The 60,948-nt window shown below is 40.4% G+C and overlaps 2 protein-coding genes across 3 annotated transcripts; one reads left to right on the top strand and one right to left on the bottom strand.

The window, feature by feature from the left end:
- Nucleotides 1–534: 534 nt before the first annotated feature.
- hif1an (hypoxia inducible factor 1 subunit alpha inhibitor) lies at nucleotides 535–11,399 on the top strand. Of its 2 annotated transcripts, none has more exons than XR_016116893.1 (8): nucleotides 535–966; nucleotides 2,944–3,194; nucleotides 3,322–3,470; nucleotides 3,547–3,692; nucleotides 4,410–4,516; nucleotides 4,594–4,650; nucleotides 5,533–5,643; nucleotides 7,961–11,399. XR_016116893.1 is itself a non-coding variant. In XM_089012005.1 (8 exons), the coding sequence occupies exons 1-8, from the start codon at nucleotides 781–783 to the stop codon at nucleotides 8,027–8,029; spliced, it is 1,083 nt and encodes a 360-aa protein (XP_088868131.1). In that variant the 5' UTR covers nucleotides 535–780; the 3' UTR covers nucleotides 8,030–11,398. The 2 variants fall into 2 exon arrangements, 1 of the variants encoding a protein (XP_088868131.1); XM_089012005.1 differs by having other exon boundaries at nucleotides 4,594–4,657; nucleotides 7,961–11,398.
- Nucleotides 11,400–11,540: 141 nt separating this feature from the next.
- On the bottom strand, nucleotides 11,541–18,108 carry cuedc2 (CUE domain containing 2). The gene is made up of 9 exons (XM_089012006.1): nucleotides 17,916–18,108; nucleotides 17,407–17,493; nucleotides 16,106–16,249; nucleotides 15,137–15,198; nucleotides 14,931–15,061; nucleotides 14,595–14,762; nucleotides 14,451–14,515; nucleotides 13,327–13,387; nucleotides 11,541–13,240 (listed from the first exon to the last, which is right to left on the bottom strand). Exons 2-9 carry the CDS (start codon nucleotides 17,478–17,480, stop codon nucleotides 13,094–13,096), a joined length of 852 nt encoding a protein of 283 aa, XP_088868132.1. The 5' UTR covers nucleotides 17,481–17,493; nucleotides 17,916–18,108; the 3' UTR covers nucleotides 11,541–13,093.
- Between the last annotated feature and the right edge of the window lie 42,840 nt (nucleotides 18,109–60,948).

Here is a 60,948-nt window from a genome sequence, read left to right as displayed (position 1 = left end):
CTTATTTTATCATATTTGTCAAAGAGGACATGAAGGTAGCTGGTGTGAGAGAAGAGGATGCACAAAACCGGGTTAAATGGATGACACTGATTGGCTGTGGCGACCTCTGAAGGGAAAAGCCCAAAGGAAAAGATCATATTTGTCTCAACTATTGTGGACTGAGATTCGCTTTTACTGTTTAATATTTATGATAGATTAATTTAAGATAATAAATAAGATTATTTTCACTATATCAAAGTTGTCGAGATGACTAACAATTTAATGTCAACCAAGCAGAATCGTAAAGCAACGGTATTGTGATAGACGAATATTGTAACTTTGATAAAAGAGCCAAAATAAATGATTAAAAAATTTATAAGGAGACACTTTAATTAGACTGCGCACATTTGTCGAGAAAAGAAAAAAACCAACCGGTGAATGTGCCATTATCTCGCCACACCGCCAAGTGTCGCTATTTGATTCACGAGGGACCTCCGCCCCATAGTTTGCGGTGAATCTCGCTTGTTTTCCGGATGTCAACACCGTGTGTAAACACCCATTCAGTCCAGCGGGGGACACAAGACCCGAGGCAAGTCTTCCCTCACGGCGACATGTCAATATCATTTCAGGAGTGATCAATTTCCCCGAAACGTAAATATTAACCCCACTGTGGAATGTAACTTGGCGGTGAAGCGACTGAAGGAGGAAAAAAACAATTTTGTGGCAAAGACGACGGACAAGACTAGAGTGATACTGCCGATTAGGCACAGGCAGGTCGGACCCAGCGACCCACCGAGGACCATGGCCGCGGCGAGCGTCGTGGAGACCGAGAAGCCGGCGGCAAGTGAAGGTGCCTCCGCTGGCTTCTCTTGTGTCCATGAACCGGCCTGGGACGACTCTCAGCTGCGCAGGTATACGTTTTCCACCAAGCCCATCCCCAGGCTGTCGCACACCGACCCCAGAGCTGAGATGCTCATCAACAACGAGGTAAAAAACTACACGATTAAACCAACATTCATATTCAGATCATGTTTATCACGTATATTGACTGGTTTTACTCTCCTTTTCCACATTTGTACCTCTCAGTTTGTTCATGTTTCAATTAGGACTAAAATATTTAAATGTTATGCATACGTACTTGTACTACGCCATTAATCAGGCTTTGCAAGCTCTGAGGTTACTCTATCTCACAATTTGTCAATATGTTATTCTATATCTGAGTACTATACGTACTTGACTTGTGCAATGTTTGTTATAAATAACTGAAAATTAGAAATTGGACCGCATATCTGTTGATCGGTGTAAAATAAGGGTACATTGCAGCGTATTTTTTTTTTGAATGAAAGTGCTTTTGGGAGATGTTCGTTGTTTATTTGGAAAAAAATCCAGCCATTGCATCGTCAAATAAAATATATATATTGCCATAGAGTCGTCACGTGTACATGAAAATTGTATTTAAGATTTAAAATCCTCTTAAGTGTTTTAATACAATTAAATACACTATATCTCCTCATACTGTATGTATTTGTATATTTAATATAAGCAAAGAAAAATGTCAGAAACAGTCTATTTGAACGTCTGAACTTTATTGACATCGGGAGACGAAGGGGCGTTCCCATTTATTGAAGCTCCAAACGGGGGTCCAGCGTGTAATGGAATGCACCGTATTATAAAATGCATGCCTTATAAAAATGTGTACAATCATCCCACCGGCCACAAAGTTTAAACACCGCTCGGACGCGTGGTTATTATCATTAAAAAAAAGAACATAAAAACGAGCACGCGCCTTTTCTAACTTCCTCCATGCGGCATCGGGGGCGCGCCTCGGGTATACGTTCGTGTAGTCACGTAGCCCACTTCTTCCCCGTGTCCGATTTTACCCGCGAGTGTCCAATGGCACTCTTGCCTCAAGCCGTGGAGACGCTGCTGTTGGGGTGTCAGATTTTTTTTCGTTTTCCGTTGTCATCACATCGTAACACAGTTCGATGCGTTCCTTCTGAAGCAGCACTGCTAAACGGGGTGTGGTGCTTTAAATTATCCATTAAAAAACACGATACCTGCTTGAGCAGTGTCGTGTTTTTTAGCCTTCAGGAATGATTAATGTATATTTTTTTATTTAATGTGACTTTCAAGGTCTCATAACTTTCTTTATTTTGCTCTCTTTTCCAAGGGCCGTGCGTTTAAAAAACATCCTACATCTAATCAAGATGTTCATTTGAAGTATTTTTTTTCCAAATTAAAATTTGAAGTTTTGGGAGCCACAACATCATCCAGAAAACCAAATTAAGATCACAGAAGGTTTAAACACTCCACATGTTAAAATGCATATTAAAACTACATTTGGCATAGTTCGGAGGCATTAACTCATTCACTGCCAGACGTGCAAAAATGTATCCGTTCGAGTGCCAGGGTTTTTGTCATTTTCACTCAAATTGACAGAATAGTGAGTTTAGGACTGCATAAACAATTCAATGCTGCATAAGAAACCAAACAAATTTGGGAAGAGTGCTCCACGTCATGCTTTTTAATTCCCAAATAAATTCAGGAATGGCAGTGAATGAATGAGTTAATAGCGGATCACATTTGTGAAATTAGCGATGGAAGAGACGGAAAAAATGAGTTGTCACATTCCTTTTCGAGTAACATGATATTCAATTTACAAGTTTGTCAAAATTCCAGGAAATTCTTTCAGATTGCTATGTAGAATTAAAAAACATATTTTACTGATATCTCTGTGGGCAGTTTGACAACGATGGGAAAATGTAAAAGTACTGTATTTGGTCGAAAGAGAATTTTCAAAGTTGTGGAAATTGCAAGGATGACAATTTACAAGGTGTGTATCATGGGAACTAGAGGCGTCAATACTCATCCATACAGTAATTACTCTCAGAGTTCTGTGGTTTTTCATGAATCAGAATCAGAAAGCAGACTAATATGTACCGTATGTGCTGGATGCATTTTCAGGAACCAGTGGTTTTAACAGACACAAACCTTGTATATCCTGCTCTCAAATGGGACGTTGCGTATCTCCAAGAGAACATCGGCAACGGCGACTTCTCTGTCTACATCGCAGAAAACCACAAATTCCTCTACTATGACGAGAAGAAAATGGCCAATGTGGAGAATTTTGTCCCCAGGTCCCGACGACTTGAGATGAAATTCTCTGAGTTTGTGGAAAAGATGCAGCAAGTGCAACAAACGGGAGGGGAAGAGCGGTAAAACTAGCCATGATTTTGAATTGCTATCATTCTTTTGTTGAAGAGTGCAATTTATTTTTCATAAAAAAATACCAGATGATGTTGTTGTTGTTGTTTTTTTTGAGAGTATGCTTCCATTGCCCAGGGTATACTTGCAGCAGACGCTCAACGACACGGTCGGAAAGAAAATTGTGATGGATTTCCTCGGTTTCAACTGGAACTGGATCAACAAGCAGCAAGCCAAAAGCAACTGGGGCCAACTAACATCCAACCTCCTGCTCATAGGCATAGAAGGTACATAGGTTTCACTTCTCATCTGCTCTTTTTTTTTTAAATTATTTTTGAATCGTGTTATACTCTCCATGCTCAGGGAACGTGACGCCGGCGCATTACGATGAGCAGCAGAACTTCTTTGCACAAATCAAAGGCCACAAAAGATGCATCCTCTTCCCTCCAGACCAGTTTGAGTGTCTATATCCTTACCCTGTCCACCATCCCTGTGATAGACAAAGTCAAGTAAGTTCTGATTACTATTCATCAAATTGGAAATAAACTTTTGTTTTATGTAGTGAGTATGTAATGTTTATTTATGCAACCATTTAGGCCAGGGGTGTCAAACTCCGATCCTCGAGGGCCTGCGTCCTCCATGTTTTCCAAGTCTCCCTGTTGCAACACACCTATCGCAACACAGCCTCGGGTGCTTTGCAACAGGGAGACTTGGAAAACATGGAAGACGCAGGCCCTCGAGGACCGGAGTTTGACACCCCTGATTTAGGCCAAGGGTGTCAAAGTCATTTTTTGCCTCGGGGCACATTGTAGTTACAATTTCCTCTCATGGGCCGTTATCAATTTGGGGAAGTCATCAGAATGTTTCATCCCCTCCACATATTACTTGCAGACCGCACAACAAATTAATGAATAACTAGTTTTCAAACTGTAAGTAAAAAATAATGACTGTTATTGCGGTTTACATGGGATAATTTGAAATTGTGGTTCGGACTTTAGCAAGCGTCATGGAATTTTTGATTTGCTTTTGCGGACCAAATAAAATGATGTGGCCCCCGGGCCTTGACCTTGACACCTGAAGCGCTACATACATACATTTACATTTATTTTTTGTGTTGTCCCATGATACGTTGTAACAGCATGAAAAGGTGTGTGATACTGTAAAAGGAAACCATCTAGCCAGACTGACACTTTATCGTACCGTTAAACGTTGCTTGTCATTTCTAGGTGAATTTTGACAACCCAGATTATAACCGGTTTCCAAATTTTAAAAATGTTGTCGGTTATGAAGCGGTCGTCGGCCCAGGAGATGTGCTGTACATCCCCATGTATTGGTAAGAAGTAGCATTTATTCATTTTTTTATTGCTCCATTTGAGGTGTTTTGATCCGTATTTTCCTTTCGCTGCCTAGGTGGCATCACATCGAGTCACTTCTGAGCGGTGGCGTGACAATCACAGTCAACTTCTGGTACAAAGTATGCATTTTCAACAGTTTTAAGTACAGTGGTGCTATAAGATATGAATTTATTTGAATTGCACTCTACAATAGTCAACTTTATTGCAAATTTCTCCATTGTGGGACAAATAAAGGTGTTCTTATCTTATCTTAAAAACATACAGTCACGACAACAGTAAAACTATGTAAAGAATTAAATAATTTTGTCCCCGTGTTTGTTTTTTTTTTTGCTCCAATTCAATAAAAATTGGGCTGCTCCTTCTCGTGTGCGCATCTTGGAAACCTGCGGGCAGTTTAATGCAGACATTCGGAGATACACAGGCACACTTATGACTTGGTAAAATGCAATTTTATTATTAGTTCTTTGTAGAGGATAAATAATCTATCATTGTACATTTCGTTATGTAACAAAATGTTTGCTCTTCATACAGGACATTAAAAAGATTAAGAAAAAAGTGTATTTTCTTAATTATGCTAAACAAAGCACTGATGACTTTGCCCCTCCTAGCTTAGTGTTGCTATAGTCATGCAGGAGCGTGCCGTATCTGCTTTTATTTCTATCCGCGGTAATAACACCGCATTCCTTATGCTATTTATTTGCCTACTTTTGGTGTTTTGTTTGTTTTCATTTAACTTGCTAGTGTTTATAGCAAAGCTATTAGGTTGGTTATATATCCACCATTTAATAGCTCTTGTTTTATGTTTAGTTTGATGGTAAAGTTCAACTGGTAGTGACATTACAAACTTAATTAAGTCGCTTCTTTTCCTTTCTGGGTCACTCACATGTTAAGATATCACTGTACAATATTACTATATTTTTAAAAATCTAAATTGCATAATTGTCCAAATCATTTTTAAAATGGTCTTTGTTTTGACTCTGATGTTTTTATTCAGGGTGCGCCCACACCGAAAAGGATAGAATATCCATTGCGAGCCCATCAGAAGGTGGCCATCATGAGGAACATCGAGAAGATGCTGGGAGAAGCACTCGGCGACCCTCGACAAGTAAATGTCCTTCACTTTGTCCTTTTTGGCAGTTCAAGCTCCTTCTCAGATCCAACACTTCGAATAAGACCTGTATTTAGGTCACCTACTTTGCGTGAGAATCCCTGCGGTCCCCCCGACCTGGCCAGCAACCCACTTTCTGCTTCCACTATATTTATGTCTCACTACTGTGACACACCACCCCCGTCCTCCATTTTACTGTTGTTACCGTGTGTATTCACATATAATAATAATAATAATAATAATAATAATAATAATAATAATAATAATAATAATAATAAAATAATAAACATTTAATTTACAAAGCGCCTTTCAGAACACCCAAGGACACTTTACTATTAAAAGAACAATACACAGTACAATAAAACCAGAAATAAATGATTAATCATAAAATAGCTGATTAAACCATGAATGCAATTTTAAACAGATGGGTTTTGAGGTAGGATTTTAGAGTGGGAAGAGAGTCAATATTACAGATGTTTGGTACAGGGACGTCATGGTGAAATGTGCATATCTGCTGCAAGCTAAATGTTAAAAGCAAACACGAAGCTGTAGCATCCATTGACGAAAAGAGACTGTTTCACATCTTCTGTCCCACGTAAGTCCGCTTCAATTCGAAGCCGCGACAGCTCCACAGTTAATTGTTTCGTAAATTAACAACTCATAGATAAATTATGTGTTATATGAATTAATAATTCATTTGTTTCTCTTTCAGCGTAAATCTAGCCTCGTTTTTAATGTAATCTAAAATAATTTGTTGCTTGTTTGATAAAAAAATAAGCTTTGAAAATACATATTAAATCTCAAATGAAATATTCACAAAAAAGCATTTACTGTATAGACACTCCTCAACTTACAAAAAGATACGTTCCGAACGATCTTTCGTAAGGTGAATTCGTTCGTAGCTTCAGTGCTCTATTTTGTATGGAATGTATGTTAAAGGCTTATATAAGTATGTTTAAAGGACAACCGACATCTCCGGACAAGTTGTGTCCATAATTTGTAAAATGGCTTCAAATGACTTCTACTGAGCGTATTTTACAAAGATTCCACCGCATATAGCTATATTTTACGTTTTAAGACTTGTGCTGAATATTCCTTAAGTCTTGTTTTTGAGTTGGTGACGAGTCCGTACGTGACGTCACTGAAGGAACGCATTTGACTAAAATATCATATATATCATTTTGGGTATTTTAGATGCTATAAAACGGTTTTCTGATGTCAGTTAGGAAACAAAAAAGTGACGTCGGTTGTCCTTTAAGGTTTATACAAGTATGTTAAGGCCTGTATAAGTAACCTGTATTCGTTTGTACTGAAAAATAAACATTTTATAAAATATATGCGCTATAAAGATATGTACATGTAGAACTGAAGAGAATACGACATATGCAAGAGAGAGAGCAAAAAGATGTTCGTACATACCGTTGTTTGTAACTCGAATGTTCGTAAGTAGGGGAGTGTCTGTCCAAAATTTTTCAAAATGTTCAGTCTGACTCTGACGATCAATCCTACTTCTCGTTATTGTAATACAATCTCTTGAACATCCGTTCATCCGTTCATCCGTCCGTCCGTCCCTCCCTCCCTCCCTCCCTCCCTCCCTCCCTGCCTCCGTCTGTCTGTATGTCTATCTGTCTATCTGTATACTGTGAGACCTCAACTTACGAACTTAATTGGTTCCCAGACAGAGTGTGTAAGGCGAAAAGTGTGTATCTCAAAGAAAAAAAAATCCCATAGGAAACCATTAAAATGGGAATAATCCCTTCCCGGGTTTCCATAAAATATACTTTTCAACTAAATAAGCCTAAAAACTACACACAACATACCTTATCCTATGTATAATAAATGTGCTATTGTATTGCAATGAAAGAAATACACTGCATTGTATCATAAATTCACTTTATTTACATTTGTGATGGTCATTGATGGCTTGATGGAATGGCGTTGGAGGTCGAAGGTCAAAGTGAATTGCTGTTTGGAAAGAGAGGCACATTACATGAGGACAGTAATTAAAGAAATAAACTGTGCTGTAAAATAAAGTTTTATTTACCTTTTTGATGGTCGTTGATGGCTTATGGAAGGAGAATCACCTTCCATAAGGACTGTTGGTAACTTAACCTCTGGTGCTGTTCGGTCGTGTGCTTCCGCCGAAGATCACTCCGCCAGCCGTGGTGGGTGTGTATTATGAAAATAGTGCTTATTATAAGGTTTAATTTTCATTAATTTGAAGTTTGTAAGACGAAAAGTTTGTAAGATAAGGTGTTTGTAAGTTGAGGTCTCACTGTATCTGTATATCTGTTTGGTGTGTGTTCCTCCTCAGGTGGGACCTTTGCTCAACACCATGATCACGGGACGATACGAAGATCCTCACAACGAGAGCGACTCTTGAAATCGCGCCGTTTTGAATTCTGGGACTTTTTTTTCTTCCTGCATGGCAATAAGCGGCTATCTTGAAACCATCGTGCTTCTCAGAGTGCCATCGTCTTTGCCCATCTCATGGGAATGACTGTACTTGAACAACAATTGTTTTTTGCGTGTGTTTTGTTTGATCTTGTTTAGTTATTTATGTCGGTCAGTGTACTCAGAATACCTAATTAAAAAAAAGAGTGTGCGACGGATAAAAGCTTTTGAAGCAATCTCAGTGACAAACCACTAGTGAAGGAATAGAGTTTTTTTTCCCTCAAAAAATGTCGCCATTTTACGGCGCAGACACAAATTGTAAGGTATGAAGTTGACTTGACTATTTTTCTTTCAGTCGTTCCAGTCCAACTTGTATTTTCGTACCACGTATCTAATCTTCTTCTTTCGGGATACCTGTGGCTCATGGACAGGGGCTAATAAGTCCTTGAGTTAAAACTCACTTCCAGTCCACGCTAAGTTTCTCTTTGGAGTTGCGAGCTCATATTACTTTGTTACAATATCAGTCTTCTATGCCTTTCAGTGACTCTTCCAGTACCTCAGTTGCAACCTGCCGATGACATTCGGTAAATCTCTGAGCGCATCAGATGTGCTTAATGTCAGGGGGGAAAATGTGATGACACCTGTAAAGATTGTCATTTTTTGGGGGTGTTGTGTAACTGTTCCTCTTATTTGTTTTTAGAATTACATGGCCGGATCAAATCTTCCACTTCTATCTTGGCTACGGAAATTTAGTCTGAAAATCAGGGGGGGGGGGGGGAGTAAGCATTTGGTGTGTCCATAACTGGATCGCCAGTGGTTCGTATTCCTCCATTTAGCTGCTGTTCCTTTTCACCCAATATGAAAAGTTTGTAAAATGTATCCCTGTTTATGTTTTTTTATGTTGGCATCACCCATGAAAGCTGAAAAAGTACCAAGCCAGTTTCTTAAAAGAACAGAACACAAAAATATAGAATAAAATAGAAATAGAGAAATAAAATAGAATAGAATAGAATAGAATAACAAATAGAGAATAAAAGATAAAAGTTGTCAAAAAAATAAATCTAGCGAAGGACAGTCAACTAACTTTGTTGCAGCTCAACCGCTGTCAAAAAGAAACATTTTAAGAAGCCAAATTTAGCAGATATCATAAAAATAAGATTCTATCATTTTTCTCTCAAATTGTATTTTTAATCTAATCTGATAAATTGTTAACATGTAAACATTAATATCCAACAGTAATTTTAAAAGGGCTATCAGCGCTTACACACAGTCAAGTGGTCAAATATTGTTTTTCCATTTGGAGAGGATTAAAAAAAAATGCAAAAAAAACATTTCACCAGACAGTGACTTGCGCTAGTTGTATACTAATTATGGTTTTGTTTTGGAAGAAATGAAGTGAAAATTTCAACTTTTTCATTGGTCAACACCACTTTCTACCTATAGCAGTCCAGACAAAATCCTACCTTCTGTGTGTGTGTGTGTGTGACTCCCCTCCTGCGTCGTGCTAATAAATTGAAATACGGTTATTTACAGAATGACCAATATAGTGGGATTTAAAAAAAGAGTACCTCATATATGTATTGTGCAGCCATACTTTAGCTGAAGGATTATTTGTTATTTATCTTCTTACCCATTTTTGATTTCTACTTCAAGGACTGTAGGAGGAGGCTGTTTCTTTAATTTTTTTAACAGACTAGTTTTCATCTTGGAGCTGCGGATTGTATATGTTTAACAAAAACACCAACATTCAGGTGAAGTCTTCCCTGGGAAAGATATTTCCTTTACAGGACAACCGACACCATTTTTTGTTTTTTAACTGACATCAGAAAAACGTTTTATAGCATCTAATATACCCAAAACACGCAGGATGATATTTTTAGTCAAATGCAAAACACCAATAAAAATGACTTAAAGTGTGGTAAAACTGCAACAAAATGAGCTGCGAATTAGGGATTTTCAGAAAGTCCCGCCCCCTTGTTCGAGGTGTCACGCCAAGACGTCTTGCCTTGCTCGAGAATCAAAACAATGGCTTCAGATTCGGAGAAGATGCTTTCTTGTTACTCATCCAGTTATGATTATGATTCCAATAGTTCAGAATCAGAAAACCTTTATTCGTCCCACAATGGGGAAATTTAGTTCAGAAGAGGAAAGCATAAATATTTGCAATCGATTAAAGAAGTCCTCCCATATCAATTTGAGCCGTCAATGACAGCAATGTAACACCCAGAACATGCAGAAGATGGCGCGCAAGCTCTGTTGGAAATGGGCTGATTTTTCTGCTGGGCATTAGTGTCAGCAAATATCAAATAGTTGACTTGGTGCAACACACAAGGATTCACCATCGCGTTATTTCTGCGTTTTCCTTCTAATTTCGCCATCAACACGGATCAACACGAAGTTTTCAGACCAAACAAAGTAGCCAAAATGCATTGTGTGTCGCTTTCTCTGTCAGGGGCGTTCCTTCAGTGACATCACGTACGGACTCGTCACCAACTCAAAAACAAGACTTCTTGAATATTCAGCGTGAGTCTTAAAATGTAAACTATAGCTATATGCGGTGGAATCTTTGTAAAATACGCTCAGTAGAAGTCATTTGAAGTGATTTTACAAAATTATGGACACAACTTCTCCGGAGCTGTCGGTTGTCCTTTAAGGCTCATTTTTAAGGCTTAGTCTGCACCTATGATCACATTTAAAGCTGCTTGTTAAGTTTAAGACCCATTCAATAGGCTGCACGGACTGCAATGGGATTGGACTGAGTGTCCTTCGGCTGTTGTTTATTGAATTTTTTTCATACTTCTGAGCCATACGTTGAAGACACGTTCAACTTTATTCTTTTGTGTATCTATGTGCCAACCACCTCAGAAACTAGTCAAAACCGATCTGGTTTTGTTCTTTGAAGCACATATTTATCAAAACGTATTTATCAAACGGTGCCTTGGGAGTCATCCGTATCGCGAATCATTTTGCCCTGTTGAAATCAATAGAAAAGCATTTTCAATGTTGTTTGTTTACACTTCTTCTTCTCAACTGGCTTGGATTGTCAAAACGGACTGTGACGGTATAAAAGCAGCCACACATCTCCAAATTTTGTTTTCATACTGAAAACAATCCGATACACTGAGAAAAAAAACATCTTTTGGGGTACAGTTTGTGGCATGGTGGATGCAAGTGGGCCTCACGCTTCTGAGATTGAAAGTGGATGGATACAATGACAAAATTTGGAGTTGTGTTTTTCACATTTTACACAATTTCTGTTGGTGGTGTTATTTACTGAATTGAACTCATCTGTTTTGTGTTGTTTCTATAATTAAAGAATGTTTGAAGATGAATGCATAGTGACATTTTCAAAGACATCGTGTCAACCAAAAGTTTTTTTTCTTTTCACATAATTTTTAGATAGAAAATACCAAGACGTGAGTCACGAAAAAAAAATGAGATAACTGTATGCTTTTTTTTACTATTTTTATTTCAGGAGAAATGAAACAAGTGAAACATGATTGTCTACAAAATTAGTCTTTACTATAAATTGTGCATTTTCATGAAAGCAAGGAGGCGTTACAAGTTCAACCAATAGCCACTGCACACATTACAGTAAAACCAATCAAAATATCAGTCAACGACACCAACGCTGCTATTAATTCAGAAATAAAGAATATCCACTAGAAACAAAATTGACCAGTGTTGAAACAGCTCACGCTAAATGTTAAAAAAAATATTGTAGTCAAAGATTAACAAGTTATATCCTGAATGTTTTCACAACACACACACACTTTTCACACAATTTCAGTGGTGCCTTGAGGTACAAGTGACCAAAAATTACTTTAAGTCCACCAGCTTAATGATAACGTGATGACAATGCGAAAACCAACAACCATGATAATGTAGCAACCCCAAAGCATTGTTAGAATGGGTATTTGAACGCAAACGGTGAGGCAGCACATTGACAGATAATGGTTATGGTCATAGAATTATTTAAAAACAACTGATGGCAAAGAAGAATATATATATATATTTGGAAAAAGCAGGGAAGCATGTCTATTTTATAAAATGCAAGTGGACTCATTTAAAAAAATAGAACTTCAATGTTGAAAGATGCTTCTTTATCTTGGAATTTATTCAACAATTATCTCAAGGCACCGCTGTAAATAACTTCTTGCTGTCTTTGTTACTTTTGATCCATCTTATTGTCTGAAAAACCATAAGCCACAAAATGCCACTAATTTTGTGGCTTTCTATTTATCTGAATTGTTTTTTAGATAAAAACCCCGATTCCCGCCGATGTGTTTTTCATCAGGCACCAATATTAATTCTTTGTTTTTCATGTCTTATTTGAAATGATACAGACACGTTTAGCTTATACAGATTTGAATCTATTATCCATGTATTGGTGCAGTCATAGAAAAGTTAATCAAACAATAAATATACTCATTTGAGATACTGCTGAATATGTGTAATGATGCATTAGTTTATCTCGAGTGAAACCACAGTGCAAACCAGAAACCAGTCTCCTGATTCGCTGGCAGAGCAAAAAAAAAAAAAATAAAAGAAAACAAAATATGTCAGTGATGTCTTATGTACAGTAAAGGCAGTTGAATTAAGAAAATATGGCGTGCGCCACTAAAACGTCACAAATTGTTCTAAGCGCCCCCTCCCCATAAATGATCTATAAGTTGATAGAGATGCCACAAAATGGCACCAAAATACAACTTTTATTCATACAGGGCTTTGATGCAGGGTCAAATTAATAGCGGGTAATCAATTAGCGAGTCACAAATAGGCAATGGAACAACTGTTGCTTCATTTCAACAGTCCCAAAAAGTTAAGGACTATTAAAAAAAAGGTGATGGGTTTTCCAAAATACGCAAGAATAAAAATATAAAAAGTAAACTCCAACCAAAACTCAAATGAAATGTAACAGGAAACCACTACATATGGTAATAGTATTGAAAAAGCTCACAATATTCGCAGAACACAAAAAAATATCAATTAAATTGTGAATAAATAAAATCCAAAATGAATCAACAGATCAGTGCAAATGGCCGCCGCGCTGTCAATGAAATCGATATTTGCGAGCCGGCTTGAGGTTGACGTACGTCTTCTTCATGTCGTCCCCCTCGTTCTTCTTCACCACCTGATAGCGTTCCCCTTTGGTGCTCACCACCTGGTTGCCATGGTAGCGAACCAACTTTTTGGGAGCCTGCTCCCACCCCCGTTGAAAAACAGAACGCGCATGAACTCGGATCAAGCATTTGCGGACGGTTGATAGGTGGATGGATTCGGTACCTCTTTGGGAGCGACGGGTCGATGTGTTTTCTTGTCCTCTTCGTTGTCGACCAGCATGTACCTGTAAAAACAACAACCCCCCCTTTTTTATCTTCACGTCGAGCTACATGATGAAGCAAAAAGTGGCCAGTCAAATGTGTAAAGTTAGCAGGCCCAGTGAGTAAATTTACCACGCTATGCAGAGTACCGAGGACTTATTGGAGGTGAGGCGTGTATAAGAGGAGGCCTTTATTTGGATTCACAGTTTGGTGTTGACGTAGGTGTAGACGTTTATTTCTGTGAGTGAAATTGCCCGGTTCTTATTAGGACGAAGGTGATTGGTGCAAGTAAAATCATCAACGGATCGTACCAGGTGTTGATTAGGCGGAAGAAAGGCGCTTGTAAAAAAGGAGGCTTTTGTTTGTGAATTAACACATTCGCTGCTATTCCCAAATTAATTAAAAATATTGACGTGGAGCGCCATTCCGGAATTTGTCCGCGTTTTGGTTTTTCTTGCAGGGGTGACGATAAAGCGCTGGTCAGACCTCTGGCAATGTTTTTCTCTCCCACAAGGGGACAGCATTTGCTTTTTGTCCATGGTAGCGCTGTGTTACAGCTTCCGCTGTTAAAGCGCTATATAAACCAATATGTATGTATTGCATTGTATTTTGGACAGCCGACCCCACTTCAAGCACAGATAACTCCAGAAACATATAACTGAGGAATTAACTCTTTTTTTTCTGATGAAAGAAGAGAGTCTAAGGACTTTTATAGGGTAGCGTTTGTAGTTTTGTACACATAAAATGAGCAACTCAAACGCAGGGAATACCCAACATTTATTGAGCGTAAGGCGCTTGAAGTGGCGTTTTCATTTACATTAGAGTGAGCACAAGCCATTATTTGCACAATTGCCTTGTTATAATCATATTTCTTTCAGTTTTTTTTTTAAATATTGTGCTACCTCGTCAAAAGACTCAACGAAGCATTTATTCGCAGCTGCATTTTTGTAGCGTAAGCATTTGGAGTATTTGACCGAAATTAATAACTACACATCACAAGCCATTTATTGAAAGATATGACATAAAACATTATTCAATGCAAATCATCAATTCAACCGCAGAAAGTACCTTTACTTAGTCACTTACTTCTCAAGGATGCTTTCTTTCAGTTTCTGATCCGCCAACGTGGAGATATTCTTCCCTTGATTCACCTGAGGCCACAGAAATTAGTATTTCTTTTTGAAATTTGACAAAAGTGACTGACAAGTGATGCAAAATAGAGACGCTCACGTTGAGCGGAGTAGGGCTGAGTTGGACGTCACCCTCGATGATGAGGCGCACGGCTTCCTCCATGTCTCCTTTGGCAATAGATAGAGCACTACGGGCCTCGGACAGACTGCACTTGGGAAACATTTCCAGCAAATGCTGCTCTTGGCTTTCCAATTCGGACACTGGGGCCTGGAAAACTTGACATACTTAACCTCCCCTCCTTCCACATTTCTCAATCTCAATTAATGCAACTTGAAGTCTGACATTCTATATTTCAACAAATTCAATTCAGCGTCATTTCCTTCCATATTACTGCCACCGATTTTTGCTATTATGACGTTCGAGATGTGCTCTCACCTGGGCTGTGGCGCCCTCTGGCAGTGTTTGTAGGCACTGCATTTCCCCGCCAGGTGGTGCTTCACTTGACCGGTGAGAGGCGATTTTCAATGAGACGCTTTCCGGCTTTGCCACATTATTTTCTTCGTTCACTAGAAAGGAACACATTAACTTGCTAAGTGTCAATCACCTAACCGCATCGGCAAAAAAAGGCGCAGAAGAATTACCTGAGGTGCGAGCTGTAGCTAATGTGGATGCCAGACTGAACATCATTTCACATACTCTGACGCTGCAACATAAAAACATGACGCAGTAACAACAGGAGATGCAATTTAAGCCACTGGAACTGGAATGTCTTCAGAGTGAATAAATGTACCACAACACAAGGAATGGATGACAATTTAGAATGTTGTTACGCAAGTGGTCAAAGAGAGGCGCATTTGCCCGTCTGCTCTCAGGTGTGTTATTGAACACATGGTCGGAAAATACACACATCATAATAAGTTTTATTAACCACCACCAGGCATTAGAAATGCATAGGGGCTAACAGACAGCCACTAACCTGGGCTCACAGGGCCAACACGCTTAATTCACTGACACCCATGTCACTCACCAAGGACGGCGGCCATGCATTTTAAAGCTACACACACGCGCGCGCCCACGCACGTGCATAAAAACACTCAATTCTATAGATATTAAAGTCTGCAAAATGACAACAGCGACCGCTAGTTGTCAATCATGATATCAGGACCAGATGTGGAAATGTTGTTGTTTATTATATCAAAATGTTATCTTCTGATAAAATGATGAATTATTTGATCCTATTGCATCTGCAGCCCTTATAGTGATTCTGTAACGTTCTGACAAAACTGCATTAGCTTACATATAAAATTAGGACACCGGCTGACTAGGGCCCAACTGATTTGGAGTTGTTGAAACCGAAGTCGATTCTGATAATTGGCAGATCAAATTTATGGTAACTGAAGGATCATCCAATTAATTGAGATGTTTCATGGATTAACATGTTTTGGGTCACTTCACCATTTCAGGGACAGCTGTTACAAGATTGGACATCTTATCAGCAGCTTTTTTTAACAAAAAAAAAATCTCATCAGCAAGATGTGCAGGAGCCCAATCATAACCCTGAAGCCCTCGAGGACCAGAGTGATAGCTGCTGTCTAAAGTGTTGTTCTGACCTATCAATTTCTGCAAATCCTGGAATGTAGGCTTCTAGCATTTCGGCAAAGACCTCCACATCAAAGTTCTCCTCCACACTTTGCTGGGAACCAAGATCTTCCAGGACTCCGGTGATGTAGGAGAGGATGACATCGTCCAGTGTGCTGAGTGTATACAGAAGATTTACTATGGAGGACAGACAACTTGCGCACGATTCATATAAAGCATGGATGGGGAAGTATGGTTCTATAAGAGCAATATCCTGTCTGTTTGAGATCTCTCTCCTTACACACTTGATTTAAAGGACAACCGACGGCACTTTTTTTTTAACTGACATCAGAAAAACGTTTTATAGCATCTAAAATACCCAAAACATGCAGTATGATATTTTTAGTCAAGTGCAAAACACCAATAAAAATCTGCCACAAAATTGAGCTGCGAATTGGGCATTTTCAGAAAGTCCCGCCCCCAGTTCATGACGTCACGCCAACACGTCTTGCATTGCTTGAGAATCAAAACAATGGCTTCAGATTCGGAGAATATGCTTTCTTGTTACACATCCAGTGATGAATATGATTCAAATAGTTCTTAAGAGCAAACCATACATGTTTGCAATCGATTAAATTTATTCCGTGCCATTATGAGACAACATTGAGGGGAAATTTCTCACCGAAAAAGAGGCACAAAATGGCGACCTCCTGTGGCCACCTCAGTTTCCACATGCTGATAAATTCCTTATATGGACCTTGGACGCCCTCTTCTGGTGGCTTTTGGGTGCAACATGAGGTCCCCAGACCAAACAAGTACAGCAAAATACATTGACGTGATGGAAGGATCGCTACAATGCGTCTTTTTTACGGTCAGGGGCGGTCCTTTAGTGACGTCACGTACGGACTCGTCACCAACTCAAAAACAAGACTTCCTGAATATGCTCATGTATTTTGCTTTTCTACTTTCATTTCTTTCATAACTTTGCTGCTGTGAAATGTAAATTTCTCCACTGTGAGACTAATAAAGGCAAATCCAATCCAATCCAATCCAATCCAATATTCAGCGCGAGTCTTAAAACGTAAAATATAGGTATATGCGGTGGAATCTTTGTAAAATATGCTCAGTAGACGTCATTTGAAGCCATTTTACAAATTATGGACACAACTTGTCCGGAGACGTCGGTTGTCCTTTAAATGACCAGGATCCTTGATGAGCTGATGGTTTGAATAAGGTGTTTGGAGTTGGGAGGGACCTTAAACAGTCAAGGGATATGACTCTGAAGCAACTGCAATCGCCTACCCAAGAGAAATAAAACGTCAGAAAAGCTTACCTGAGATCTGCATCGGGGATATATGTCTGTAAGAATTCGTGCAACGCACCGTGGATGATTTTGTGGAGGTCCATGGTAGTTTTCTAACTGTACAATGGGAAATTCACAGACAAAAATATGTGGGAGTGATTCGGCTGACCCCGTACCAAGCACAACCACCCAGTCATCAGACCAAATAGGGGACACTTACATGAACACGTTACAAAACATTTCATTGACTTTTTGACTTGTACAGTTTCCGATACATCATTGCTAACTCAAGCTAATCTCCTGTGTCATTTCACTGAATATCGACAACACAACGAATGGATATTCTCAATCTCTACTCACTCGGCAACGTCAACCATAATCTTAATGTAAAACGTCACACTAGACGGAGAAGAACTTTTGAGTTTCTTTTTTGTTATAGAGCTGTCATACTGGCCTGAGTTAGCTCAATTGCTAACAGCTAACAGGCTAATCGAAGCGACCATCTTCGGCTTGCTGTACAAAACGACGAGTTTACGTACCGTGACAGAAAGTGTGAGGACATGAAGGGCTCCCAGGTTGCCTCAATTGTATTCCTGAGAAAAAGATCAGTGCAGAAAGGTTGAGTCAAAGTGACTGTCAGTGCTGTTCTTGTAGAAGCTCATTTGCCATTCACAACATTAGGACGTCATTTTCTAACATTGTAAACAGCTCTGTTCAGTGCACAATAGACGTGAGTGTTGTGACGTGTTTCCGTAGTTTTTATAAAATCAGAAAAAGAGGAGCGCTTCTGTATATTGTCATGTTTCGAGGAAAATATGTTCCGTCACAATTTTAAACAATTCCCATGCATTCCCATACGAGTCAATAGCGTCCTGGAGTTTCTATCCCTGCCCCAAGTTGAGATTTTCTTTAGACCTTGATGGCGATTCAATGCAAGTAATCACAAAGGCAGCTTATTTTTTGCTGTGAATGACAAAAACGAACGTCCAAATTTCTGCTCATTCCCACTTAAACACCTGAAAGTATTTGAACAATCGTCACAATATTTTGAATTTTATGCACATCAACCCTCTTCTTCCCCGTACAGGTAAGTGGTCTCTGTCGAGAACAAGCTTAAAGTATGAAAACCCTGATCAATGTTCACCAAATTGCATGCCCACCTCTCTTCTCATACCCATTTAAATAATTACAATTATTAGAATTACCTCCCCAAATACTTCAGATTTTCTCGATGTTGTTTTCTTTTCTGTGGAAAAAAAATGCTCGATGTCATGTCATTAGTCTTCACCAACATAAACTCTAACTTTAGAACAATCGAGCGCAATTGTTGGTGTGAAGTATTTTTGACGTTCAAAACATCATCTTACTTGTGCTAAACGAATAGTTTAAGTGAATATTATTCTAAAAAGCATTCCAATATCTTTGTCATTACTGAAGTAATTGAGTGTCTTCTTCACCGACCAAAATTTTTCTCATAGCGACATTTCACAACCCCAGTGTTGTATGGCGTGACCGTCATCAACCAAGCACCCCATATGGGCAGAGAGTAACGTCGTTTACAAGTTCCCCATACATACTTGATCGCCGGTGTTATCTGAGGCAACATCTGCGATGTCACCAACCCCTGCTCTCAGTTACCCTCGACTGCGTTGTCATTCACGTGGACACGTGCCTATTAATTACTAATTCTGTTGTCTTCTTGCTCTCCTCTTGCTTGTTGTGGTATTTCAATGAGAAATATATAGTAGATTAACAGTATAGTATAGTAACTGTTCAATAGACACGGGTAGACTCATTTCTTATTTATTTAAAAGGCTGTTGTGTATTACTTAGCGTCACTGAAAAGAGTCTGCTTGCCACAACCAGAATTCTGTGTGCCTCACCTCTCGCTTCATATGTGTTTTTATGTGATCCAGAAAATTGAATATGCACAATATGCAATATTTTTTTGTTTTTTTTAATCAATATTCTCAGTTAGGCGAGATGATATTCAGCATCGGTGTTTGTGCTTCATCATTCAATTAAAAAACATGCATGCATTATAAGACAATTAGATCACGTCAATCAATATGTATATTTTTTGTTTTGTTTTTGACTTCAAGATGGCGCCGCGAGAGTGGCTGTCTTTACAGCAGCTCCTGTATTTTGTTTTTGCTGCTGTGAAATGTACATTTCTCCACTGTGAAACAAATAAATACTCATCTAATCTAAGTACGGGAGTCCTACAATGTTCACTTGCAATCAGTTCCAGTGAGTGAAAAAATAAAATCAAAATGAGAGCCATATTATTGGCTGAAATAGAAAGTGTCATGACGAGACCAGCCTTGCTATTTGGACTGGAGGCGCTGAAGAAAAGGCAGGAAGTGGTCCTGGAGGTAGTAGAGATGAAGATTTTGAGGTTTTCTTTGGGAGTGACCAGGTTGGACAGTGAAGTATTATTTCTGATTACATTTTGTCGAGTAAAGCCTTTGCCTTGGTATTTTGCTTTTGTCAGTAATATGTCATGAAAGTAATAATGATGTGTGCTTTCCGCCATATTTATTTTAGCCTGTATAACATTCTTATATGCAGAGTGAACCAAGTGCAGTCTTGGAGCCATGTGTTAACCTTGATATACTGCTTACTGGAGACTGTGGAGAAAGACTGATAACAGCTAAGAATTGTTTGGGAGAATGCTGCATTGATGTTGCATCACAGTCTCGATGCTGCCCTTCTGATGAAATAAATATGTTGTGTGTCCATGGGTTGGACACACTTCGTGATCAAGCAGCCATTGTCTGAAAATCATGTGTGTCAGGAATACTCTGCAAATAAACCCTTCAAAGCTACTGTTCATCGAGGCCAGCCTGTATTTGGCCACTCTCCTTATACAATCGAATCAGTAAGGAGTGTATTAGAGGGACAACTCATATTAGTGGCTTTGGAGAGAAAGTCAGAGAGGCCAGACTGAGATAGTTAGACATGTCCAGAGGAGACAGAGTGACTATACCGGAAGAAAGATGCTTAGCCTTGAATTGCCAGGCAGGAGACCAAGAGGAAGACCAAAGAGGAGGTTTCTGGATGTTGTCAAAGAGAACACGAAGGTAGCTGGTGTGAGAGAAGTGAATGCATAGAACAGGGTTGATGGAGGACACCAAGTCGCTGTGGCGACCCCTGAAGGGAAAAGCCGAAAGCGCAGGAAAGCGAAAGGAAAATAAGGCAGCGCAATGGAAGCCAACATACATAAGATGGCAGCATGGAGTTATTAATAACAACAACTGGAGCACATTCACGTGGGGCTTTTTTGAAACCTCCTTAGAGAGCCATCAATGATGTCGATATATTTTGTAGTCGAATTTCCCACTCCCCAAAATGTTTGCCGATTCAAAATTTTATTGTACTCTACATTGATTGTATATATATATATATATATATATATATATATATATATATATATATATATATATATATATATATATATATATATATATATATATATATATATATATATATATATATATATATATAGTGTGTAGCAGGCGACATTTTCTACAGTCTTCAACAATGGCATACATGTTTGCAATCGATTAAAGAATTATATGTGCCATTTTGAGGCAACATTGGGGGAACATCTCTCACCCCCCCCAAAAAAGAGGCACAAAACGGCAAGCTCGGATGGCCACCTCCGTTTCTTCAGTTCAGTCTGGCGCTTGGATGCCATCTAATGGCGGCTTTTGGGCGCTACACGCTTCTCACTTCATCTACGTAAGTAATGTACTGTATATGTTGCAGTTTTGGTTTTTCATGCATGTACTGTATTTAATTGTGTAGCATTCAGATATCTTTATCGCTTGCAACAATTACTGTTTTTCATATGATTGTACATGCTGGCGTTCGTGGCTTCGTGTGAATAGAACGTGAGGATTTAGCATTGGTTTCATTTTTGAAAGGAAATAGTCATTGAAAAAGTGTAGACGTTTTTATTTTATGCACAACTTTATTTTTCACTTCACTACTGTACAAAAACCATGTTAGATACGCAATCCATGAACCCAATGATAAAATGACATGCCATAACAAAGATCCCCCATTTACGTGTTGCCCCCCCCCCCCCTTAATGCAGTTCGGCGCAGGACGGATATATCGATAGTATGGTTATATCGACATTTTTCCTGACTGCCGAGAATATCGATATAATATATCAGAATCAGAATCATCTTTATTGCCAAGTATGTAGAACACACAAGGAATTTGTTTCCGGTCGAACACACTGCACTAGTATCATCGTCAATAAAGAGGCACTATTCAGTTCAATTTGGGCTACTGTTCAAAGATATATATATATATATATATATATATATATATATATATATATATATATATATATATATATATATATATATATATATATATATATAGTTTAATTTAAGATTTTATTGCTTCACACGGATGTGCACTAACAAGGTCACAAAACATCCTAAACATAAAAATTAAACAGCTATGTATGTATGAGCATTTGGCTAAGATTATATAATTGGCGAAAACTATTATACGTGAATAAACTGTTGATATGTCACAAACAAAAAAAAGTTTTGACTATGCTATGTTTGAACACTGTCAAATGATGTACAGTAGTTTCTGCTTTTTTCTTTTGTTTTTGTGTCTTATATATACTTATGGTATTTCATTTTATTTATCTATTCCTTTAACCTCCATTCACATGTTCAAATGGAGTACGCACGTGTGAGTTACAAGGGTAAGTCAAATGCTGGTTCTAAGTGAAATGTAAATTTCTCCACTGCGAGACTAATAAAGGCAAATCCAATCCAATCCAATCCAATCCAATCCAATCCAATCCAATCCAATCCAAGTGCCACTGATCTATTGTTTAATGCCAAACACACACACACACACACACACACACACACACACACACACACACACACACACACACACACACACACACACACACACACACACACACACACACACACACACACACACACACACACACACACACACTGAAGTAAACATTTCAAATAAATCTGGGCGTCATGTGTCACATACAAACTGAAGTCATACCGTGTGCTCATGCTGCGTTTTTACTGTTGTGCAGCTTTTCTGCCTCGTAGCATAACAAAGCATGTCATTCAACAATCTTGAGCCGGGTTCTCCTTCTGTGAATTTTGTACGCGTAGCACACCACCTACATTTATATTCAGAGAATGAGGACTGGGTGGGCGTGTGGGGTGAGGGTTTGGGGTCGCCTGCACGGATGTCTGAGTGAGAGAGGAGAAAAAAGAAGATAAATTACAATTCTCATCAACAAAACATTGAATGAGCCAAATTAATTACCCTTTAGCCAACTTTTAGACAATAACGCTTCCGAGCCGTCTGCCGCAGCTGTATTATTCTATTAACATACAATTTGCAGTTCAGCTACAGTGACTTCATATTTAGATTTTTATTGTATTTTCCAAGGCAACGGTGTAGCATTGCATCCGCAATATAATGGCTCGGAATCATTCGATAGTTTCTGCTGAAACGCCCACGCGCCAGAGATCCTATCAGCACATTATTTGCGGGCAAGTTTGTTTCAAAAGCAAATTTCACTTAGTGTAGCTGTCTGGGAGCGTCATAAAGGGGGCATTTACAGTGTGAATTCAAGCACAGAACGGTTTAATTAATCGGAACTTTCACAATGCCAGATTTCCTTCTTAATCACAGCGCCGTCTTTAATCAGAATCTCCTTTGATTCATTTTCAAAGCCGTTTTAAATGCTTATTGTGCAGCGATGAAAAACTGTTCGTTACCCATGTTGAGTCAAAGTTAGGCATTCGTTTTTGACTTTGAAGAAGTTGACGGGTTTAGATTTAAGAGGACGAGAGATTCGCTGGCACTTTGCGTTGGTACAAGGTCGAAAAGATCCAGATCCGGGTACCGACGTGGGCCGAGCCTGTCTCCCCGTCTGCCTTCGGACTCCTTTTTTCAGGATGTAGTGTCTCCGGTCGGCTCGTTGCCAATTAACACGGTGGTGTGGACATTTGTTTTAAATTGAATACATAAATTGAAAAATTTAACTGAATGGGGTCTTGTGAAAACAGATTTTTCAACAATTTTAAAAAGCAGTTTGACCTTAATGGGCCACCCTACTTGATGTTCAAAAGAGAAATGTAACATTCTCGTAACGCTGCAACTTTATCTTTTACTATTTTTAGATTTATCCAGACTTTATTCTCATTTCTCACACTGTTCTGCCTTCATTTTGTAATAATTACAATGTTACAAAAAGTCAAGACCGTCTTGAAGCTACTAATACTTTGCTTGGAATTTTATGCTTTTATAAGGTGACATTATGACTTTTATATCATTTTATATTTTTTGTAACATTGTAAAGGTGTTTAAATAACATTCTGTGCAACGTTTTGAATGTTTACATTTTTATTGTAACATTTTAAAGCCGCATCTCCATTCTCATAGCCGAGTGACTTTTCTTTAACATTGTGATTAAACTGTATATATATATATATATATATATATATATATATATATATATATATATATATATATATATATATATATATATATATATAGAAACATTAACTACTGTAACATTTTTCTTCCCATGGAATATTATGTAGATTGTGACGTATATTGTTGATTGTTCAGTTTTTTTTCACTTCTGATATGAAAACTTTGTTTAATACAGTATTCATACGATATTTTCCTAATAGGATGAATGGTGCCCATTTTAATATGTCCATTCATTGTTGCCCTCCAACCCTTATAGATCATAGTAAACGACTACCATCCCAATCGTGGGCGGGGGGGCTGAAGGGTCTTGAGACGCCTCCAGCGGATATTATAAGTGAGCCGACTCTGTGTACAACTCTGTTCGCGTCGTGTCAGGAAACGGGTCGTACCACTTTGTCTCGGTCCACGTGTGCCCGCACAGTCGATAGGTTAACCTGTCCACCGCATCCATCTTTGCCCCCCCCCCCCACTCCCCCACGTTCCCATTGATCTGAGGGAAATAAAGAGCACACGTGTTATTATATACAGGCAAGGAAAAAAAACAACAACAGCAGCCCTTTCATTGTGATTGAATGAACAGACCAAATGTATGAAATATGGCCCCCTCCGACATCTTCTGTCTTCCTGTCAATAGTGCAGCCTTTGCACACAACCCGGATCAATAGAGACTTATCTTTTCACCATAACGCACCATAACAATGTTTTTTTTTGATTGGATTGAAATTCACATTCATGTAAAAAGTCTATAATTTAGATGACCCCCCCTACAGACACCCAAATGCCAGTCTGAAATGTGGCAGTTACAAATTTACATGTTGATTTTTCTGGACGTTTATCTGCAGCTTTTAGGGGGGTGTCTCATGTGTGAGACTGCTCAGCGGAGAGAAGACACCCCTCTGTAAAAACATCTGTTGTGCAAAAGGGGCTGTCAGACGTTTGCGGCCTCATACGTTGTCATTTGTTTTTGATCATTTCTGCGTGTGGGAGACCCATTTTCCATCCTGTTTTATAATGACGGGGAAATGTTACACGCCGTACATCACGGAGTGCTGTTATTTCATCACAGTTTACTAACACGGCAAACAATAAATTGAAAATTTAGTTTGGAGCTCTATCCCCGGTACGGGTTTGGACAAGCTGCCTGGAGATGATAACAAAAAAAAACATAAATTATTCATGAAGAATGCAGTTGTTATCCGATAGGGAAAGCGAGTGGAAAATTGAAATTTACAATGTGTGCTTTTGTATCTGAAACAATTGACGTGGCCCAAGCGATTTTAGCCCACTCTTAACACCAATGAATGGAATGCTGAAAATGCGAATTTGATATTTGTAAAAGAGTTGTTTTTGTCTCGAAAATGGCTCGGCGTTTGGCGCTTCCGCAGGAAGTGTTTTCACAGCACCTCTTTTGTAAACGCCACAGGGCACATCACCTCTGTGTTCTCCCCGCTTTGATGCCATTTATCTTAGTCAAGGGCCTGCTCGCAGTCGTTTCTTGCCAAAACACACACACACACACACACATGAGCTCACGGAAGCATGCACTCAACCGTCCTCAGCATCACGGTGGCAAACCCCAAAGTCGAATTCACTCCATCTGGTCTATCAGGCTGGGTGTATTCCAAGTCGCTTCAACGTCGGCTACCATCAACAAGAATGTCAAGGATTATTTTTTCAGGCTCAAAATGTATTAGTATTTTTATTATAAAAGTCTTACGCTGATCTAAGTGAGTGAACGTTTTTCATCAGGTTTTTAAAATTCTTAAATGCCATCAAAGTACAAGGTCAAGCACATGGTCAATGGTGAGGTGCAATCCTCGCTTCCTTCCGCACCGAAGCATTACAGCTCTCCACTTTTAACCAAACAGGCTTATTCAAAGGTATCTATCATCATTAAATTCAATTACTAGTCTAAAAAAATCAAAATAAAAAAAAATTTCATGTTGTGACACTTCAAACTCACATGGGGATTATTTGTTCTTAAAATTTGTTGAATATTTAAAATTGACTAATCGTGTGCAAAAAATAATACAAATAACACACATGGTGTAAAAATTTCTGCCCAACTAACTAACCATATAGTTATCCAACTTATTAGCTAGCTTACTGGCTAAATAGCTAGCTAAGTAGCGAGCTAAATAACTAACTAAATAACTAGCTACATATCTAGGCTTCACATCCTGCCACACAACTAACTAACTAACTAACTAACTAACTAACTAACTAACTAACTAACTAACTAACTAACTAACTAACTAACTAACTAACTAACTAACTAACAGAAAAGAAAAACACACTTATAAATGCTGTGCAAAACTCACTGTTCAGTAGTTTTTCATTTTCTGGGGGCCTATCCATGAAAGTCACAGCTTTATTAAAATAACGAACAATAAATACTTACCTTGGTTTTCACATAATGTACGTAGTCTTTTCATTTGATCAAAACATTTTCAAATCACCTGATTTTAAAAAATATTGCTGCATTACAACTGATAATAGCGACCCCTAAATTGATGCTCTATGATTTTTCTTTTTTTAACTCCTCACTTCTGATTACATCTTGATAATTTAATATCATTTGTCATTCAAATGCTTCCAACATTCCCAAACGTGTAAAATATACAGTATTTCAATGACTTTGCGTAGCATGACAGCATTGGATATGTTATTCTACAGTATGGATTTTTTTCATTATTTATTTATTTTTATCTGCCCCAACAGGTGAGTGTTTTCACAGTATAGCGACACCCCATAAACTAGCTGATAACCCATCCCTGCGACTTCTTATCTGTCTCTCAGACAATCCCCTGCTCCCTGAGCACGTTGTCGTTTCCCCTCAGGCCCATTATCAGATTCCCAACGCAGGCTCCCGGCAGCTGCGGTTATTGTGGAAGACTACGTTTATAGCCCCATGATGTCTGTGACAACACTTGGCTTTTATGAGTGAGTACATGTTGTTTTGTGGTCATTGAGAGGTACTCTTCTCTTTCACTTGTGTGCTGTCTTACTGAAGAAGATGAGGGAGGGGGTCATGTTTGTCTTTATGTCGGGGGTGGGGTGCGGGGCGGGCAACCACTGAACTAACTTGAAGTTTTCACGTTACGAGCTGATCGTGGCGGGATATTTGGTTTTGACTATAGAGTTGATACTTGAGATGACATTGCTGTAAGGCGGCAGTTAGTTAATTCACTTTACATGTAGAATTATATAAAAAAAAGATTCAACCGGTCCATATAATACTCCAAGTTGAAGTTCAGTGTCAAAGTAAACATCAAATGCAGTGAATTACACAATGCAATCAAAACCGCATTCTCTACACTAGCTTGACGCTCACTTATAATGGGCCGAAGCCGGTCTAACGAACAGCATAATGGTGTAATACCCTACTAAGTAATGGATGTCAGAACACAAAGGGAGAGGCAACACATGTAGTTTGTTGTAAAGGTAAGTACTGTATTTAGTTTTTTCTAGTTCTTCCTTTCCTTTCCTCTTTCATCACTTTGCTGCTGTGAAATGTAAATGTATCCACTGCGAGACAAATAAAAGCTAATCCAATCCTAAACAAGTATAAAAAAATGTAAAGTTGTCAATGCTTCCACTTGCAATTCATATAATTTTCCATGTAAGCCCTATACTCCCCCCCCAAGGAATTTATTTATCATCCATTTTATAAACCATATGGTAATTGTTAGAATTTTACAATGCCAATAACCAGATTCTGTGACTATCTTCGAAATAAATCCATATTGGTTTTGCCCTCATAACAATCCCCACAAACATGTGGCTTGACCCTCTCCGAAGACTCCCAAATCGTACTTACTGAGAAATTGGCCCGTTGGTGCGCTAAGGACTTCTGTACACCAAGAAGACAGTTTTTTTCCTATTATGTCATCAGTGTGTGTTTTTAGTCGACAAAACACCAGAATGCTATTTTTTTTTATGAAACAAAAAAAATTCCGTTTCATTGCATCACATTCTATATTTTCCCCTCCCATAGGCGTTAGTGATCTTCCATCAAGAGACCAAAGCAGAAAGTCGCCTCTAATATCGTCCGTGCTTTTTCAATCATGTTTTAACGCAGATCGCCCATTCTCGCCATCTGCGGGAAACCCGTTATCTCCCTCGACCATTCATGTACACATTTATTGGATTCCAAGTGTCTGGGATCAATCTTTTGGCCACCAGAGGAGCATAACTAATAGTAACATTAGAGTGGCTTTGTGCGAGCGACCGGCCGGATGCTGGTTAACCAAGCAGGAAATAATCTCTGATTTTGTATCCTGCATGAGTGGCCCTAGGATATGCTGAGAATAAATTAATCCTCCCGCATCCCCTTTTTTGGAATGTTTTGAGGCAGGTTATCTTTTGAATGAAAGACTTTAAAGCTCGCGAGGCGCTTTGTTGGGCCCATTCGCTTCCTCTTTGCACACACGTTGCACACGCACAATTTCCTCGCAGATAATGCCGTCATCTGGATGCTTCACCCAGGGTCAGACTAACTTTTTGGAGTCTGACCGTAGGTCTAGACAGCCTCCCCATGGAAAGCCCCCCCTTCCTCACTTGATCTCCCTCCCTCTTTCTCTCCCCTCACCACTTGCCTCCCTTCTAAAGTCCCCACTTGTATTTTCCTTGTTGTGGCCAAACAAGGATTTTATAAAACGGGTGACATCGCCACACAAGCTGTCTGCCGAATCTCCCTTAATTAAAGTGACGTTTAAAGCCTTCCTCAGACACTAATAAACCCCTTCTCAATTAAGATCCTCCTAATTACCGTGTGCAAAGGAAAGAGGGACACACACAGACAGACAGTGTGCGAGTAAGCCTGCTGGCATTTGGCCCCATAAGCTGAGTGCCGCACAAAAGAAAATAATGTCCCCTGGGTTACTCATCCTTTTTTTTCTTCACCCCCTCAACCCACGACCTTGCAGCCTCTCCCCCTTCTCCTGTTTTCTTCTTTATGAATGAAAGTATATGCCACGCAGGGCTGAGACTGTCCATTCATAGAGCGGCTGGAATGTGTGAATAAGTGTGGGGAGGGGGTGGGGTTGGGCGGTTGGGGGGCTTTGAATGAGGAATGAATCCCAGCCACCTGATTAGTCATTAAGCAGTCTTTTGACATTGCCATTGTTTGAATGTGCATGGTGGAAGTGAGCGTGCTGTCATGTAGAAAGGGCCCGCTCACTCGAGTGACGCTGATTGGAAAGGAAATAACAGAGATACAGTGGAACATCCGAAGTCGTCCATAAAATACCCCCCACCCTTAAAAAAAAAGGGGGGAGATTGACTGAACGGGGGCCGCCTCAAAAACACAACATCCACGACTGTTCTGCATGTTATTGTTATGACTACAGCAAAACTGCACATTTATTTTACTGAGGGTGTGACAGCTCCGTAAATATGGGAATTGAATTTTGCCAAAATGTTAAAATACAAGTTATTTATTCATTTATTTTTGGTCAATGGCGGAAGGAGTGGGGGGTGGATTTTCACTAGAATTATTTTTTTCAATATCAGCACTCCATGGTTTCAGTCGACTCTAGTCAACAAGGTGAAAATTCTTCATCGGCTGCACTAGTTTTTGTTCAGTGGTGGGCCGTCAGGGTCTGCAAGGCCTTCTCAACTGGCCTAAAATATCTCAATCACACACTGATGTTAATTATATTTTTCCATGAATTATTGATGAAAAGGTTTCTTCAGCTGTCATCTGTACTTTTTTTGACGGTGTCGGACGTTTTGCTTCTTATCCAAGATGCTTCTTCAGCGAACTAAAGTCTTACTGGTAGTATCGGCCTTATATGTATATCCCTAACGTCCAAACATAGTGGCGCCGGACACTGCTATGATAGGTCCCTACTCTCAGGTTGGGGGGAGCAGAGGACCACTCCCTGCGGCCCCACCGATTGTTCTTACATTCCTGACTAACGACTGGCCTGATTGCCCCACTCCCTCCGGTATCCCCACATCAGCATCCATGAATCCATGAGTTATTATTAACTCATTCAAAGCCATTCTCGAATTTATTCGTGAATTGAAAGTATGACGTAGAGCGCCATTCCCAAATTTGCTCGGGTTTTGTTTTTTCATGCTAGGGTGCCAATAAAGCTCTGGACATGGCCTCTGACAGTATTTGTTCTTTTCCACAAGGGGGCAGCATGTCCCTTTTTCCATGTTAGCGCCTTGTACCAGCTTCAACTGTTGTTAAAGTGTGATATAACCCATTATGTATGTATTGCATTGTATTTTGGACAGCCGCCCTCATTTCAAGCTCATATAACTTCAGACTCATTAATTTAGGAATTAAGTATTCTTTTTCCTGATGAAGGAAGATAGTCTAACACTTTGTTTTTCCAGTAACAGCTGCGGATTGTTTCAGACGTAGCACTACTGAAGGCCTAGGAGTGACATACCCGGCCCACCACTGGTTTTCATGTACATGTTTCATGCTTACGAACGCTTTAGCTCCCGAACTTTTCGCCTTACGAACATTAAATTTGCGAGAATATAATCTTGGCATACAAACTGGTTTTCGACGGACGAACCAAACCACAGGGTCGAGCAGCGCCATTGTGGCTGACGGACTAGTTTTCGTCACCATCTTTCCTTGAGTGCAGACTTGGAGTACTTTTTCTATTTTGGGACCATAAGCTGGTGTTAAGCCCAAGAAGACAAAAAAGACAATTATGATCAAGCAGAAGAAGGAAATCACGGTGGCTGGCGGACTAATTTTCATCACCCCGTGGTTTGTTATCAAGTGGAGTACTTTTGCTATTATGGGACCGAAAAAGACCCCACCACAGGCTAGTGTTAAACCGAAGAGGACACAAAAGAAAATTATGGTCGAGCAAGAGAAGGAGAGAATGGAAAAACACGAACGAGGTGTGCGATTGTGTGACTTAGCTCTCCCAGTACCATTACGCTAAGTCGACCATTGCTACTATCCATTGACAACTACCATCACAAAGGTAAATAAACCAACTTTATGCGCAATGGACCCCCCAAAGGGGAGGAGGGGTAGTTGAATACCTTGCATCACGCAACAGATTGGACTACTTCATAGATGTGGCTAAATGTTTGGGTGGGTAAAAACGACACATTGCCCTTGTTTGACTGAATTGGTTGTGTTACACTTCTATATGATGTTACAGTGTGTGGACACTTGCTGCAGCTGCGATGGCATCAACCTGCACTGGGAAGGTTAAACATGTTTGGTACGTGTCCTGGTCGGCAGGTTAATGACATTAACAAAGTTTCCATTAGTCTAGCAACTGAGAGAGACATAGGCGTCCATGCGGAAAGCCACATGACTGAGGCAGAGATAAGAGAAAATGAAATACGTCTTCGTGGAGACAAGGAGGGGAGGTGGAGGGTGGAGGTGGGGGGTGGGGTTCAGGAAGTGCCACTCCAAATTAGCCGCAGGCCCAGTTTGTTGTTACTTCATTAACCCAACAGCCCCGGGAAAACTCAAAGGTGGGGTCACAACCTTCAGCAACGGGGAGGCCTGAAATGTGTAAAGAAAAGCTCCCATAGTTATTGCTTGCTTGTAAACTATTGACACAATACGGACTAATGTTTGAAGGGAAAGCTATTTTAAAGTATTGTGCAGTGTGCCGCCCCTTTACGTGACTGAGTTCACCACAATCGAGTCTTTTTTTAATGTGTTCTACATTATACATACCCTGAATGCCCTGGAATGAATATCCAAGAGTTGTCTCGGTGTAACATACAACGATTCACCATTGCGTTATTTATGTGTTTTTCTTCTAATTTCGCCATCAACACGGATCAACATGAAGTTTTCAGACCAAACAAGGTACCGCAAAATGCATTGAGGTAATGCAAGGTATGTCCTTTCTCAGTCAGGGGTGTTCCTTCAGTGACGGAGGGTGAGGACTCGTCACCAACTCAAAAACAAGACTTCCTGAATATTCAGCGCAAGTCTTAAAACGTAAAATATATCTATATGCGGTGGAGTATTTGTAAAATACACTCAGTAAAAGTCATTTGAAGCCTTTTTACAAATTATGGACACAACTTGTCCGGAGATGTCGGTTGTCCTTTAAGGCTAATGCTAACATTGGCAGTGATTAGCCTCTAACTGGTCATAATCCTCTAACCAGGAAGTCAAGTATTTTTTTACCATATTATATTCTGTGACAGTATTCTGACTCATATTGTGTTTGTGGAATATGAATTAGGCTGTGAAATCCCCCCCATGTTTTTCCCTCAACTGAGGCAGGCGGCCATTTTGCCACTTTCTGTCATTTGAAAGTGAAATGACGATGCCCAAGTGCTTGGATAACGAGCAATCTTGATTCACTTGTTTTATGGGGTTTGGTCATCTCACTTTTGCTAGTGACAAGGGTACGAACATTTCTATTTGTTTCTTGAGAATCATATTCTGCGTGTTTTTGGTGTCTCTCTACTTCAACACCTCTGATTCAAATAATCTGCTCGCCAGCAAGCTCCCCAGAGGCCTAAATGATTACGAACAAATGGAGTTCTCTACCACTCAAGTGCGCACAGTTCTAAATTGTATTTTTGGATCCTGTGCAACTATATGGATCCCGCTGGAGTTCCAGGCAGGAAATGCTCTGCTGCAATATGATAGGCTCGCATCCAGGGGAAGAAAGCGAGTGTTAAGATGGTATCAACTGGCCTTTATACTGCCCCCAGGTGGCCAGACTGCCTACACCAGAATAAGCAGCAAAGTGCATTGAGTGGAATGAGAAAGTGTCACATTATTCTGGTTCTATCAATGGAATGACTGTTCATCTTTATGTTATCTTTATGTGTTACCATGTTAGACGCAGTGCAGTACAAATAATCTTATGATGCATCTGAATTCAGTTTGTACAGCATGCCGCGTCTGTATCGGTCCGCTGTGCACTTGTTGCTCTGTGACATTTGATGGCCTTCTTCAAACCAGAGCATGAATTGCATAATAGCAGCCATTGTTGTCGAAACACGAGCCCAGCACGGCTCTTTATTTGTGGGCAGAGACTTTATGAGGGGTCTTCGGTTACATACCCTCAGAAGAAGGGCTATTGTGTTCTCAAGCCTGAGAGGTAACATGCCGCTGGTTCTCTTTCACTTTGCGTACACTGACCATAAAAAACAGGAATCGCATTTTGGTACATTGTGGGTATCAACAAGAAGTTGTATCCACTCTTTGGGGGCACTCAAGGGTCCCACTGATTCTTCTCTATAAATTGGCTAAAATAAAATAAAATACGAACCACAAAAACATGTTGCGATTCTGTAGGCCAACACAGGAAGCAAAAATTCAATTCAGAAATGATTTCACGCATTCACTGCCATCCCCAAATTTATTCGTGAATAGAAAATATAACTTGGAGTGCCATTCCCAAATTTTTTAGGGTTTTTGTTTTTCTTGCAGGGCGTGCCGATACAGTGCTTTTGAGACCTCTGACTATGTTTTTTAACCTTCCACAAGGGGGCAGCAGTTTCCTTTTGTACAGCCGCCCCCACTTGCACCTCATATTACTTCAGATCCATACACCTTAGGAATTAACTCCTTTTTTGTGATAAAAGAAGATAGTCTGAGGTTTCCAACGCTTTGTTGAATATTTATGTAGTCCTAAAGCTCAATATTCTGTGGGTCCTGGAATTTCAGTGACAATAACAAAAACCTTGGCACTGTAGTGGACACATTTTTTTGCACGTCTTTGCAGTGAATGAGTGAATTTAATTTATATATTTATTTTTAAGTAAAGCCTTATGTGGATTTTTCATTCACTTTTTACACCTGTGACATCACGATGGCATTGATGGGCTATTGAACATTGTGATTTGAAACAATACTCCTAACCAACCGTCAGCCACTTATAAAAAAAAAGACATTTCAGTCAGTTTCAGCTTGGGAAGCATGTACATGTTCCCCCTCTACATTCCGACATGCCTTTCTGTGTTTCTCACGCACATACCTGCTAAGCAACTTGGCGACTGAGCAGCGGACTTGGCCACGAAGTCTGTCACACACACGGGCAGGCAGCATCAGAGACCGCTGAGTGTCTACTGAGGCTGGAGACACATCTGCCTGCTTGGTTTCACTTGCTAACTGAGCATGTAACATTTACTTCTTGGCTGCAATGCAATCCGGGCATGGGCTCTGGCAATGGAGCAATGCACTTGTAATTACGCGCATGTTTTCCTCACGCTCAAAGTGTTCAGAAGGTGGAAGAATTTATTTCCGTGCAAGGAGGGCGGCAACTTGCTTTAAAACAACAGTAAAATAACTTTCAAAAATGCAAAAATGAAAGGCATGGCTAAACATTAAGACTGTAACAATGTGTCTTTATTTATTTACTTAATATCCATTTATTTCTGTTTATGTGTTTATTTATTTGGCAAATTATTTTTGGGTTAATTTTATTTAAGAATTTATTTATTTATTTATTCATGTAATTCTTATTCATCAGAATCAGAATACCTTTATTCGTCCCACAATGGGGAAATTTCATGTATTTGTTTATTCCCTTATTTTTGTATTTATTCGTTTATTCTACTATTTATTTATTTTATTTCAATAACATTTTTATCATAAGCAGTCAGTATATATTATTATTATTATTATTATTATTATTATTATTATTATTATTATTATTATTAGTATGTATGTATGTATGTATGTATGTATGCATGCATGTATGTATGTATGTATGTATGTATGTATGTATGTATGTATGTATGTATGTATGTATGTATGTATGTATGTATGTATGTATGTATGTATGTATGTATATATATGTATGTATTTATATGGCATAGCCATTCTAGGAACGACAAACAATTACAGTTTCATGTCATGTGTTGAACTAAGCCATATTAAGTTTCTCACCCAAGTGTGCTAGCTAAATGCTCACAAGGAATACAAAACCATAGACTGGCTTGCAAAAGACTGTTGATGTAATTCTCAACTTTTTAAAGACCTTCAGCAACGTAAGTATAGATCATACGACACTCACAGGCCTATTCGTTATCCTCTGGAAAAATGGTCGACAACTTAGCTGAGCCCATCTTTTGTGTTTTTATTACGCTATCGATGCGTAATATGTCAATAAAAACTGTGTGCACACCATAATGTACATCGTTATGCCCATTGAATTATCATAAAGCACAAGCTGTTTTTTTCTTTTTGTCTTAATTTCCCCACAAAATGATAGAATACGCCAGAGCGTAGTTGTGTTCATTGTTTTCGTACTCTTTTCAGAACTGTTCCTCTGAGCTTTTTCACAACATTCAGGTCATCGTGTTCCAAAAGGTCTCGCGGGGGCCGTATTTGTCCTACAGCCTGTCGGTTTTCCCTGCCCTGTTTAGACACACGTAACGGTAACAACGCTGAGTTTGGAGTGCTCTCCTGCGCACGGACAAACATTTTCCGTCCTCGAGACGAGCGTGACCTCGCTAATCTGTCTGAGCAAGTGTGTGTGGAAAGGCCCCTTTATCCCGCTCTGCTTTAACTGCTTGCTCGCAGGAGAGCCATTTAACCCCCCCCCCCCACCGCACATTCTCCAACACCCCTTTTTTCCACTAATGGGCGATGAAGTCTTTCACCGGGCCCTGCTTGACTTTCACCCCCTGAAAGAAAAGTTGGCCAGCGTGGCGACATTAAGAAAACCAGTTAACCTGGAACAGTCTGTCTGTGTCTACTCAAGGAAGCCGGCGAGCACCTCGGTGCCTTTTCAAGAGGCTCCTCTCCGCTGGCTTCGATTAAAATTGTCCGCTCAGCACTTTGCTCAGTGGCACACGGTGCTCCCAACTAAATAAAATTCCTCGCAACTCGCTGTTGTTTCAGAGCGTCATCATAACACATGACGTCTTCATAAACGGACTTCCTGATTGACTCAATCACGTCTTTTCGCGAGCCAACATTGCAACGATTTGCCAGTCACATCACTGTATTACCACTGAAGTTTATTCAAAGTTTCACTTTTTTCCCTCTGCGGCAGTCGGTGGGTGACTCATTTCAGAAGAGACCATGTTTTATTTATGAGGACCTTATTGTGGTACTTGGGGAAATGGAAAACGTACCTAAGCAGCATTTTGTTTACTTCAAGAAAGCGGGGAGGGGATAACAAAACATTTTACTTTGAAAACAATCTATCTTGCGGACAAATATTTTGAATGACCTTGAGAAAGTTCAAGAAAATTTGATATGAATCCTCCAACCCGGAAAATCAAAGGTCAACCAGTTCCACATTTTCCTATGCTGTTGTCGCTTTCCCCAAACAAAATTATTGATTTTAAAGCATTGCAGTGAGCCATTCAGACTTGCTTAAGGTAACCTAAGGACAATGGCGCAGCCAAAGCAGGCGACACAATCATTCTTATTTACACTTTGTAAGTTCCACAGTCCAATGGTGGGGAGGGGGGCTTTTAACACCAGACGCAGGGTCTTTCCTGTTTATGGAGTACGGCTTCTGTGGCAGGGATGGTAACACCAAGGTCAACATTGGCTCTAGCCACGAGACTGACCTGTGAGTCAAAAAAGGACAAACAAACACAGGAGGGAGCCGGAAGAAAGTGCACTTCACAGGTGAATGGAAGGTGGACTCAGCCAGCCAAGCAAAAAGTGGACTCTGAAATTGGAAGTGGATACATTGGTACCTTGGGATATGTGTTTCTGGCATTCTGTGCCTATACTGAAATGGAACCCAAATAATGTACAGTGGGACCGCTACTTTCGAAATTATACCACTGCATACCTAAATATTTTTTGTACGTGGAATAAAAGTAAAATATCACTGTACAATATTGTGCATTTCGAAAAGAGTTTGCATGCAATGATTTAATGCTGCAATTCAATTCATTGTGGCGTTTTGTTCGTGCCTGTCTTGGTCATAATGGAGGCATTGTAATTTGTTCATGCAAACTTAAAGACAGGTATGACTTCTTCTACCATTCCTGTAAGATGCTGCAATATTTGTCTTTTTGTTTTAGTCAAGGATAAAGAATATATTCCTATGAGTGTTGTTTTATATTATCTTTCTACATGTGTTGCACCATCATATATGTTTAAACCCATGTAGCTTTAAAGGACAACCGACGTCTCCGGACAAGTTGTGTCCATAATTTGTAAAATGGCTTCAAATAACTTCTACTGAGCGTATTTTAATAAGATTCCACCGCATATAGCTATATTTTAGGGTTTAAGACTCGCGCTGAATATTCCGGAAGTCTTGTTTTTGAGTTGATGACCAGTCCGTACGTGACGTCACTGAAGGAACGCCCCTGACCGAAAAAAAAGGACACATTGTGGCAGTCCTTCCATCACGTCAATGCATTTTGCTGTGCTTGTTTGGTCTGAAAACCTCATGTTGCACCAAAAAGAGCCAGAAGAGTGCGACCAAGCTCCATATATGGAATTTATCAGCCTGTGTAAACGGGCTGATTAATTCCTCACAGGGAGCTGGGTCGCCATTTTCTGCCTCTTTTCTGTGACGCTACATTGCAGTCCAGATGCCTCAAAATGACACGGAAGGATTTCTTTAATCGATGGCAAACATGTATGTTTTCCTCTTCAAAACTATTTGAATCATATTCATAACTGGATGTGTAACAAGAAAGCATATTCTCCGAATCTGAAGCCATTGTTTTGATTCACGAGCAATGCAAGACGTCTTGGCGGGATGTCACGAAATGGGGGGCGGAACTTTCTGAAAATGCCCAATTCGCAGCTCAATTTTTTTGGAGATTTTGGACACTTTAAGTCATTTTTATTGGTGTTTTGCATTTGAATAAAAATATCATACTGCGTGTTTTGGGTATTTTAGATGCTATAAAACGTTTTTCTGATGTCAGTTAAGAAACAACAAAGTGATGTCGGTTGTCCTTCAAGTAAAAACAAAATATGTATTTTAATATTATGATAAATATTGAAAAAAACATTGACTCTCAACAATAATTGTCATGTCATTGGTGTTTTCAGTTATGTTTTAGCTCTCTGTGTTGTTTTCAAGACATAGAGTGTAATTCATTTTTTTGATGTTTAGTTTGACAGTAAACTCAACTCGAGAGTGGCATTGAAATCTCTTTTTGAAGAATTACTTCCTGTCGGCCAAAATGCTGCTCATTGCTGAGTGAGTGGATTTCAGTTTGCTGACGCTCTCTCAAGTCACAGCAAAAGCATGTGCCTATATCTTGAAAAACTCAAACATTGGACCACACCTATCTCAAGACACCAAAGCAGTCACAAAATATGCATGCCCCCCACCTCCTGGCCCCCAATGCACAAAGTGCACAAATATGCCCACAGAGACTCACAGTGGGAAAACACCCTCTCGACAGATGCCGTATGGACATTCTTGGTGGTGGGGAAAAAAAGGCCCCTCAGGGTCTTTGTTCTGACAGTACACTCGGGATCAGCTGTGACACTGATCCACTCATGTCACACGCACACACACACACACACACACACACACACACACACACACACACACACACACACACACACACACACACACACACACACACACACACACACACACACACACACACACACACACACACACACACACACACACACACACACACACACACACACACACACACACATTCACATCTCTACTGTAGAGCCTTATAATGTGGTGTGCCTTATATTTGGAAAAAAATAATATATTTATATATTATATTTGGAAAACTTATTTCATTCATTGGTTTGCCTTATACTCCGGTGCTTCCTATATATGGAAACATTTTCAAAATACACCATTCTTTGGGGGTGCGCCTTATACTCCAGTGCACCTTATACAGTGAGACCTCAACTTACGAACTTAATTGGTTCCCAGACAGAGTGTGTAAGGCGAAAAGTGTGTATCTCAAAAAAAAAAAAAAATCCCATAAGAAACCATTAAAATGGGAATAATCCGTTCCCGGGTTTCCATAAAATATACTTTTCAACTAAATAAGCCTAAAAAACTACACACAACATACCTTATTCTATGTATAATAAATGTGCTATTGTATTGTAATGAAAGAAATACACTGCATTGTATCATAAAGTCACTTTATTTACATTTGTGATGGTCATTTATGGCTTGATGGAATGGCGTTGGAGGTCGAAGGTCAAAGGGAATTGCTGTTTGGAAAGAGAGGCACATTACATGACGACTGTAATTAAAGAAATAAACTGCTGTAAAATAAAGTTTTATTTACCTTTTTGATGGTCGTTGATGACTTATGGAAGGAGAATCACCTTCCATAAGGACTGTCGGTAACTTAACCTCTGGTGCTGTTCGGTCGCGTGCTTCCGCCGAAGATCACTCCGCCAGCCGTGGTGGGTGTGTATTATGAAAATAGTGCTTATTATAAGGTTTAATTTTCATAAATTTGACGTTTGTAAGACAAAAAGTTTGTAAGATAAGGTGTTTGTAAGTTGAGGTCTCACTGTATACCGGAAAATACGATGTGTACATACATACATATCTTCTTCTTCTTTTCCTTTCGCCTTTTCCCTTCAAGGGGTTGCCACAGCGTGTCCTCCATCTTCAGAGGTTTGATTCACATGTTTGTTTTGGCCAAGCTTTTACGTCGGATGCCCTTCCTGACACAACCCTCTGTATTTATCCGGGCTTGGGACAGACACAAGAATGTCCCCTTGTGGCTACAGAACAAGCAAAGTAAAAGGCACATATACGTTCTTGAAAAAAGGAGTTTGCCCCATGCATTTGACAATGACTCTTTGGCTTGTACTGCTCACGTTTGGCCAGCTGAGGCCATGCTTTCTCTAAATTGCACTCACTCCTCACCACAGAGCGTTTTATGGGTCATACTCAGAGGCCTCTCTCTCTCTCTCTCTCTCTCTCTCTCTCTCTCTCTCTCTCTCTCTCTCTCTCTCTCTCTCTCTCTCTCTCTCTCTCTCTCTCTCTCTCTCTCTCTCTCTCTCTCTCTCTCTCTCTCTCTCTCTCTCTCTCTCTCTCTCTCCTCTCTCTCTCTCTCTCATTTGCACACAGTCAGTAGCAGAAATAGCTGCTGTATATACACAAGGCGCAGTGCCTTTGTGTGGTTGCCTAATAATGAGACATCCAATTCAAAGAGACAAAATCACAATCGCGTAAAAGACACATTGAACGAATGTAACCCAAAATACGAAATCTGTATCGTACGTACAATAAGACTTAAATATTTTTCTTCCCCTGGTGTGATAACTAAGCTTGGCCAAATGTCACAGACTTATCACCAGTGGGTCATTCAAGTGACTTATCTTATTTTTACTTTCAGGCTATTGTTGTGCATTCAAAGTCTTAAATGTGATTTACCAAAATGAAGGCATTTAGCATCCTTAAAAAAAACACTTAACCCTTAAATCCGTTGTTCAAAGGTCTTAAAAATGCCACGGACACAAACAACATTAGGCTGATTTGCAACGTGGTCGTATTTTGTTCATTTGCATCAAAGCGGCCTTTAAAATGTGCCACAAAGTTGTAAATTTGACTTGTTAAGGCCTATTTTGATTGTATATCGTAAGTCCATAGGTATTTTTTTTGTAGCTACGCTCAAGGAAAGTCTCCGTCCAGGTGTAGCCCTCAATCCGATGTGTGGCCCGTGAAAGGGATATGTTCGCCCTGGTGGCGGGCGTACAGAGACGCTCCTTTGTTTCCTGGCATGTCTCACATACTTTGAGAGGTCAGATAAGCCTCGGGACCATGAAACACTGCTTTATGTTTGGCCTCTGTAACGTCCAGGAGAGGGCCAAGCGTATTCAAGAGGGAGACCTGCCGGCGAGCGGGTAGTATGTCCGACTTTCTGAACCTTATTAGGAGGCCAGATGAACACAAGTCTCCTCCATGTCGCAAAACTAAAGGAAAGTTTGCAGCATATCTGGGGTATTAAAATGGAAATCCTGGAGGGCCTTATATTATTATTATTATTATTGTTTTTGGTGGTGGTGGTGGGGGGGGGGGTCATTGATCAGATATGACAAATATTTTATTTTGGTTCAAAGCAATGAAGATACAATGATATTTCCATTTTGACATACATTTAATAAGCTCTATCAACAAAATATGATCTGCGTCGCCAATCCAAAACTAAGAAGCGCTATTTTTCTAAAAAAATAAAAAGAAAAAAACATGTTTGAGTTGAGTTCGTGTGTGATGACTTGTTTCGAGTGATTTGGAGGTTTAGGGTATTTTTTTTCAGAATAACTAAGTGTAAATAAAATCTAACAATGTCATCTATTGGTGCCATTGACTTCAAATGACTTTTTCCAGTTGCAACGTCTCATTTTATCATTTTCTTTATGTATTTATTTTTTCGTATTGTGAGCCAAAATCTGAGCCTATTTTACTACATTTTATTAAACATTTCAAATCATCCAGGCCATGTATGAAGACCTCTAGAAAAAAAAAAAATCACTGGATATCAGTGACGGGCCGTGGATTTCATCAAGAGGCCTTCAGTAGTGCTCTATCTGGATCAATACAGACTAAAAAAATGTTTGATGGGATTTACTACCAGTCCACTAGAGCCAGGATATTAGGAAGGGAAATAAGTGACCGGCCTTTCTTAATGTCCATTTTTTTCTTGAAAAGTCCGTCATGAAAATGGTTTTATCAGTAAATCTGCAACCAAATCAACTTCTTCTCCTTCAGCCATTGTGGGTTGACAAAACTGCTATTAAATCAACACAATATATTTGCTTATGCCGCTCGCTCCAAATTTAGTGTGCACGCTCTGACCAGTATGTTCTTGTCACTCGCAGCTTGTGATCAAAGCAGTTTTCACAAACTATGATTGGGTCGTGACTAGCCAATCATAGTTTGCGAAGACTCTGATGTTAACCAGTGCCTTCAAGAAGGCGTTGGTACCCCTTTTGGGCTGCCAACTTGAAATCTGATTGGTTAGAGCAGGGCTGTCATTTATTTTTTGCCGCGGACCACATTGTAGTTCCGGTTTCCTCTCTGAATTTGGAGAAGCCATTAGAAGGTTTCATCCACTCCTCATATTACATATAGAGCGCACAACAAATTGATAAATGACTAGTTTTTTAAATTTTGAAGTGATAAATAATGACTGTTATTTTGGTTTTCATGGGACCAATGTTTGTTCTAATTTTTCATATGTCTGAGCAGACACACAAGCTCTCTGAGCACACTGAGGACCACTGTGAGCAACATCAGATGTGTACACTGAGGCCACACACCAGTATCATGTATGGGCAGGGTACATTCGCGCCATTCTGCTCCGATTGGCTGCGTAGCATACGTGAACTGTACGGCATTATTGGCTGGTCAGTGAGTTACATTGCAAAATGTGCGCTGCATAGATGTTCTTGTGCGCTGAGTATGTGCAAGCAGTGCACGATTGTGCACGCGCGCAGCTTAAGGGGAACATTGCATGGGGCAATTTGAAATTTTGGTTGGGACTTGAGCAAGCATCACGGAACGTGACATGCTTAATTTGCTTTCGTGGGCCGAACAAAATAGTGTGGCGGGCCAGATTTTGCCCGCGGGCTTTAACTTTGACCCCTGTGGGTTAGAGTAACAGTTTGATCGACACATTTGATGCAACAAGGCCTGCAGAACTAATTGTGAAGGCGTAGATTTCTGACCCAAGTAACAAATGAGGGCTGAAATGTGATTGGTTAGATGCTTAAACACGAAATGAAACACATGCCTGGAAGTAGCGCAAAAGGGGAAAAGTAATGAAAGGAACCTGAAAGACCATTTGGAATTATTTAATAAGAATTTAATTAACATCAGTCCGTGATTCACGTATTTTTAGGCCAGCAGAGAAAGCGTTGCAGGCCTTGACGGTCCGCCACGGGTGGATATCCCAAGCATCATATTTCACTTGTTTTTTTTTGGGGTTGCTCTCATGATGATGGCAATGGGAGCCCAGAGGCAGATTGACGTCATTTTCAGTCTACAGCAAAGGGCGGTTTGAAGTCAATTATTTGCTTGAATTTTTATTCCGCAAACACAATATTCATCATAAAGACTAGAATACATAATTGCAAAGAAAATTCCTCTTGATTACTCTGGTCTTTTTCCTCCCCTTGCATCCAAAGGCAGCAAAGTGGGTGTGAAAAAACCCACAGTGCAGTTGGTGGGTGGGCGGGTTCAGTGGTGTGGTGTGTGGGGTTGACTGTTTCCTGAAATCGGATTAGCTGCTACTCTACACTTAGATGGCAAAGGCTTTAGTTTAGCCAGGTCTAAGACCACCCATCAGGTAAACAGGTTCTCTCCTGTGGAGCTAAATAGAAAAGTGAACGGTGACCAAAGGAGGAGGCGGGCTAGGGGTGAAGTGGGGCTGGGGTGGTGTTCAGCGATTCAGAAAGGGGATATGGAAATACTATGATGCTTTATTGATCTGATGAAATGTCAGGAAAAGAATCTCGGTTGTGTAAGATTCCTGACTTGTAAAATGTATTGCGAACCAATTAGTGAAGTTCTCGGACCGACTCCCTGGACCTTCACTATAGACCAACACATTGTCAGCCTCCAATTCCTGCCAAGATATCAAAAAACTTACACTGTCATGCTGCTGCCACAGCGTCCCAGAGACACCCTCCCGAAATTTATTATTATTATTTTTTTTTTTTTTTTTGGGGGGGGGGGGGGGGGGGCATCCGGCTTGCAAACAGCCTCTCCCCTGTCGCCTGCGAACCACCGAGGCTTTGTTAAGCGGGCCTTCTTGTGAGCCCGCAGCCTTCAAGCCCCCATTATGCAGCAGGACTCAGCGGGGCAGAAAGAGCAGGAGTGTTTTTCGGCAGTCATGTGGGCACACAGGCATTATACACTCTTCAGTGGCACTGCAGATATTTTATTTATTTATTTTTTCGGTAAGTCTCACTAAGAGACGGGAGGGCCCGTAACGAGCGGCTGTGAGAGGAAATTTTAATAATTGGGAGTTATATAAGTTTGCCAAATCCTCACAGGGAGGATTGCAAGTTTTCTCCCTCCCTTCCTCTTTTTATTCGCCTATTGTGGCTTCCAAAAAGAACGACGCCGGAGGCCCCGTTGCGAAGTTGACAAATCCTTCGACGTGACACATTGTGGAAAGGTTAAAGGAATACAGTCAAGTGATGTCAGGATGCGCCTCTAATTGCCTGCTTTGCTGTGCCGAGTTTTACAAATCAAAGAATCACCACAGGAACATTTATTCACACATCGCACACAAGTGTTTTGGTGTGCGCGCATGTGTGTGTGTGTGTGTATGTGTGTGCGTGTGTGTGTGTTTTCTGTTTATTGTGTGGATTTGATTATTGGACTGGATTATTGGATTGGATTTAATTGCAACAGAAAAATGAGATTACGGTACAGACACTCCCCTATTTACGAAAATTCAAGTTACGAACAATGGTACATACGACCATTTTTGTAGTAACATATGAAGTATTCTTTCCAGTTCTAAATCTACATATCTTTATCCAGCATATATTTTATTAAATGTTTAGTTTTCAGTACAAACCAATACAGCTTGCTGATACAAGCCCTGAATATACTTATATAAGCCTTAAACATACATTCCATACAAAATATAGCACTGAAGCAATTTACGAACAAATTAACTCTACGAACGACCTTTCGGAACGCATCTCGTTCGTAAGTTGAGGCACGTCTGTATAATTTTAGTATTTAAAAATATCAATCATTCTGATTTATGCTTGGATCTTGTTGCGGTTCCTCTTTTTCGCTTGCTTTCCTAGTCGGACGTGAGCTGTCACCTCCGTCTGTATTGTTGTTATACCTGGTTCGGGCGAATTTTGGGTTAGAGATTGCTGTGTTACTTGTTACAGTGCTGAAACGTGTCGTTGAAAAGGTGCATTTATTCAAAATCAAAGTGATACTTAGTCTTCATTGAGCCATTTCGTTGATCATTTGTATTTATTAACGTGAAATTGATTCTTTTCCTTAAAAGCTTTTTCCTGGCATGGACTAAATGTCTTTACTTGATTACATATTGCTTTGGTTTTCAACAAATTTTTGTTTTGGCCAGACTTTTTGGAACGGATGAATGACAAACCGAGATTCCATTTGTGCACTGTAAATCAGGGCCCGACCAATTTAAACCGGGCATTTGTTTAAGCATTATTCATTCAACAAAAGTGTATCTTAAAAAAAAACAAAAAAATATTTTTTTTGCAAATAAATAAATAAATACATACATAAATAAGCAAATAAATAAACACACAATTAAATAAATAAACAAACACACAAATAAATAAACAAACACACAAATAAATAAACAGGACCTGCAGTAAAGGCAGCCACTCTTGCAGCACCAACTTGAAGTCCAAGCATTAACAACAACAAAAAAACGAAATAACAAATAATGTGACACAACACAAAAGACACAGACAGTCATTCAATCTTAAGCACTTTCTTCGCCCACTTTGTCTGATGAAGCAGTTAGAGATTAAAGAGGGGATCAAAGTGTCCTTTTCACCAGTGGATCAGGGAAGTCATGGTGAAATGTGCACGTCTGCTACAAGCTAAATGTTGAAAGCAAACACGAAGCTCTAGAATCCATTAATAAAAAGAGACTGTCTCACATCTTCTGTCCCATGGAAATCCGCTTCAATTCCAAGCCGCGACAGTTCCACATACGCATTGGCGCTCTCCGCTGACGCTCCTTTCTTCTCATCGCAGGCTCCTCAAGCATCCATCCAGCCGCAGATTGTCCAACAGCACTGACCTTACACAAAAATGTCAATAATAATAATAATAATAATAATAATAATAATAATAATAATAATAGCAAGGGTCACAGCAGCAAGGGTGTATCAGGTGTAACGGGGCAGGAGGGACTGGAGGTTTTTTTTTTTACTGCTTCTGACAGCCCCCCCCCCCCCCACCTAAACCCCCACGTGTGAATAGCAGGCAGGCAGACCAGCGCTGATCAGCGGTGCTGTTGTTTTTTTTTTTCCTCTTCCTTTTCCTAGAGTATCACACTGGGGAACACATGTTTGCATGTGTGTGTACGTGCGTGTTTGAGATGCAGGGATGCATGGTGCAAACCCTCCCCTGAGTGGTAATGCATGAACTGTTCGTAAAAACATTGTTGCCGCCGCTGTTGCCTTCTATGTTAATAAGGCCTGGATCAGGGCGGGGGCGGAGATAGCATTGCCCCCCCCCCCCTACTTTATCGCGGTTCATCGTTTGATGCACCTGCTATATATCATGGAGGGGGGATTCACAATCAGCTTCTTGTTCTCAGTTGACGCTGTCGAACTTTTTTCACTGATTTATTACAGACGTTTCCCATCTTACAAACGAGATAAGTTATGGGCGGTCGTTCGTAAGATGAATTTGTTCATAAGTTGCTTCAATGCTGTATATTGTATGCAATGTGTGTTTAAGTTAAACACTGAAGTGGGGAGTATAAAACACAGATGCTCTAACAGTCGTAACACCGACTGTAATACGACGACATATAATAATAATAATAATAATAATACATATTATTACATACATATACATATATTATTATATGTTTCAAAACTCTCAAGGACACTTTAAAGACACAGGATTTGTTATTATTATTATTAGTTTTTTTGGGCGGATGACCAGCGGCAGCCATTCATGCCAGCGTTCACTCTACCTGGAAGTAACACAGCAGCAAAGTTATGAAAGGAAGAGGAAAGGAAAGAAAGAAGTACAAAAACAAATTACAAAACAGGAGCTGCTGGAAAGGCAGCCACTCCTCTTGAAGTAAAAAAAAAAAAAAAAAAAAAAAAAAAACTAAATAACAAATAATATGACAACACAAAGACACAGAGAGTCATTCATTCTTCGGCACTTGCTGTACCCTCTTTTTCACATGAAGCAGTTCTAGATGAAAGAGGTGAGGATCAAAGCATCTTTTTCAGCAGTGGATCAGGGACGTCATGGTGGAATGTGCACGTTTACTACGAGCACGTCTACAACTATATCCTTGGGTCTTCAATAAGCCATTACAAAATTGTTCGTATGTACCATTATTCGTAACTCGAATGTTCATAAGTTGGGGAGCGTCTGTACATTTTGAAATGTGAAGGCATCATGGAAGTTGTCAATCTTTGATTTGTTTTCATGGACCACTTAATAATAATAATAATAATAATAATAATAATAATAATAATAATAATAATAATACATTTCATTTATGAGCGCCATTCAAAACTCTCAAGGACACTTTACAGTCCATCCATCCATCCATTTTCCGTACCGCTTATTCCTCATTAGGGTCGCGGGTGGTGCTTTACAGTCACAGGATATTTTTTTCTGCGGGTGAGCAGCGGCGGCCTCACACGCCAGCGTTCACTCAATGTGAATCACTTCATGATGTGGAAGACCAGATCTGGCCCCCCGTGCCTTGACTTTGACACCTGTGTAATAAGGTATCTATGGCGATATTTCCGCACGCTGTTGACACAGGAAACCCGACCAACAGCCAATTATAGCCATTCTTTGTGTCTCTTATTCGGCATTTTGAAGCTGTCAAGTGACTCCTCGTCACTCAGTTCTGTGTTGCGGCGAGTTTGAAGCCAGGAAATGTATTTATGAATGCATGATTTTTGTGGAGAGGGGAAAAAAGTGGTTTGGCCGCTCCCCCTCTTGCTGTCTAATAACTGGTAACCCAAACTGTGAATGTGTGTGTGTATGTGCGCACTTGTCTGTGTGTGCGTGCGTGTGTGTGTGTGTGTGTGTGTGTGTGTGTGTGTGTGTGTGTGTATTTGTCTGCCTATGTAATACTGAGGCTCGCCAGGGCGCTGAGGCGGAACTTGGCCCCAGTCAGACCGGTGCACTGAGGGCAGAGACAAAAAAAGCCCCCGGTCGTGCTTTCCCCCTCTTTCAATCTTGCATTTCCACTGGGATTTCGCACCGGCTTGCCTCGGAGATGAAACATGTTTTTATTTTGTACGCAACACTCAGGGACCCCCCCTTTTTTCGTACATGTGCATAAAGCACATTTTGCTGACCATGAAGTGTTGGCGAGTAAGCGAGAGGGAGGACGAGAAAAAAAACACATTTGAGGGAGGAGTCTTTTAGCCTCACCCGTGTTCTCCCCCCCCCCCCCCACCTGATGTCCCGCCGCTGGCATCCGGAAAAAAGCAGCATGGAGCCACGACCATCGCTTCAGCGTTTACATGCTGAATTTGAAATCAGATTACACTGGAGCCTGCATCGCTTGACTTAATGGATTTGAAGGGACACGATCCTATTAATAAAAGAATAAAACACGTGTGGGCAAGGAGAATAAAAAAGAGGTGATTTTGCCCCTGAGGCCTTGTGGCCCCACCGGTGGGATCAGGGGGGGGGGGGGCTAATCTGCCATGCAAATTAAATCCTGCCTCCATAAACCGGGTCCCTTCTAATGTTCCCCCATTACACACCTTTTTATTTGTTGGGATGTGATATAGCGGCGGGAACATCGGCTTCATACGGGAATGATTGCGGGAGAAGATGGAATTTGCATCCTGTCTCATGCCTGCAAAGTGCTTTTTTTAACCCCCCCCCCTTGGAGAGCCGAAGGATGAGGCCATGTTCCTCAAATTGGGACTGACGCTCCTTTAGCAAGCTAACCTCTGTGGATTCCTCTCTCTGTCTCACTCTCTTTCTCCCCCCAACCAGTCCGGATTCTGAACCGGATTACGTTGCAGTTGAGAGTGAGAGATTTAATCAGCGAGTGTGGCAGTTTTTGCCCGGCAACATGCAGCTTAGCTTGCCTTTTCTTTTTTGCGTTTAATGAGCTTGCACTTTGCTACGTTTCTCGGAAGTCTTGGCCCTCTCGCACTGTTTCTATCGTGCTGTCTTAAGCACCTGTAAAAACACACAAATGTCATAGCCTAATCCGATTTGCACTTAATCGTGACAGGGCTTTAGCGCGTATGTGAACATTAGCTGAGGAGCGGTGAAACTTTTAGTGTTCTCGCCACCTTTTCCCGTGGCAAAGTTCACCTTTTCAGTCAACTTGGGCAGAAGAAGACAGAGAGAGAGAAAAAAAAACTAATGTCAGGGCATTTTTGGGCAGGGGTGTTATAATCATTTTTTGTCGTGGGCCACAATAATTTATTCACTGAGAGACGTGTGCAAAAATGTCCACTCCAGTGCCAGGGTTTTTGTCATTGTCACTCAAATTGCAGGACCCACGGAAGATTGAGTTTTAGTACTACATAAACCTTCAATACAGCGTTAGAAACCTGAGACTCTATTCTTTCATCAGAAAAAAAGAGTTAATTCCTAAATGTTATGGGTTTGGAGTTATCTAAGCTTGAAATGGGGGCGGCTGAAGAAAATACATTGCAAAACACATATTGGTTTATATAGTTCTTTAACAACAGCTGAAGCTGTAACAAAGCGCTAACATGGATAAAAGGCAAATGCTGCCCCCTTGTGGAAGACAAATACATTGCCAGAGGTCTACTTGTGCTTTATCGGCACTCCCCGCAAGAAAAACCAAGACCCGAACAAATTTGGGAATGGCGCTCAACGTCACACTTTTGAATTGGCGAATAAATTCAGAAATGGCAGTGAATGTGTTAAAGATCCCATTTCTCTTAAAACCACATAAAGACGTCAAGAAGACAGGCTTAGTCAACTCATGTTAAAGTTACTGCTGTGAAGGTTTTGGCAAAAATAAAATGTACCTTGCTTTGTTCTACATTACATATGACAATGTGATATTTTGTGAGTCCATGTGTTTGATTTGCATTCACAGGGTTATACGTCTGTGTAAGCTCTCAGTCGTACAGGAGTGGACCATCGATGAAAAGGTTTCTTCAGCCGTCATCTGAGTACAGATGACGGCTGAAGAAACCTTTTCATCGATTCACAGGGCTACATAAACTGATGTGGGGCTCCAAATCTGCCCCCGGGTCTTGGGTTTGACACCAGAATTTTAATCCTTCATGCTCAGTTTTTGCCTTTGAATAATCACTGGAAATGAGTTGGTGTTTGTCCACTGGCCGGAGGGTGGGAATTATTTTACAGCCGCTAAAATGTGAAGTCGTCAAATATCAAATGAAGTTATTGATGTGGATTAAAAAAAATATAGATATTCTACAAACTTTTCAGTGTTCGTCGAGTGATAAAAGGACTCATTTTGCAATGAGATAAGACATGCCAGAAGCTTCAGAGTCCTGGAAACAAGAAACACGCAAACGCCCCCAACCCCCGAAGATTGCAGCGTCCGCGTCATATTTTAGTTTGAGCAGACGATGCCAAGTCGATTTGTCGACACAGTCCATGGAAGATGTGGACAACATATAATCGTTTCACAATAGTTATTCTCCCGTTTGCACACGACGACTGATATTTTACGAAGGAGATGATGTCGTGCTATCTCCCCCAACAGCTCTCTCCGCCTAAATGTTCAGCGTAGGTGGAGCTTTGTTGTCGTCCAATCACAACCGGAAAAGAAAAACAAACAAACAAAACCAACTCGTTCCCTCTCCATATAATTTTGTCACCTCGCCGTTGAACCGGTTCCCCTTGAGAAAGACACGGCGCCAACGCAAGAAAAATGGAAACGTGTGTGGGAAGGGAGGGCGGGAAGAAAAGAAAAAAGAAACATATCCTGCATCCTTTGATGTCAACATCCTGCCAAATAAAAAAATGAATATCCACCTTTCAAACAAAGGTATGCCTGGGAGTGTGGACCTCATTTCAAGCACAATTAACTTGAAATGGAGTGCTGCAAGATCAATAGTCCCCAGTTGATCCAGAGGGAGCTGTCAGTCTATGGAAATGGCACACATATGGTAATATCCCCAGCTTAACAACAATTTAGAGGATTTACTGTTGCTGTTTTCAGACCCACATGAATAACAAACAGTGGGCCACCCCCTGGGAGCCATTTTGTTTTTATCCCAGCTTCAATTAATCTTTAAGGGGGAGGATACCATTCGGGGGTAATGGCGGAAGGGGGGTGAAGGGGGGTACAAAGAGGGCGTTTGTAGATGTGAAAAGCTATACTGCTAATTACGGATGTCACGAATAAACGATCCGTTAATGCAAATGCTACAAAGTGGTCTCAGATCACACGGGTTCCTTTTTCTTATCGGGTCGTGATGAGACTAGCACGTTTGAGAGGCGCTTAAGACGTAAACCTGTGGCACAAAAATGGTGAGAGTACTGTATTTTTATGCTTCACTGTGATGCCTTGACGCCAAATTTATCCAACGGAGCGACCACCCCCACCGCAAACCCCTCTCGCACCAATCTTGTCACCCATCTGATTGAAGCCAATTCACAATTGATTCACCTCGACTCTGCGATTGATGAAGTCCGTTCGCATTAAACCGCGGGCTCCTCCATCGGACATGCACTTTGCTGACTTGCGATTGGAATTGACTTTGGTGCGTAGCCGTCAGCTCAAGTCAGGTGGGAAATTGAGTTACAAAGCGCGAGGTATGAGATGGATTGATGGCCTGTGCGGCAGCGGTACCATTTGTATCTGCCTTTTATAACGGCAGCGGTGTATAGGAATTCCAAGAACGGAAAACAGCTTGGGTGAAGATGTTCTTCTCCATTCGTCGCCATTCCGGCAAGCGGGAGTTACGACAGACGTGATGGGGATTCGCCATCAGTACTGATCCTCATGGAAACTCTTGTCTGTTTTTTTTAAAAATGGATATGAAGTTTTAAAAAATATGAGTCTTTGAAAAGCAGATACTTAATTCAGAGCATTTGTGTAGCCGTGTCTACCAGTGGTGGGCCGTGCTTATGAACACTGGGCCTTCAGTTGTTCTATCTCTGAATCAATCTGCAGCTGTGAATGTAAATAAAAAGTGTGGTGTGATTTACTCCATGTCGTGTACTGTATTATATGGTACAGTTAGCCAGGAAATAACTAAGAAATAAGAAAGAAATACTGTCATTAAACTGTTTCTAAAAAGCGGCAAATGATACTATGATTGACTGGAGACTAGTCAATCACAACTTGTAAAAACTCTAACATTACCCAGGCCTGTGAGGAGGTCCTGCGCGTCACCAACTCGAAATCTGATTGGTTAAAGCAACGGAGTCATGGACGCTGCATTTAATGCGACAAGGCCCACAGAACTGACTGTGAAGGCGTCCAGGTAGATTTCTGACCCTGGTAACAAATGATGGCTGAAATGCTATTGGTTGAAAGCTTAAATACGAAAACACACGTATGGAGGCAGCGCAACAGGGGTTAAGTAATGAAAGGACGGAGAAAGACAATTTGCGATTATTTAATACAAATTCATTTACAAAATAAAATTAACATCAGTCTGTGATGCTGACGGTCCACCACTGGTGTGTACGTTTCCTTGAAGCAGCAGATACTCCCCCTAACTCAAATTCTCGAAGCGACTCTTTAAAAAATATGCTTTCGAAAAGACCGTGTCAGTGATTTAGGTACCATACTTTCCGCACAATAAGGTGCACTTAAAAGCCTTTGTTTTTTTTCAAAAGATGATGGTGTGCCTTATAATCCAGTGCATCTTATATATGGAAAAGGTGTTAAATATGTCATTCATTGAAGGTGCGACTTGTAATTGGATTGGATTGGATTTGCCTTTATTAGTCTCGCAGTGTTTACATTTCACATTTACACATCAATTTACATATCACAGCAGCAAATTGTAATATGGTGCATTTTACACATGGATTTTTTTAAAATATCATTTTTTGAAGGTGCACCTTATTATCCAGTGCGCTTTATAGGCCACACAATACGGTACTCCTCCCCGCCATCCCCACTTTTTTAAAGACTATAATGTTGAAGAGGACCAAAGTCTTGATTTAACCAAGCAGAGCAGTTCACTTGTGGATATAACAGGATAATTGTTGGGAATGTTGCCTGAAAAAAAGTGGTTTGTGTTTGCATATTTTTTTGTAATTTATTCTGGCCAAATCCCAGAAATGTTTTGAAAAATACGGACAAACTTTCATTAAATGTGGCCAGCATTTGAGTTCTCCATACAGTCGATTGGACTCTTTTGTAAATACAATACAATACATATTGGTTTATATCACGCTTTAACAACAGCTGACGCTGTAACAAAGCGCTAAACATGGACAACTATCCTATGCAGGAAATGTGTAATTTATCTCCCGACCACCATTTTGCTTCTCATCTTGTGCTCCGTGATACAGGTCAGGGGGGATTACATGCCAAAAGCTCTGGGAATTCTCTGTCCCGTATCTCAGTGAGGGTGGTAAACGAAATCGAAATTGCCACAATCATTTCGACCCATGTCCTTGATGAACAAGAGGCAATGTTGCTCAAGAAATGAATAAATGCCGGGGAAGTCGGGGAAAAAAAAGTGCAGCGCCGACTAGGCCAGCCTTTATCAGGTAAATAAGGCGATTGGGACCCGCGCTCGCAGTGCAATTCCCTCTCCGCCATTTGGGCCAAATACAACTTTCCTTGTGCTTTAAGGACACAATGAGAAATGTATTTGGAGCCCTCAGTTTTAATTTACTCCGAATGGCACCAAAGTGGCACCGGCGGGGGGGCCTCATCTCATGCTTGGTGGTACCACAGCTCCACCACAGCGATAGTGCGCATTTGTCTGCATTCCAGCTCACTGGGGCTCTCGCAATCGTAACACCTCTACGGTTTCCCAGTGAGTACAAATGCGTCTCGCGTAGCTGTAACATGTGATTCATGACAAACAGAAACGGCGCATCGGTTAGATTATAATGTTTTAAGAAAAAAAATCCTCTTGTTGTCCCAAAGTGCAAAATGGAGGTTGGGGAGGGGGGCTTAGTGCGGAAAGAATCCACGAAAGAGGCGCCGCCTTGCAATTGACAGCTGTTATTGTGCCGTGCCATCTGGTACATTTGTCAGGGAACAGAAAAGGGTTAATATTCTATGATGTGTGGAAGCGACGGCACAGCCAGAGCAAGACACGGCGTGCCAGGAGCCTGCGCGGACGATTTCAGAGACGCCCACAGCATCGGCGCGGCTCCCGTCCCACAGCCAACGTGGCTAATTTAATGGGTCAAAACAGTTGGGAGAGTGCCAGGGGCCACAACGGTAGAGTTCTGAACATGGCGCCACACAAAAAAGAAATTTCCGACTTTGCTTTGCTCGCCACTGTGCAGTTTTTTAACAAACGCAGACCGCATGGATATTCACCAGTGTTACTTTAGATTTTAGAACATTCACCACACCGCAATTTTCCCACTTCACCTTTTCTTAGCTCACCGTTCTATTTGTATAGTGTGTGGCTGTGTTGGAGCACCCCCACACCCTCTCTTCCCCCACCGAACTGTCATTATTCATTGACCACAGATGTAAATGGTTCCAAACAATGGGAGCGCACGTGCTGTGGGCAAAGCGATCGCCCCTGGAGAGGACAAGGTCTGCTGAAATTAATAGGCCTCCTGTGGCTTAAATAAGCAATGGCAAAAGAAGTCTAAATGTTCCCCAATCGCACGACAGACAAGCGAGGCCCAAGAATCCAAATAACGACTCGTCATTATCTGAATTACTGGAGTGAGCCACATCAAAATACATCACAATATAATGAAGTTTGCCGTACTGCATTGCCACCAAAATTGACCTAAAGTGACATTTCACAAATTTTCTGGGATTTGGTTTTTTTCATGCTAGGGTGCCAATAAAGCCCTGGCCATGGCGTGTGCCAATGTTTTCCCTTCCAAAAGGGGGCAACATTTCCCTTTTTTTTTCCATGTGAGGGCCTTGTTCCAGCTTCAGCTTTTGTTAAAGCGCTATATCAACCAATATGTGAAGAAGAAGAAGAAGAAGTAGTAGTAGTAGTAGTAGTAGTAGTAGTAGTAGTATGTATGTATTGCATTGTATATTGGACATCCACCCTCATTTCAGGCTTATTTTACTCCAGACCCATGTAATTTAGGAATTAACTTTTGTTGATGAAAGAAGAGAGTCTAAGGTTTCTTACACTGCATTGAATGTTTATGTAGTCCTAAAATTCAATATACTGTGGGTCCTGGAATTCAAGTGACAATGACAAAAACCCTGGTCCTGGAGTGGACACATTTTTGCATGTCTGGCAGTGAATGACTTGAAATATATCATAGGCTGCTACTCGCAGCTCTGAGTTTCCTAAATGCAACATACTTATAGCTGTTCTGCCATTGGCTACTACCAAGCATCATTCCATTAGCAAAGAAGGACTTCTCCCAAAAACATCCTTGGCTTGGTTTGTAACAAAACAGCAGGCCTCAACAATTTCTGAGAGACAACGTGGACTAAATCGGGCAAAAAACAATGAGTAGGTAGTTCAACGTTAAACAACCATTTCTATTCTACACTCTATTCTTAATTTTTTTTACACATCATGCACAACTCTCATTTATTGCACAATAATTTGTAACCTGTATTTGTTACATATTTTGAGGTATTCTTCTGTTTTAGAAAACATTTGTCTGAATTTTAAAAGGGGCTGAAAACGGATCTGTCACGATCTGGTTGGTGACCAACGGGTGGCGTTGTCTGCCCCGCCTGCACTTGCACAGGTGTTGGTGTTCCAATCAGTGGCAGTTAAAAGGACTCCCGGCGTGACCATTCGTTGTCGGGTCATTGTATGTGTTTGCTTCACCCTGTCAGGTTTGTTTCATCTTGACAGAGTCTTAGTCATGGTTTTCTCTGCTACTTTGTACTTCTGATGACTTTGATTTTTGAGATTTTGTTCCTGCTGACTTTATTTTAATACAATTTGTCAATTACACACTGCTGTTCCCTCCTGCCTGCAGCTCATTTTCTTTCCCGGCCTACTTTTGACCAACTAGTTGGTTAGATAGTAGGTGAGATCAAACTTTTCTCCAAGGACGTGGTAAGAGTAGATCAAATTTGAAACATTGCCCGTTTTAGCTCTTACCCCATATGGGCCTATCTACCCCAAACCATCACATTAAGGGCAGGTGGGATGGGGGTGAAGGGGGGGGGGGGTGCAAAAAAATATGGCTGTAAATATGCTCCTTGGCTTGAGGACACATGCCTTTGTCATTCATGAAGCTGGTAAACAGAATGGCCCCAGCATTTAAAGAGAGCGGCGGGGGGTAAATTAGTGCTCCGAGATGAATTATCATACAATTAAGAATGCTTGAAAAGCCCCCAAACAAAATTGTGAGGCAAGACATTTTTACTTTTATCAGAATTTCTTGGGGAGCAGCGCTCTTTGTGCTGATTCCCATACCCGCACCATTTTGGATGACATTTATGCTGGCTTTTTCACTCTGGAACCATCTCCATCTTGGCTGCCGTGTGAACCCGTGCGTGTGTGCGCATGCTCGTGTGTGCGTGTGTATGTGTGTGCGTGTGTATGTGTGTGTTTGTATGTGTGTGTGTGTGTGCCGAGTTGTACGCAGCGATGAGCCCACCAAGGTGGTCAATAATCTATTACGGCGCACGCTTCCCTCAGCAGAGTGACAAATGTCTGTCAGAGGAGTAGACCGTCAGAGGTCACAAATGTGTTACTGACCTTCGGACACCCTGACGGGCTGCTGCTGCATCTGTGCCAAACATGGCGGCAACCATCTTATGTTTTTTTTCTCCTCCTGGCCGCCTTGTCTTCACGGAAATGTGCAGATTTCCAAAAAAGTTAAATGACCTTTCAAGTGCCTGTACTCTTTTATCGGCTGTCCTGCATCCATGGTATGGTAATACGAGTGGACATTTACCATTTAAAAGTCAAATCAATAGCGAATTAATTTTTTTAGCAATGCAAGCTACATTTGGAATCACCTGTAATTAATCTTGACAGAGTCTGGTTACACTCTTCTCGTGTCACTTTGCCCCAGGACACAAAAACCTGCTTGGAGCTGGCGACTGGCTTGTAATTGTAATGATTCAAAGGCGTAGAAGTTACAAACAAAATCATGTCCATTAAAAAAAAAAAAACTATCAAACATTGCATTGTTAATTTAATATAACACCTTTTTATTGCTGTCCCGTGTCGTTTGTCTCTAACATTCACACAACTCACGCTAATATATGTTTGAAAACAAAGCCGATAAATGGGAGAAACGAATCGACACACAAAGTTAGCATCGTAGCTAGTTATCTGACATGCTAGCATGTTGACCGTATTCATTTTGACAGACGCAGAAATGCTCGCGTAACAATTCGTGACCTTGACTTTGTTGTTGTTGAGTAACAGGTACTACTGTCGTTTTATATTTTTTCACAAATCTAGATTATTAATCAGTTCACAGCTGTTTTGGTTTTAAGTGTTTAACATCTTTAAAATATATCTTTTAACAATTGCACGTGAGGTTTTTACCATTTTATTTTTCAATATTTAAATAATTCGCTGCCATTCCCGAATTTGTTCCAGTTTTGTTTTTTCTTGCAGTGGGGGGTGCTGATAAAGTGCTGGTCAAACATCTGGCAATGTATTTCCCTTCCACGAGTCAGCAGCATTTGTCTTTTTTCTATGTTAGCGCTTTTTTCCAGCTTCAGCTGTTGTCAAGCGAGATAAAATCAATATGTATGTATTGTATTTTATTTTGTACAGCTACCCCCATTTCAAGCTCAGATAACTCCAGACCCATATAACTTAGGAATGAACTCTTTCTTTTCTGATGAAAGTAGAGAGTCTAAGGTTTCATACGCTGCATTGGATGTTTATGTAGTCCTGGCACTGAAAATCAGACACATTTTTGCCTGGCATTTGTCTGGCAATGAATGACTTAAGCTATGAATGAGTTAAGCTTTAGACGGACCATGGTCTCAATATCGGACAACTTATCCGATTATCAAGTTACAATGTGCATGAAAGGGTTGAAATATTGTTTTCTAATATTTTTTCAAACTAGTGCAGGGTGGTTGTGGAAGATATTCCCCATGATAAACGTGAGTTCACTCTAATATACATTTGAGGCAAAATAGTTTCCAAATTCAAACCCCTGACCCCACCTCCTGGGGGCAAGCGCAGCTGAGAAACAGCGAGCGAGCACAGGGATGCTTCTACTCGAGGCCTCGCTGACGTTAACTGTTGATCAAGTGAAAATTAAGTGCGCCTGAATGACACGCCACAGCAAGAATGTGCGCGCTTGCCTTTTTAATAGACTTACAACTGATTTGACCTCTAAAGCCGGTGAAGCCTCCCTTGGGATGGCCTCAGGCAAAGACACATGCACACTCGCGCAAACACACACTCGCACACGCTCGTAAATGCATGCAAAGCTATACGGCGGAATTTACGCCCTTGGATTAAGCATACGCAGATGGGAAGGAAAAGGACAACAATGGCAGAACCTTTCAGGTTAAACACTGGCGTAAACTAGGTACTTCTGGGGTGCGACACATTTTCCTTTTTTTTTTAGGTTTTGGGAGATTTTTGTTGTTTGGGGCTATTGTTAAACGCAGAAGAAAATGTGCTGACAACTGAAAAAAGGAAATAATGAAAATATTAGGGACCTTTCAAGAATAAAAAATAAAATCATGCATGTTCACCCGAATTATTGACCTGGTTGCATTACGGGACAAGTTGCTTCACTTATTTATTCATTTATTTTTAATTATTTTTTTGGGAGGATAATGGACAGCGGAGGTCACCATTTTACAAAATTTCAAACAAAAGCAAAAATTGTCATTTTGTTTCATGTACATTGGTATCAAATCAATATTGGCCATTGAACGTCATTTATTTGCTCGGCAAGGTTTGATTTTTAAGAACAATGTCTCTGGAAAAAATATACATAGCAACTCTTGAAATATGAATCAATGGAAACTGCCCCCAAAGATAGAAATCAAACCTTATCAATTCACACATAAAACATCATTACAGTACAAACTGTCGTGCTTGTGTCTTGGATGTGCGCCTTTAAGGGCCGTGGTCTAGCGCTTTATTACTTTATTACTTTACACAAGCATGAAAATGGGAAATCGGTGATCTCCGGGGTTTCCTACAATAACGAAAGAGAGTTAAAAAATGTTCTCTGTGTAGAAGTCTTGAGTGAAAAGTGTAAGTGGCGAAGATAGACAAAGATAGAGCGACTTTTGAATGAGCTCGCTGTGCCCATGCAGGGGCCATGACGACAAATCCTGATTAGGCCATCTCCACAATGGCCGCCGCTTCCCCTTCCTAACAACGGACCCTTTCCTGTCTGACCTGCTCACCTCTTGTCAGCGACAATATGCATCACATGGCATGGCAACGCCCTGACAGGCGCATCCCAAACTTGCCCGCCTCCAAACTTGTCCCACCTCCCCTTTCTCTTCAAGTCACACAACACTTTAACCTTGTCAGCGTCTCATCTTGGATTTTCTACAGCAGGTGACCGAAATGGGTCTGTTTACCGATTTACCACCGATTTACCATCGATTAACCACAACCCGCAGCTGGGTTGTGGTTGATGAGTTAGCCAGCGTGTGAGCGTTTTAGCATGAGTAGTGGTCTTTAGCAGCTCCTGCTGGCATTTTCGTTTCTGTTTTTGACTGTTTGTCGAGTTTAATCAATATCTGAAAGTGCATTTGGAAACAAGGGCTCTCCTTGCCCACACGCGAGGGCATCCCAGTACCGTAACGGCTCGGTTAAAAGATGAAATATCCTATTTAAAATAGATTTTTGTTTTTGTAACACCACCTTTATACTCTTATTTTCAAATTTCGAATGGTGTCAGAATATTTATGTAGGTTGGGTGAATAATCTGACAACATGCATTCATGACGTTGTGTATGCCCACAAAAGGAATTTATTAACTTGTTACTTTTTTTGCCTAATGAAGGCAAATTGATAACAATGACAATACATTACTGTTTTGATTCATGGTATAAAAAAACAACAACAAAAACTAAACCAACAAACAAAGGCTGGACATTTCTGCGCAAAACATTGAACTAATTGAGCTGTTAATTGAGCGAGTGCATCAGGGATTTTAATTAATTGCATTAGGATGGGTTGTGCAAAAATGATGTGTAAACAGCCTGGCAATTTTGACAAGTCCCGGTCTGTAAATTGACATGGAGAAGAATTCATTGCCTTTGGATTGGAGCTGTGTGACCGACCGACCCAAGGAAATATTGGGAACTTTCCATGCTAACAAGCAGATCTTCAATTTGTTGCCAATCTGATATGAGGGAAAAAAAGACTTGGCAGAAACCAACAGCGGAGGTGGAAATTTGTGAGGGAGGCCAAATCACATTTTTATATTGTCGGATCGCAACAAAATTGATGATTACATCTTTGTCTTGGCTAGCAGATAGAGCACATAAGGTGGTTCACTGTTTTTAATACTATGTTATTATTATTATTATTATTATTATTATTATTATTATTATTATTATTATTATTATTATTATTATTATTATTATTATTTTTATTTTTACTTAACTCATTCACTGTCAGAAGATATGCAAAAATGTGTCCACTCCAGTGCCAGGGTTTTTGTCATTTTCACTCTTTCACTCAAATTGCTGGACCCACAGAATATTGACTTTAAGGACTATACATAAAAATTTAATGTAGCGTAAGAAACCTGAGACTCTATTCTTTCCTAAAAAAAGAGTTCATTCCCAAGTCATATGGGTCTGTAGTTATTTGAGCTTGAAATGAGGGCGGTTCTCCAAAAAATGCAATCCGTACTTGTATCTTGGTTTGTATAGGTATGTATAAAGCGCTTTAACAACAGTTGAAGCTGTCACAAAGCGCTAACATGGAAAAAAGGCAAATGCTGACCCTTCGTGGAAGAGAAAAAAAATTGCCAGAGGTCTGACCAGGGCTTTATCGGCAACCCCGCAAGAAAAAACAAAACCCGAACAAATTGGGGAATGGCGCTCGATGTCATATTTTCAATTCCCGAATAAATCTGGTGATGGAAGTGAAAGAGTTAATATTCAAAAACTTTTTTTTTCATTCCGAAAAATACTTGTAAATCGAAAACCATAGCAGTGATTTTTCAGAGTTAATGGATTTGACCTCCAGGAGGCAGTAAAATGCAGCCATGCATATGCAAATGAAAAAAACAATGACTCAGGAAGACTAGTCTTTTTTGTAGAGGATAAAATAGATATGCTGGTGAAATTGTTTGTCTTAATGTGTTTGAACACATTAAGACTTGTAGGTTTGTATTGTTTGTTCGGATTAAGCTGAGTGGATGACTGATGGTCGACTTCAATTGGAAGTGCTATTCAATTGTTTCTATTGGG

This window comes from Hippocampus bargibanti, linkage group LG13 (assembly GCF_051943395.1).
Source record: "Hippocampus bargibanti isolate YZ-2025 linkage group LG13, ASM5194339v1, whole genome shotgun sequence".
In the NCBI taxonomy this organism is placed as follows: domain Eukaryota; kingdom Metazoa; phylum Chordata; class Actinopteri; order Syngnathiformes; family Syngnathidae; genus Hippocampus; species Hippocampus bargibanti.
The sequence above is the reverse complement of the archived record's forward strand: the minus strand, read 5'-3'. Positions and strand labels throughout refer to the sequence as shown.

What these genes read in the sequence shown, in the direction of transcription:
- cuedc2 (XM_089012006.1), bottom strand. Translation starts at nt 17,480, where the DNA reads ATGGACCTCCACAAAATCATCCACGGTGCGTTGCACGAATTCTTACAG. An exon ending in ATCCCCGATGCAGATCTCAG is followed by an intron (nt 16,250 to 17,406) that starts GTAAGCTTTTCT and finishes GTATACACTCAG; the next exon opens with CACACTGGACGATGTCATCC. An exon ending in CAGAGGGCGCCACAGCCCAG is followed by an intron (nt 14,763 to 14,930) that starts GTGAGAGCACAT and finishes CAAGTTTTCCAG; the next exon opens with GCCCCAGTGTCCGAATTGGA.
- hif1an (XM_089012005.1), top strand. Translation starts at nt 781, where the DNA reads ATGGCCGCGGCGAGCGTCGTGGAGACCGAGAAGCCGGCGGCAAGTGAA. An exon ending in CCTGCTCATAGGCATAGAAG is followed by an intron (nt 3,471 to 3,546) that starts GTACATAGGTTT and finishes CTCCATGCTCAG; the next exon opens with GGAACGTGACGCCGGCGCAT. An exon ending in CTGTACATCCCCATGTATTG is followed by an intron (nt 4,517 to 4,593) that starts GTAAGAAGTAGC and finishes TTCGCTGCCTAG; the next exon opens with GTGGCATCACATCGAGTCAC.